The sequence below is a fragment of the Tenrec ecaudatus genome, chromosome 2 (assembly GCF_050624435.1).
Source record: "Tenrec ecaudatus isolate mTenEca1 chromosome 2, mTenEca1.hap1, whole genome shotgun sequence".
Lineage (NCBI taxonomy): Eukaryota > Metazoa > Chordata > Mammalia > Afrosoricida > Tenrecidae > Tenrec > Tenrec ecaudatus.
Window position 1 is genome coordinate 262,139,137 of NC_134531.1, and position 72,089 is coordinate 262,211,225.

At 39.4% G+C, this 72,089-nt stretch overlaps 1 protein-coding gene across 1 annotated transcript; it reads right to left on the bottom strand.

Annotated features, from left to right (window-relative positions):
• Positions 1-6,343: 6,343 nt before the first annotated feature.
• Positions 6,344-41,565, bottom strand: CHMP2B (charged multivesicular body protein 2B). Its single transcript, XM_075542450.1, has 6 exons — positions 41,244-41,565; positions 22,670-22,761; positions 19,659-19,853; positions 12,459-12,561; positions 9,494-9,600; positions 6,344-9,323 (listed from the first exon to the last, which is right to left on the bottom strand). Exons 1-6 carry the CDS (start codon positions 41,275-41,277, stop codon positions 9,213-9,215), a joined length of 642 nt encoding a protein of 213 aa, XP_075398565.1. The 5' UTR covers positions 41,278-41,565; the 3' UTR covers positions 6,344-9,212.
• Between the last annotated feature and the right edge of the window lie 30,524 nt (positions 41,566-72,089).

Below are 72,089 nucleotides of genomic sequence, written 5' to 3' on the forward strand. Positions count from 1 at the left end.
GTGTCTCAGGAGCAGCTGGTGAGCTTGAATCACCGACCTTGTGGTTCTCGGCCCAGTGCGGAACCCATAGCGCTACCGAGACACGCAGGTAGTACTAACCCACTGCCTTCAGGTCAGTTGTGTCGCATAATAACCCAACATCAGGCATCGGGAGCTTTGTAAATATTTAAGAGAGAGAACAGCGTCATCTTTCTCTGTGCTAAGGTTTCAGCGCCGCCAGAGCTCCTCAGTAGTGCGAGGGTCGGCAGGCAGTCTGGCTCGATTGCTGTCCGTTGTTCAGGGCCCGCGGAAGTGTTTGCTGAGGTCAGGCATGCAGTATTTGTTGACTGAATAAATGTAACAGTGGCTATAAACCTGAAGGAGCCCAATTTAATCGTACAAATTCCCTTTTGAAATAACAAAATACTGAAAACCATCGGTGGAATCCTACCACACACAAAAAATTGTAACCTTTGACTTAATTCGTTAGACTCTAAATAACTAGTAAATAAGTCTGCTATACTGCAATTTCCAATGGAAGGATTTCGGTCTCAATGAGTGTATTGATTCAATTTGTAGGACTGTACTTCTTTGAAAATTGCAAATGGAAGCAACTTATAATGCAAATAAATCTAGAAGTGACTTTTGTGCATTTTAAATATGAATCTGCTGGTGTTTACCTGATATACTTTAAGTACCCAAATAAAGATATTTGTATTTCATTATAATCAATACTAGAAATCATTTTTTATCAATAGTATAAGAATAAGCAACAAAATGGCTAGGGTGAGTTCCAGAAAATGCATGTGTTAGTTTGTTTATTTGTTTCCCCAAGCACAGTGTGTTTTAATGTGTCCTATCTCTGAGGGGCTGCAGTGTCCTCATCTGCCATATGCTGGTGAAGCCGCCTTACAGAGAGATCCAGCCGGCCAGGTGCCAGCACCTCAAGCTGGGTGCCTGGGTGATCTGCCACCGGACAATCTAACAAGCAGGGTCAGTTTTCTTTCAAAGTAAGAAAGCATGGAAGCGAGGTGCTGTGTGCTTGCGCTGATGGACATAAGCTGGCAGACAGTGAGGAACCGAAGATGGTCAAATCGAGAGAAAGGCTGTAGCTGGAAATCCAGAGCAGGCCAGGGATCCAGAGCAGCGCTCTGTCCTTCTTCTCCAGGCTGTGACTACAGAGCGAGTCAGCTTCTGAGGACAGTCGCAGCCAGTGGCAGCAAGGTGATCAATCTGCCTGCCCATGCATCCCCTTACCATTAATCCCCAACATCCGCAGACAGCCCCCAGGGGATGGGAAGTGGTGTGTGTGTGTGGAGGACTGCATAACTCCACTCAAGGGGCATGCACAACAGAATGGTATGTGAAAGAAGATAGTGGATGGATATAGCAAACAAGATATAAGATATAGCAAACAAACAAAACAAACTAACAAACAAATAAGGGTTCCTGGGGGTTGTTGTGTGGGATAAAGGGGAGCTGATATGAAGGAAGGGAATAAGAAAGTGTTCTGAAACTACTTGTGGAAGTAATGGTACAATACTGCTTGATATGATTAAAATATGCAAAGTTATAGTATTTGCAAGAGCGCTGAATAAAAATAAAACACCAACACTAACAAGCCTGTGGCTTCTAAGGGGGCTTGGTGAACTAACTAAATTCAAGGTGGAGAGGGCAGCGCAGGTTATGGTGACTTTTTATTTTTTATTCTCGAGCAGTGATATTGGTAAAATGTCTAGAAAGACATGCGGCAGAAATGGGAACTTGGATGAAATGGCTTACGGACCTGAAAAGCTGTTGAGAAAATGTTAAGGAAGTATGTACTGAGGAATATTTCCCAATCACGGTAAAGCACTTGCTAATTTTGAAAAATCGTAGACTGTCTTATGAGAATTTCACTGGTAAGCCTTATCCCATCCACCCTCCTCATTGCCATAGTGAATTCTGACTCATGCTGACAATATAGGGTTGGATAAAATTACCACCGTGGATCTCCTAGAATGTTACTTTTTATGGAGTAGAAAGCCTCCGTAAAAGTGGCTGGTGGTACAGGGAATCCAGGGTGGATGATACCTTCAGGACCAAGGGTGTGAGGGACGATGCTGGGAGAGTGGAGGGTGAGTGGGTTGGAAAGGGGGAACTGATTACAAGGATCCACATGTGACCTCTTCCCTGGGAGAGGGACAGCAGAGAAGGGGGGGAGACTCCGGATAGGGCAAGATATGACAAAATAACGATGTATAAATTACCAAGGGCACATGAGGGAGGGGGGAATGGGGAGGGAGGGGGAAAAAAAAAGAGGACCTGATGCAAGGGGCTTAAGTGGAGAGCAAATGCCTTGAGAATGATTGGGGCAGGGAATGTATGGATGTGCTTTATACAATTGATGTATGTATATGTATGGATTGTGGTAAGAGTTGTATGAGAGTCCCTAATAAAATGTAAAAGAAGAAAAGAGAAAAAAATGATTAGGGCAAAGACTGCACAGATGTGCTTTATACAATTGATGTATGTGTATGTATGAACTGTGAAAAGAATTGTATGAGCCCCAATAAATTGTTAAAATTAAAAAAAAAAAAATAAATAAATAAATAAGAAAAAAAAAAAAAGTTTGGGTTGGGAGTATAAAAAAAAAAAAAATGGCTGGTGGTTTCGAACTGTTAACCTTGCAGCTAGAAGGCCAGTGTTTAACCACTCTGCAACCAGGGCTCCTCTAGCTACCCGAAAAGCCCTAATTGTGCTTGTTGAGATGTCATTTCGTTTCCAAAAAGGAACTGAAAGGGATTTTGAGTCCCTCTAGAAGGTCAAAACGGTTTCCACATGGTGGAAAACAGAGCGCCCAGAACTCTTGCGGGAAGAAGAGTTAGAGAGATGGAGACACCAACTTCGAAAATGTGTAGATCTAGATTGAGGCTATGTGGGGAAACGATAGCTTCATCGTTTTATATTTTTAACAAAATATCTGGCTCTGTAGCATCATTCTCTGATTTACTCTCATATGTTTAGACCATACATAATACAAGGGATACCCTCCAAAACACCGATGCTCATTTGTTTTGTTTTTTTATATAAAGGGGTAGTGCATTTGGAATTCATTCCACCTGGTCAGACTGTTAATCAAGCTTTCTATTCAGAGGTTCTGAAAAGGTAGCGTTAACAATGTGCGACAAAGGCCTGATTTATGTGGCAGACAGGGGACTGGTTTTTCCACCACGAAAATGTACCTGCTCACACAGCCATCTCAGTGTGCCAGTTTTTGGCAAAAAGCAGCATGGCTTTCTTGCCCCACACACTTGACTAACCTGGACTTCACTCCATGCAACTTTTGTTTCTTCAAATGCAGAGGGACATGAAAGGACAGAAATTTGAAGCTGTAGACGAGGTGAAGGAAAAAAAGAGTGATGTGCTGTCAGCCATCCAACAGATGAGTTGGAAAATTGTTTCCAAGAATAGAATCAGATTCGACAACTATAATGTCGAATGGAGAGTATTTTGAAGGTGACAAGGTTGTTGTATAAAAAAAAAAATTAAATACATAACTCTGAAAAGAAATTGTTTGGGGGGTACTCTTATATTATCAGATATCAATCATTGTTTTCAATTTTAAATAGAGCCAATATTGGAAGTCAGTTACTTTTTCTTGAGAATTATTTTGAATCAACATTTAATATTGAAATAGTCATTCTTTACTCATTTAGATGTTCAAAAGCTAATTTTAAATTCACTGGTATTTTCACTTAATTTGTGTTAATGGATTTTTGATAATTCAATCATTCATTTTCTAACTATATTGTTTTCCTAGCTATTGCTTACCTTTTAAGAATAGATAATGGTCAATATTATTTAGAAATAAACTATGATCAGGCATATATGTAAATTAAAAATGCAATGCAGTGTGTAATATCTACGCATGCACATTTTGGAGAATAAACATCAGAGGCTGATTGTAGTTATTCTTTCCCGTCTTTCCATCCTTGTGGGCCTCTCTTTAACGGTAAGACCTCACAATTACAATAGATTCATTCATTACAGAGATGTTTGTCATTATGCTTGGTTGGTTCATTCAAGTTAAGCTGGTGGCCATGGTTGACTATCAGTGTGATTTGCCTTTTTCCCTAAGCATTTAAAGAACTTCATAAATTAAAGGAAATTTGCTATTACTTGGAGATGGAAGGTTGTTAGGCTGGGTTGTCTGGAGAATCTAATCCAGTGACACTCATATGTATAAGGATGAACTTTCTATCAAGAAGGTAACCCAGCCCAGTCCAACTTAAGTCCATGGGCCTGGTGACAAAGCCTCTTGGGACTCACTTAGCTGTGGGTTGATGACACAGAAAGGTGAAGGCAGGTGGCAGGGAGCCCATAGCCAGTGGGCCGTGATCCAGTTGAATGGACCCAGGGTTGGTGGAAACATGGCAGGATGCTGGCAGTTCCCTGGCTTGACAACCCACATGGGGCCACCCCTGGAGGCAGACGGAGTCCAAGCAGCATGCAGGGGTAATGGACACAAAGAAGTTCCCAGAGTTTCATAAAATGGCCACATGTCCCAAGGGGCATCTTCAGGCTGTGACCTGATAGGTTGGAGGTCCTGTGGAGGTTCACACAGGTTCAAGTTGACATAAAGTATAACTGTCAGAGTGGTGTTTTCAGGCTCCTGGGTAGAGGAGGGGGGTGTTGAAACAGTATCAGAAATCCAGCTTCATAATCCCTAGGTTTCCTCTAGGGAAAATTCAACTCAACAGACTCTTACAGCAGCTCGGGTTACCAAAATCAATAAATCTTAATGTGACTCAGTTTGATCGGGAAGAAATTGGAGCTACTCTATTTTTTAGAGAAATCATCCGTGCAGAGTAAACGTATCAAAGGAGTTTGTTATCTCCGGTCTCTTCACATTGCCAAACACCTCTCCTTTAAACAGAAACCAAACCAGGTGCTGTCTAGACAACTGAGACGCATGGCAACCCCATGTGTACCAGAGAGCAGAGCTGGCTTCAGGTTCATCCAAAGTAAATCATACTTTTTTCTGGAGTGGCTCTGGGGGCAGGCAAACTGTCAACCTTCCAGTTTGCACTATGTAGGGATCAGGATAGACATCTCAGCATACAGAAAAGTGATGTGACCAATTGGAGCGTGCTGGTTTCTTCCAACAGTATCGCCAAAAAACCACTGCCATCCTGTTGATTTTGACCCAGAGCAATATACATAGGGGTCTTTATAAAACTCTACAGAAGCAGGTAGCCACATCTTTCTCCAAAGGAGCAGCTGGTGGGTTTTGAACTATCAATCTTGTGGTTAACAGTCCAATGCTTTCCCCCCAGTGCCACCACGGCTCCTTTCTAATGGCATTAAAAGTCAAATTGTTGCCATCAAGCCAATTTCAACTCATCAGGACCCTCTAGTACAAAGTAGAACTGCCCCCTGAGACTAAATCTACAGGAGTAGAAAGCCCATCTTTCTCCTGAGGAGCAGCTGCTCATTTCAACCTTATAGTCAACAATCCAACAGGTAACCCACTAAGTCCCCAGGGCTCCTTCTGAAGGCAGTAAGCAGCAAGCAAACAGGACTCACTGTTAGCATGTGGGTTTTGACTCGGAGCAACCATGCAGGGCAGAGGAGAAATGCCCTCGTGGGTTTCTGAGACTGTAACTCCTTTACGGGAGTAGATCGTCTTTGTCCTGCGGAGCAGCAGGTGGTTTTAAACCGTTGGCCTTGAGGTTAGCAGCCCAATGTATGACTACTATGCCACCGGGGCTCCTCCAAAAGTATTAGGATGCAAATAACCAGAACGGTACAGGCAAACAATCTAGTCAATCGCCGGTCAGGTTCTAATCCAAAGGGTCTCATTTTAACACTTCCTTCCATCACCTATCACAATCCGGTACCCCCCAGACAGCACAGAACAGTCTGTGGGACAAGAAATCCTGACAGATGTTTAATAATTTCTAAAGCCAGGTGTTACCAGCAGTAGGGCTGACATTTTTGAAGTGAACTAGAGTCCTGCTGCCGTAAAAGCTCCTCTTACAATCTGGTAACAGAGTGTGACACTGGGAATGCATTACTTTCAGGAAGAGAGGCATCACCATAGTGCTCTCTAGGAGTCCCTGTGGCACAGAGGTTAAGCATTCGACTGCTAACCAAAAGGTTAGGCGTTTGAATCCACCAGCTGCTCCATGTCCCCCATGGGCGGGGACAACCTGCTTCTAAACTTCGAGCACCCAAAATGTGGGGCCTCTCTCCTCTCTCCCGTGTGGTTACAGGAGTCAGAATGGAGGCCTCAGTGGCAAAAGGTGTGGGGTTTCGGCACTCTTTTCACGGGAAACTTTCATGTAAAAACATGCAATTTGAGTACAATTATTAAAGTAATTACTTTATTTAAAAGGGAAGTTAGGGAGCGCAAGCATCCAAGAAAAATCATCAATACTGTCACATGGTTTAAGAATCTCTACTCCCCAATCTTTAATAGTTCAAAAAGAACTGTGTTATTTTCAGCAAGGAACAAAATATCATTATACATTTGTGACAATTGCAAAAATCTCTCCCATAGCATTTTATAATTGTAAAAAACATTTAAAAATGAGAATTGTTTTAGTAGTTCTTTTGGGTGCCCAAGTCTTCTGTGGTATCCATGTCTGACACAAACATCAAAACAACTCCCCCGGATTTCTATGGCCAAGGGCAGGGGTGGTTGGGAAGCAGCGCTCTCATCCTCCACGTCGACCCACATTCAGTCTCCCAGTGCGGCCTCTGCTCTTCTGTAAGCACAGGCTTGTCTTGCTTTCATGTTCAACAGCTTCATGGGTAGTTTCCACACTAAGACACTCTAGAAAGAAAATTACTTCCACAAATCAGCCAATGCATCTTTTTGCTTACAACGGTCTGATCCTGCTGTGCGTGGGGAGCTGCTGTCAGTCAAAGGCCAATGCCTGGCCGCTCTGCACAGCGCAGTTACCTATCCCATTTGTTGTCCAAGTCTCCCCAAACCTGCTGCATTGCTGTCGAGTCAATTCACACTTAACTTACACGTACAGCGACCCCACACGGAGTGTCTGAGTCTGCAAATCTGGATGAGCGTAGTTAGTTAGCTTTATCTCTTCCTGTGGCGCGGCAGATGAGAGTGAACTGTTGACCTTGTAGTGAGCTAGCAGACGAACACTGAACCCTTTTCATGACTACGGTGCCTTAATTTTCCTTCCAGGAAAATAATAAAAATCATTCCCTGGAAAAATCATCAATATTTTACATTTTAGCAGAAGCCAAAACTAAAATAAAACTCATGTCAAAATAATTTTAAAAAGCATAGCAGCAATAAAGTTTTATTGGGATCTTTTTAACAAAATAATTTGTAAAAACAAAATCCCCACAAGTAAACAAGAAAGAAAATAACGTTAGTTGGCACCACTATATACATCCAAGAATCAAAAACTCTTCGGGATTAATAGTCCATAATACAGTTAAACTTTTTATACCGTTAATATTCAGGGAAACCTAATTTCTGAACACTACAAAATGGCCTATGAATGACAAATTATATAGTTTAGCTTTTCATTCCTCCTGCCAATCCTTATTATTAGATGTATGCTTATCCCTATACTGATTTACTGCTTATCAACATTATTTCAAATGCCAATCACCCCAAATCAACCAGGTTTCATTTGAGTCGCTCTGAATTTTTATGTGGCATTAGTATTACAAAGTTGTTTTTCAAAATGGTTTCTGACTAATCTTCTATTTTGTGTCACATGTTATCACTCTCTTTATATACACATTTCACACCAATGAAACTTTAAAATATATTACTAATACCTTTCGCACCAAAGGATAAGACTTCACAGACTATGACAAGGGCAGAGTGGAGGAAGGAATTGGAAAGTATGGAGGGAAAGTGAGGGCAAAGAACCACAAATATGAGGGCTTTGACGGGACACTGCAACTGATTTCATCTGATGAGATGGGCGGTACAATTATAGAGTATGTTTTACTCTGTAAGCATCATATTCCACAAACAAAAAGAAGGTAAGTATATGTAATGAAATCAAATCAAAATAAAGTTAAAATTTTAAGAGAGAGAAGGATCACAGCCTTAAATATGAATACATTAATACACATATCGGAAGTGATTCATAAACTACAAAGCTGTAGTGTGTTTACAAAGGGGAAAAATGTCCACTTCTACTTTTAAATTTGAGTTCTGTTGTACTGCTAGCGGTTAAGGGTGTTGATGAATTCATTCTAGAGGGTTTGATACACACATTCAATATTATATACAGTTCAATATAACAGCTAAAAATTAAACATATTAAACTATAACTTACTTGGTGAAAACCTTAATTCTTGGGAGAAAGACCAAAATATGCTTAATTAATATTATTAAATTATTAATTCAGTGTTTTGGATTTTTCTAGCTATTGCCAATTTATTTTTATGACCGTTACAATTAAGAGCCTTAATTTTTGTAAGAGGCCTTAATTTCAATTTAAAATGTAATTTTTTTCTGCCAGTTGAAATAATTTATAGATACACACAATTATGTTTGTGTTATTTAAGGCAAGTGCCAAGCACATTTTAAAAGGTAATAACCTTAGCAAGTAGAATGTTCTCCCAAAGGAAAAAAACAATCATGAGTTTTTGTTTTTTTAAGACAGATGTTTAAATAGCACTTTACTTTTAGATCGTTTAAAAATAATTTTGAACTATTGTTTGGGAAACTAATTAGCTATGTAAACTTTTACCTAAAGCACAATAAAATGTTTTAAAATTTAAAAAGGAACAATGTCAAAAGAAAAAAAAGGCAGGTTAATCGCCTACACTCTTAACACATAATTACAAAACACAAGCTACATATACAGCATTAATGATATATTTTTAATATTTTTACAAGTCTTTTTAAGGTGGCGCCCAATGGCAATTAACAAGATTTTCTGTCCTTGTACAAAGATTCAGAACATAAACTGGCACTAAGTAAGGAGTAGCATTTCTCAAGTTGTGCAGAAAAAAATGGCAACTTTTTGCACATCATCACTCCTATATAGCTATAATTGAAATCCAAACTGTTCCCATTTTTGCGCCATTGTCATTCTTTGGCAAAAGATTCAAAATAGCCATGGGTTAGGAAACAACTGTTCACTCATGGTCTTAAGTCTTGCAAAATAAACTTGTTTTGTAAAAAGAATCTGCACTGTGCCTGGTTTATAGTAAATAATATAAGATAAGCAAAAATGTGAAGATTCTGCGGTCTAATCTACTCCTAAAGCTTTGAGTTGCCTTTCAATTTCTTCATCAGAGATTGTTGCCTTTGAGGTAGAGGCGGACGGTAAACTCCGGGCAGCGGACGGAGCTTTGGCCATCTATGGAGAGAGAAGACCAGAGGGGAAAGACGCGTTACCAACACAGGGAGGACATGCTGTGAACTGGGCTCCAGGATGGCCTGTTCGGGGTTTAATCTATTCAATATGCAACGGAAATTTAAAGCCACTCATTGACAAAAAGGGTGGAAACAAAGTAAAGATATCCATACCTTTCCAGAGATTTCAATTCCAATTTCATCAAGAACTTGATTCACAATATCTTGACTTTCTTCTTCATCATCAGAACCATCAAAGATGTCATCGAGTGTGTCATTGACTTGGAGAGTAAACAGAGATGGTAATTTTAAATGGTTTTTGGTTTATAACGAAATATGTACATCTGTATACATATATATTTCTATTATATATACTGGTATATAGTCCCCAAACCTACTACCATCAAGTCCATTTAACCTACAATCTGACCCTATAGAACAGAGTAGCACTGTTCCTTAGAATTTCTGATGTTATACATCTTTTTAGGAGTAGACAGTATCATCTTTCTCCCACAGAGTGGCTGGTAATTTGAATGATTAACCTTGCAGATGGCCTAGGCTTACCCCATATTATTATCCAGGTGCCTATAGTCAAACAAACCATAAAACTACAAACTAAACCTCACAATTCTGTCTCATAGAGACCCTGTCCCTAGGACAGGATAGAAATGTCCCGTGGATTTCCGAGACTCTTAGTCTGTACAGGAATAAAGTCTCATTTCTGTCCCACAGAACAGCTGGTGGTTCCGAACTGCCGACTTTCAATTAGCAGCCCAATGTGTACGCCACCACATCAGTGCAGAACGGTACATGAGGTGAGCCAACAAACTAGAAAGGGCACTTTCACGTTGCAACGTGTAATACATTTTGAGCCAACAAATTGATAATGATGTTGAGAATCTCAACATAAATTATCTTATATTAATATAAACCTACTTTGATTTTTAAAATTTCACATTGAAAAACTAGTAACCTTATTTTGTCATCAGTACAAGCTTAAAGTTTAAAAAACTGACTGAAAAAATTTCATCCACTGAGCTCAGAGCTGTTATATCTAACAAAGGAGAATTTATAGGAATTAAATATTGTATTCCTATTTGGAGGCATCTTATTGTTTTTTTACCTATATTCCGATTTTCAACCATCTTAAATTTACATTCAAGATATAGAAAGTTTATTCTAACAAACTCTCAATAGCTTATAAAAGTTCTCCAATTAAGAATTATTGTATATACTAGTGTGTAAATTGAGTTTTTCAGCACATTTTAATGTATTTTTTTGTGGTAAAATTAGGTGCCTCAGCTGATATTCGGGTCAGTGTATACTCGAGTATATACAGTATAGCCAGCTTAACCTGCCAATAACCAATAACTAATATTATTTCAGATTAATTTACAAAGCATTAAAATGAAAAAGAATCACAGTATATGATTTGTTTTCTTAATTTGGTGAATTTTTTATTATGAATCATTTTATTGGGGAGCTCTTACAGATAACAATCCATAATTCAATTGTATCAAGCACATTTGTACATATTTTACCATCATCGTTTCCCAAACATTTTCTTTCTATCTGAGGCTTTGGTATCAGCTCCTCTTTTTCCCCTCTCTCCCCCGTCTTCTTACCCTCATGAGTGAATCCTCGATCAATTATATATTATTATTGTCATTTTATATCTTATACTGTCTGTTGTCTCCCTTCACCTACATTTTATTATTCATCCCCCTGGGGGTGGTGGTGGTTATATATCTACCCTTGTCATCAGTTTCCCCTTTCTTCCCCTTCCCCACCTCCAAGGAATCACTACTCCCACGGTTTCCTGAGGGGTTTATCTGTCCTGGATTCCATGTGCCAAGTGCTCTTATCTGTACCAATGTACATGCTCTGGTTTAGCCGAGTTTGGAAGGGGGAACTGGGTCATGATAGTTGGTGGGGGGGGGAGGGGGAGAGGGGAACGCATTCAGGGGCTAGAGGAATGTTGTGTGTTTCCTTGGTGCTACACAGGCTTATTGGTTTTCTTCACTCCAAGTTAAGGGGAAAGTTAATTCAACTAATAGAACCTGCTCACAGACCTGTGGTATCATCAGAAACTACATTAGCATGTTATGTATCATGATCACTCTATTAGTCACAATTCTCTAAGTCTTAAAAACTCATGGATGTTTCAAGTCTTATAAAAAAACAACAACACCCAATAGGGTCAAAGAAAAATTAACATATAGGACCCACAGCTGTTTAAAGCTAAGCCTATGGTGTCATTGGTCCCTAAAAAGAAATAATACAAGACAAACCGAGTTTAACAATCCTGAACATATAATTGGATACAATTTTATACTCTGGTGAGAATACTGCTGAACTATAAAATACACTGGACTAAACTAATATATCCTAGTTTTTCGATAATTGCAAAATGACTTCACAAAAAATGATGGCAGTTTTTGACACATATAAAATTAACTCATTGACTAAAGTGTGGTGAAAGCTCAAGCCTCCACTGTTGATGAAAGAGAAAAGTTGGTTTTGTTGGGTGAATGAATCAAAGCCTTTGTGTATAGCATGGGAAAAGACAAGGAAAATATAAACATAACATTAATGACATGGGTGATGTGCGGATAAATGATGTTTACACCCCTTGTTTCTTTGTATCCTCCATATTTCCACCCAAAACAGAGAATTAAAATTATATTTTAAATTTTGAAATGACTTAGGTAGAAAGGATTAATAAAATAGGTCTCACTGCCCTCTGCCTCTCAAACAAGCAGATCTTTTATAATGTGAAAGTATCAACATAACTCTAAAACAACCTAATTTATCCCAAGAGGAGTTATGCTACTCATAAACCCATTTTGGTCTACCAATCAAAAAAATAAAACTACTGGGGCCAATATGTTATAGAAATAGTACATACTTTATCATTTTTCTTCAGTTAAATATTAATACATTTTTAACCTCATACACTGACAATTTAAAAATGCATTGACAGTAGAATTTAAATGTCTGTCCATAAAGGTGTCGTGTATCATTTATTTTCTTATCATGCGTGCCTTCATGAATGAGTACATGAGGTTGCTAGTAAATAAACATGGCTAATTCAAAGATGAGAAAACTGCGAATTTCATTACCACTTTATTACACTTACTCATTTCTTCAGTCATTTCCATTTTCATGTTTTCCTTCTGGAAATTCTGCATTGTTTGTAATGTCTTCTGAGGATCCATCTTCTTGTTAACCGCCTGCATTGTCTTTAAAGAGACGAAGGGTTTGTGTTAGCTAGACAGTTATAAAAATTTATTATGGGATATGCCCAAAGGGAGTGTATCCGAGACAAGTCTGAAAGAGGTGCATGCTGACATCATAAAACATAAGATTTTCCTCCATCTCCCTTGACTTTCCTCCTGCCCTACTACCATGCTTCATCGCCACCTGGGCTAGAGTATACCTCTTCTCTAAGCAACCTTACCCTTGATCATTTCCCACCATGCCTGCCACTCCCCCTTCTCTACCATTTGGGGTCCCATGTTTTTCCCTTGTCCCTGGGTTTGTTAACACCACTTCCTTACCCCCCCTACCCTCCCACCCCAAGTCCCCCCGGAACTGTCGGTCCCGTTGTTTTTCATCCAGATAGTTCATCCAGCCTGTCCTATTCAGACAGACCTGTGGAGTCACTAACATGTACGAAAACAAGACAGAGGAAAACAAAGCAACAGTATACAACCAGACAACAAAACAACCAAAACAAACCACTGAAAAAGAACAGAACAAAACAGTTCACAAGAGAAAAGCTTGTAGTTAGTTCAGGGATCGTTTGCTGGCCCTTAGGAGTGTTTTCCAGTCCAGTCTGTTGGGGCACCACGCCCTGGCCCCAAAGTCCACTTTCAGCATTCCCTGGGGACCTTGCCACTCCATTCCCTTGCTGTTCCGCTGCACTCCCCCAGTGATTTGCCTCGGTGTGGTGGGATCAGGTCAGGTGCAATTCCCACACTGTGTCTCCGGTGCTGTCCCCTGTATCGCCCTTAGTCACTGAGGGGCATCATGTCTCATAGTAGGGTCAGCCATGTTGTTCTCTCTGTGGACTGGCTGCTCTACTCAGGAACATCATCACCACGGCCTGGTGGGCCAGGCTGTGCTCCACTCTCTCCTCCTGCCCCTTCATCTGCTCCCGTGTGCTCTGATCAGATATGTCCATCTCCCGGAGCTGCAAAGTCAATGTCCTTTGGAACAAATTCTTTTCGGGGAAGGGCAGGAATCCACTTAATTTATGGTGCTGGGGCCAGCCTCCCAGACCTCTCCACTGGTTCCCTCCTCCACGCCGGGATATTGCATTCACACCTTGCGACACTGGGGAGTCAAAGGGCATTCATGGAGGTCTAGACAAAGACATGTACATGCAAATATATATAGGAGGATGGGGAAATAGATCTATGTGTCTTTATTTATAGGTCAAGTATTAAGGTGGCGAAGGACCTTGGGCCTCTACTCAAACACTCCCTCAATGCATGAATACCTTCTTTTATTAAATTGGAACTCTGTGATGCTCACTCTCCCGACACAACGCCTGGAGCCAAAGTGGGTGAACAAGTAAATGTGGTGAAGAAAGCTGATGGTGCCCGGCTATCAAAAGAGATAGTGACTGGGGTCTTAAAGGCTTGAAGATAAACAAGTGGCCATCTAGCTCAGAAGCAACAAAGTCCACATGGAAGTGATCGAGTGGTCCCAGGGGGATCAGTTACCAGGCATCAAAGAACAAAAAATCATATCATTGACTGCACACCTCCATGATAGGATCGCTGGAGACAAATGGGTGCATAAGCAAATGTGGTGAAGAAAGCTGATGGTGCCCGGCTATCAAAAGAGATAGTGTCTGGGGTCTTAAAGGCTTGAAGGTGAACAAGCGGCCATCTAGCTCAGAAGCAAAAAAGCCCACATGGAAGAAGCACACCGGCCAGTGCGATCACGAGGAGCCAAGGGACCAGGTATAAGGCATCATGCAAAAAAAACAACAACGATATAAGTGTGTGTATATATGTGTATATGTATATGTATATATATATATACCATATTAAATGAAGGGGGAAGTGCAGAGTGGAGACCCAAGGCCCAAGTGTCGGCCAATGGAGAGCCCCTCATAGAGGCGTTTAGGAGAGGAGATGGGTTAATTAGCGTGCAAGGTAGTACCGATGGGGAACACAGCTTTCCCCCAGATCCTGGATGCTTCCTCCCCACAACTACCATGATCCGAATTCTACCTTGCAGGCCTGGATAGGACAGAGGCTGTACACTGGTGCATATGAGGGCTGGAGGCACAGGGAATCCAGGGTGGATGATACCTTCAGGACCAAGGGTGTGAGGGACGATGCTGGGAGAGTGGAGGGTGAGTGGGTTGGAAAGGGGGAACTGATTGCAAGGATCCACATGTGACCTCTTCCCTGGGAGAGGGACAGCAGAGAAGGGGGGAAGGGAGACTCCGGATAGGGCAAGATATGACAAAATAACGAGGTATAAATTACCAAGGGCACATGAGGGAGGGGGGAAAGGGGAGGGAGGGGAAAAAAAAAAGAGGACCTGATGCAAGGGGCTTAAGTGGAGAGCAAATGCTTTGAGAATGATTGGGGCAGGGAATGTATGGATGTGTTTTATACAATTGATGTATGTATATGTATGGATGGTGATAAGAGTTGTATGGGTCCCTAATAAAATGTAAAAAAAGAAAAGATGAGAAAAAAATGATTAGGGCAGGGACTGTACAGTTGTGCTTTATACAATTGATGTATGTATATGTATGAACTGTGATTAAGAATTGTATGAGCCCCTAATAAATTGTTAAAATTAAAAAAAAACATAAGATTTTAAAATATTCTAGAAAACCTGTAGTACTGATTTGGAAACCACCTGCTTAACATCTATATGATAAAGACCAGTGTGAACAATCTGCTCAGAACACTAGGCAGAAAATTATGTAATTAGAACAAACAACATAATAAAGTCCATTGCAATATAAATGGTAAAATTTACTTATTTAGTAGCCAGTAGACTTCTAAAAATATCCACATTTCAAAAGGGATAGAGGGTATATTGACATAAATACTTATCAGTGCATTTTAAAACAGTTTAAAAATGAAAAAAAGTTTACAAAATCATATGGGTAGATAATAGTTATATTGTATATACACAATTCTCATTTTAAAAAAACAATATTTGGGAGTCAATACATCTATCCTATCATTCTATAGTTCAATCAGGTCAAGCAGATGTATGCAACTGTTACCACCACAAGTTTCCAAACATTCTTTTTCTTCTTGAACTCCTTGATGTCACCCTTTTACCCCTAACGGTGTACCCCCAACCCTGAAACCCTTATTCCACTTGGTCCTTATAGGTTCATCAATCCTGGGTTTCATACATGGAAACACAGGAAAACATGTAACACTACTTCATGAGGGTGACCTCTAATAACATAACATCTCTGAGAAAGACCTTAATATGAAGAGAGAAAAAAAAAGAAAGAAAATCTTGTAAACCAGATCAGGTCTAGCATGCATGAGAGGGGGATCAACTGACAGAGTTTCAACTCTTCAAGTCAGCTTCATGCCTTGGACCTTTTATACTCCACTCTCCTTCCATCTCTCAATTGTGGGCAGAGGGAGCTCACCAGAGGCTTAGTTCCTGTATAGTTCTACCAATGAGCCTTAGGCTTCCATTGTCATCTCTAGCCTTCTGCAAACTGGACGCTCATAACTTAGGCTCTGATATTAATCCCTTCTTCGACTTTGCATTATATGATTTATAAACCTGTAGTCACCGACATTGGTGTGCTTCTTCCATGTGGACTTAGTTGACATCTCCCTTAGATGGCTGCTTATTTGGAAACAAACTTTTAAGACCCCAGACGCTAGCCAGGCACCACCTAAATTTTTATTCATACTTTGCTATAGCACCCATATACTCTGTGTTTTGTTCCTGAGGGCAAGTATGGAGCAGGGCCAGGAAGTAAGGACTATTTGTTCTTAAGTTGGAGCTAGTATTTAATGTGAGCCCAAAATCCATTCCTGGATTTATGGTTGCTGTTTTTTAAATTTATTATTGATTGGGAGTTAATACATATATCATAGTATTCCTTAGTTCAGTCACGTTAAGCAGAATCTTACTGTTGCTTCCACAATTGGTTTTGAAACATACTTTTTCTTCTTGGACTCCTTGATATTGTCTCCCTTGTACCCCCACCCACCTGAAACCCTTATGCTACTCGCTGTCCTTATAGGCTTATCAGTCCTGGATTTCCCTGAGAAAAAAACAGCTAACATAACTTCAAGAGGGTGACCTCCAATGACAAAACATCTCTGAGATACATCTAATATGAACTAACCAAAACAACTTTCCTTTTTGACTCATCTTCAAGTTGTTTCCGTTTTTAGTATTTTCTGCTTCTCAATTAAGGATTTTGTTTCGTTATTGTTGTTGGTATTTTGTATGATTTTCTGTATATAAAATCTAGCATAGGTAAATCTATAGAGACGGTTAACTAGAAGCTAACAACAATGAGTGTGAGCCGAAAGATTGTGGTAATAATCACACAACTCTTTTTTGGGTGACGGAACAATTAAATTGTATGATATGTAACCTATATGCCAATAAAACTATTAAGAAATTTAAAATCCAAGACGAACGTGAATGCTACCTAGTTTGGTGTAAATGGTTACATGCTCAACTAAGAGCGAGAAGCTTGGTGGCTGGAGCCATCCCCAGGTGCCTTGGTGGGTATGCCCATTGATTTGCTTCTGGAAGGTCACCACAGACTTGGGAAGCCCTATGGGGTCATTTTCCTCCACACAGGGGAATTCCTTAAACACAAATCAAAGTCTCATTTGTAAACACTCATATGAATAGAGTTTGTATCATAACAAATCACACCAAAGAAAATATCAGCTTTCAAAGATATGAAGCAAATACTTTTTCTCAATCTGCATCCAATGCTGCATCCAAGGTAATCTTTTCCGGAAATCACACCGTGATCCCTCCACCATTTCTAGATATTTCTTTAGCCTTCACTGCATCTCTGTATTTACCACACCCTCTACACACCCCTCACTCCCCTGGGGTTCTTACCACATTAGTGCTAAAAGCCACTATCTGGCCTTTGGTGGGTGGAAAACAACACGGACTACAGTCTGGCCAGCACTTCCGTCTCATTTTGCACACCTGCGCTCTAACCACAGGGTCATTTGATGTCCTTAAGGATGCCACGCTTTCTCCTGCCGGGGCCTTGTTTATGCCTGACCCTCTCCTCTCCTGGAAGCCTCCTCTCCATCCACTTTCACTATTAGTACTTCAGGTTTCAGTTCAGGGGACAAGCAGCTTCTGACATGCTATATTAAATATGTATTCCCTATCTAAATTTTATCCTAATTGAAATGTTATAATTTTTGGTATAAATTATAATCCTGTAAGTGGAGCTTATTGTATTATTGTCAACGTGATACTGCAGATAAAAAAGGTGCGTCTCCTACTAATAGATCAGCTAATATCTACATAAATTTACAAAAGACCCAGTACCATTTAAGCACTTTACATATATTAATGATAGGTAAATGACATTTAATCCTGACAAAACTTTATGTAGTGGATGCTAACATTTCCCATATTTTACAAATGAGGAACAGAGGCTCAGAAAGGAGGCTCCCTGGCTTGCCTAAGATCACACCTACTAAATGGAAGGGATAGTTGAACGCAGGGAGTTAGCTCTAAATCCCATGTTCTTAACCATGGTACAAACTCCCGCCAAGGGTTTCCTCTTAAATCAGCGGTTCTCAACCAGCAGGTCGTGACCCCTTGGGGGTCAAAAACAACTCTTTCACAGCGGTCATCCGATTCAGTAGCAAAATTAGAGTTATGAAATAGCAACAAAAATAATGTTATGGTTGGGGTTACCACCACATGAGGCACTGTATGAAAGGGTCCGGCATCAGGAAGGCTGAGAACCACTGCCTTAAGCAGACTGCAAGTTCCATACAGGCCGAATCCTTGCCTGGTTTGGCTTTCTGTGTCATCCCCATCACTTGTTGTAGTCCTTGCCTAGAGAATCTGATTGCACTGTGGTTAAACCGCTTGGCTGCTAAATAAAGGTTGGTGGGTGAAATGCACCCGCGATTCGGTGGGAGAGAGCTGGAGTAGTCTGCTCCCTTAGAGATTTACAATCTTGGAAACCGTATGGGCAGTTACACTCTATAGTGCAGGGTCGCTCTGAGTCAGAATCAGCTTGATGACAGCAGGTTTTCTCTATTTCTTGAAGGAAATAGTGTCACGATATATTGTATCTGATAAAAGGGTTGTATGCAATTCCCATGTACTCTGATCTAAAATGGATTTTCAAACATTTTGTAATATAATACTCATGATATATAATTTTTTTCCTTTTGGTCTCATTGATATAAGAGCCTTCCCTGTATCTGCTACTTACTAGAGTTTTCCTAAGTTGGTCTTCGACAAAATCTTTCAGATCTACCTATTCAAAAAACTTTGCTATTTAGCCAAGCTTAGCACAGACTAATGACATAGTTTAACTTTATCAACTCAATGTAAGATGCTCGAGGGCAGAGGCTTTGCTTTAACACTTTTCTACCCAGTACTTTATATGTAACATGTAGCTTTTTTTTTAATGATTCAAAAACTCAGTCCCTTAGAGTAAAACCATTATTTGTATAAATTACAGTTCCGGATTAACTAATGAATCCTTCTGATAGTATTCATATGAAAATGAACCAAGAAGTTATCAATAACTGCCTCTAAATGTGAAGATCAAGATTTATTTTAAAAAAAAATCATTTTATTGGGGGTTCGTACAATTCTTATCACAATCCATACATATATCCATTATGTCAAGAACATATGTACGTTTGTTGCCATCATCATTCTCAAAATATTTGCCTTCTACTTAAGCCCTTAATATCTGCTGCTCATTTTCCCCCTCCCTCCCTACTCCTCCCTACCTCATGAACCCTTCATCATTCATAAATTATTATTTTGTCATATATTACACTGTCCAACATCTCCCCCCACCTTCTTCTCTGCTGTCCCTCCCTCAGGGAAGAGGCTATACGTAGATTCCTGTAATCAGTTCCCTCTTTCTCCCCTAGATTTTCTCCACTCTCCAGGCATCTCCACTCTCACCACTGGTCCTGGAGGAGTCATCTGTCCTGGATTCCCTGTGTTTCCAATTCCTATCTGTACCAATGTACATTCTCTGGTCTAGCCAGATTTGCAAGGTAGAATTGGGATGAAGATCAAGATTTAAATGTCTTCTATGGAACTAGAGATTCACAGGTAGAAAGGCTACTGTACTTACTTTTGCTGTGGTTGACATTGCTCCAGCCATCTTCATCTGGGAATTCATCACTTTTGTTTGTGTGGACATTGAAGTGACTTTTGAACTTACAGCAAAGGTTCTTGTTTTCTGCTTCCGCAGATGAACCAGCTGCTTGGCTAAAACCCTGCAAGCATCTTTATTACCAATTTTGGCCATTTTCTTAATTTCTAGTTCCTAGAGAGGAAATAAAGAAGAGAGAAAAAATAATTTCCACCAGGCAGTCGTCAGTGAGGTGTTTCTAATAAACAAATGTAGTCCGTGCTCCTAGGGTCACCCTGAGGCGGAGAGCACTGGAGAGCCGCTGTGGGTCGGTTGGAGAGTGACCGTAGAGAGATTAAGACCATCATAAAACTGCGAAGACAGGAGTGCTTTGTGTGTCTGTGGGGCATGGTGGAGAGGGAAATTACATCTATTACAACCTGCAGAAAGTAATAGTATCAATTACATTATCATATAGACAGTTAGATGAAATGTCCCATCTAATATTTCAATTAAAAACAAATTATTGTAAGCATACTTATCAAAATACATTTGAAGTGGCATATTAACATACCAAATAGACTTGAGAACATGAAATCCTACCATAAATACTCCAGTCATGAGGAGCCTTTAACTTCAACAGCTGACTTCACGGAGTTGGATCCTGCCTGGACTTGTCTGTCATCAGAAATTACTCAACACAGTTATAAATCAATCATGGGTTAACGAAAAATATCACAGAAGGAATCAGGTAACAGTATGTGACAGCTAAGTTTTGTGTAAGCTTGACTGACTGATTTTCAGTGTTTTGGCAATTAAGGCCTCATAATTACTCATGGGGTGACAAACACAATGTTACCAACTCTGACATGGAGTCTGCAGTGAGCAGTCAATCATTTTTAAGAAAATTAGGGTGGGAAGCAATCCCTTTCTGAAGTCACAGCCCTGAGGCAATTAAAAAGAAGTTTTGACTGGGGATGTATTGCCTACTTCATGCATAAATGGATGCTCTCGAAAAGTTTGCTTGCTTTTTAGCAGGGTCTAGATCCAGTCAATGAGCGTGTGCTCACTCACCTCTGGTTCTTTAGACATGAGTCAATGGTTTGCCATACTGCCTGGCAACCTTGAATCCTTTCTCCACACCAGGACCCAAGCCTGCGTGCTGATCTCGGATTGACCCGCCTCTGCAGCCTGCCCTATGCCTGAGCTACTCAAGTCACCAAGAGCTCCCAGCTTACCAGCTGACCTCACAGACTTGGAACCTGCCTGGGCTCCTCTGTTTCTACAACTGTGTGTGCCATTTTACTGAGAAAATTTTTTTTCTCTCTCTTTATACATGTCATGGTTTTGCTTCTTTACATCTATGTAAAAAAAAAAAAGAATTTGTAGTTTTACCACCTATTTATAAAGAAAACTCTATCTAGTCCCAGGTAGGGCTTGCCCCAGAAACAAAAGACTGGTTTGACTTTAGAAAATCAATCAAATTAAACAAAACTTAGTTTTAGACTAAAAAACTCAGACTAGATATATAGAATTTCCACAGGCTGAAAAAGGACATCTACAAAAATCTACAGCTAACAAAATGCTTTTCCGTTAAAGACTGAATGCTTTCCCTATGATTACAAAAAGAATGTATTCTCACTACTATTATCCAGCATTGTTGTGGAGTTCTAAACAATGTAATAAAGGAAGAACAAGAAATAAAAGAACTTAAGAGAAAACATAATAAAGCACTTCAATCTAGAATTTCTAGAGAATTTTGACAATAATAAGAGTCTGGCAGGAACAAGAAATATTAGAATATTTGTATAGGCATTTCAAAACAAAGGATTTAGCATATACATAAAAGCAGAGATGTTCAATATTATCAGTAATCAGGAAAATGCAACTTAAAATTAGAATCTGAGAATGGCTAGATTTTCATTTCCCAAAACTGTGGTCTTCATATGCAGCTGAAAACAATAACAACAACACAACAAAAACTATAGCCAGTTTGCACAACTGCAGAAAATACTGAAGAGAAATAGGAACATATGCTCACGCAAAAAATCCACTCAAATGTTTATAACAACTTTATACAAAATAAGCAAACGCTAAATAAAACCCAAATGTCACTGCATGGTGACAGTAAAAACAAACTGCGGCAATTCATCGAATGTGACACTCACTTATAAAAAGGAATAAAAGTGAGACACGTGGCAACACTGAATAACCTTGAACGAGCAGTGTGGAGTGGGAGCAGCCAGAGTGAAAAATAAAACAGAGTTCATACCGTATAATTTCACTGGAGAACATGCATATTAATCTATTAATCAAGAAATACCTGCCTTGTGTGGGATATGGGTGACAAGGAAGGAAAGGTAGGAGGGATTACAAAGGACATGAGGCATCTTTATGAACGATGAGCATGTACCACAATCTTGATTGTGACAGTAGCTACCTGTGTGTAATAGAGGTCAACAAGTGTCCCGGATTATATGCATTTTTTGCAGGTCAATTATAACTCAGTATAATGAAAAATTTTAAAACAATATGAGATGGCATAAGTTTAAAACAATATAAAAACATTTAAAGACAAGCAATCTTCAAATGACTAAAAAGAGCCCATAAAAATGACATTAGTTATTGCATACAATTCTTGAAACCATCAAGTTAGCTACCTGTAAGTTAACATAATTATTTCATTTAACTCTCCCTGGCTTTCTATGATTATTATATTTTTGCTTTTATAGCCATGTTTTGAGCACATTTCATCTTGGGCATTTATGAATTTCACATACTAAAGAAGAGTTTGATTCTGTAATCAGCAGAATTCACTGAATCTGACAAAAGTCTGCAAAATGGCACAATAAGCAAAGGTAAGTAGGAAAATGTAGGAAGGCATTGAAGACATTTCCTAATCAAGTCAATCACTGACCACCTGCCATGTGCCTTTTTTTCTAGCTAACTATGCCAACTGTAATTTCCAAATTTGTCTGAAAAATTAAACCGAAATTTAATGTTCTACTTACCAGCTGTTTTTCTTGTTTCTCTAAAGCTGCTCGATCTCTGATTATAGCTCTCTGTGTGCCTCGTAACTCTCGATTCTGTTCCTTTATCACATCTAAGAGAAGCACAAAAGAAACCTGAAATTTAGGGTTGTAAAATTTTTTCAATATCATTTAAAAATACTGAATTCAAATACCTCAAGGAAAATAAGAAAAGTGCTCCATTAGATGTTAAACTTCTTTCAATGTAATGCACTACAAGTTAATCAAATTTAAAATTTGGCATAGAAATAAAATATTTACATGAATGTAAGATTTATATTTTCAGAAACTATACTACAAACATGAAAGAATAGACTTATAGGATTAAATAGAGTCTTCATAATGATGTAGCACATACAAATATACTACAGTTGGAGATTGAACTGAAAGTAAATATAAATCATAATAAAATATTCCCTTAGAGAATTGATTAGTAAAAAATGTTATACGTGGCATATAGTTATGCTATGCACACAGACATTCACACAAAGGCATTCTTTTCCTTTCTTTTTATTCTGTCACTACATAAAAAGGCCCGGGAAACATGTGTTTATTATATCCATTTTTATAGGGAGCCATCACAGCAGGTGAATTAGCAGACCTTCGCAATCTCTTTTGGAATCCCACTTCTGTCATTTGATCATAAGACAATATCTTGAAGAAATTATTTACCATATATACGCATGTATAAGCCGAGTTTTCCAGCACATTTTTAATACAGTTTTTGTGGTAAAATTAGGTGCCTCGGTTGATATTTGGGTCAGCTTATACTCGAGTATATATGGCAACCCTAATGAATCAAGTTTCTTACTTATAAAGTAAGGATTTTGAGGGGTGAGGAATAAATAACAGATTCACTGACCCAATACAATATAAGTGTTCACTAAATCTAAATCCCTACATGTCTTTTAAGTTTATCTGAATACATTTGGATCCATCAGTCTCACCTTCATGAAGCTGAGATATTCCTCTGGGCCTGATTTGGTAGTTAGGACTGTAAACTGGGTTTCTCTTGTTAGCTGCTGTCAAGTTGATTAAGACTCAGGGCAAACCCATTGGTTAGAGGGTAGGCATGTTTTATAGGGTTTTCTTGACTGTACTCTCTCGTTTTTGTTTTTTTTAAGAAAAGCTTTTATGACATATACTTCACATATTATACAATTAAATCATTCATCATATTAAGAAGACTTGTGCAATTATCACTACAATCAATTTCAAAATTGCATCTCAGTGTTATTAGCTCCCCGCCTACACTCATCCTCCCTTGCCATGCCCCTTGGTAATCATTAATCTAAATGCAAGTTGACTGCCATCCTCTGCAGTGCTAGTGGGTAGGCTTGAACCACCCACTTAAAGCTAGCATCCGGCGCACAGTGAAAAAGAGAAACACAACAGAACCAGTGAAAAAGAGAAACACAACAGCAGGCTCAAACATTAACAGTGCGGATGGCACAGGGCCTTGCAGTTTCAGTCTATTGTACTTACTCTGGGTTGCCATGAGCTGGAACCAACTCCAGGACACCTAGCAAGCACAACACGAACTTTGGGGTCTGAGTTGCTACCAATACTGATTTCTTAAAGAGATCCCAGAGAGCAAGGGTAGTTCTTGTGAACATGGGGCTCTTATTTTCAGGAACTATACCAAGAGCTATAACATTCACAGTATTCAAAGTTATCAAATACTTCTATCTTATACACAAGAAGAAAGTTATGTGTTAAGGTTAAATAACTGAGCCAAGGCCACACAAGTAGTGAGCCATAATGCCAGATTTAAATCTAAGTGTCCTTTCTTCTGAACCAGTGGCATTTTTACTACTTCTTTAATAATTAAACACAACATCAAAGTCAACACTCATCCTTTCTGTAGAAAGCATTGTTTCACTCAAAATAAAATATAGCTCAAGCAGCTAACAGCAATGAGTAAAGAGCATTAGCATATTCCTCATAACAATTCCACAAAGCAGGTACTTGTATCCATTTTGTTTTTCGAGGAGTTGATCCAGGATTGGTAAGGTACATGATTTCTCCAGAGAAAATCTCTAATTGTGTGACATGAATCATACTCTGGTGGTCTGATCCAAAGCCTTTGATTTTACCCAATATTAAACTGTGAAGTTTTACAAGCACACAAGAAAAAAAATTGGAGAGATATGTTGTATGAATATAAACATTTTTTATAAATATGAAACTAAAACCAAACTCACTGCCATACTGCTGTATGGTGACTCATAGTGACAGGGTAGAACTGCCCCTATGAGTTTCCAAGAAACCTGTTTGCGGAAGTAGAAATTCTGTCTTTCCCCCAAAAGAGCTGGCTGGTGGTTTCAAATACTGGTCTTGCAAATTACTGCCCAAAGAATCACATTTTCTAGTAATCAATGTTCCACAGAACATTGTTTGGAAGACCTTTAAAAAACATTAAACTGGCATTTCATGATGCTCATCTTCCTGACACAATCGCTGAAGACAAAGTGATTGCATAAGACAAAGTGAGTGCGTAAGCAAATGTGGTGAAGAAAGCTGATGGTGCCCAGCTATCAAAAGATATAGTGACTGGGGTCTTAAAGGCCTGAAGGTAAACAAGCGGCCATCTAGCTGAGAAGCAACAAAGTCCACATGGAAGAAGCACACCAGCCTGTGTGATCACAAGGTGTCAAAGGGATTAAGTATCAGGCATCATCAGAACAAAAAAATCATATCATTGTGAATGAGGGGGTGTGTAGATTGGAGACCCAAATCCCATCTGTAGGCAATTGGACATCCCCTTACAGAAGGGTGGAAGGGAGGAGAGGAGCCAGTCAGGGTGTCGTGTAGCAATGATGAAACATATAACTTTCCTCTAGTTCTTACATCCTTCCTCTCCCCACTTCCCCTCTCATGATCCCAATTCTACCTTAAAATTCCGGCTAGACCAGAGGATGTACACTGGTAAAGATAGGAACTGGAAACACAGGGAATCCAGGGCAGATAATCCCTTCAGGACCAGAGGTGAGAGTGGTGATACCGGGAGGGTGGAGGGAGAAGGGTGGAAAGGGGGAACCAATTACAAGGATCTACATGTGACCTCTTCCCTGGGGGACGGACAACAAAAAGTGGATGAGAGACGTTGGACAGTGTAAGATATGATAAAATAATAATTTATAAATTATCAAGGGTTCATGAGGGGGGGCAACGGGGAGGGAGGGACAAAAATGAGGAGCTGATGCCAGGGGCTTAAGTGGAGAGCAAATGTTTTGAGAATGATGAGGGCAATGAAATTACAATGAATTACAAATTACAAATGTGATAAGAGTTGTATGAGCCCCTAATACAATGATTAAAACAAACAAACAAACAAAAATAACATGGTATCTTTCCTCAGACAAGTGCAGACTGACCCTAAATAAAACAGCAGCTAAAGTTCTCCGACTTTCCCTTTTCAAAGCAATCAGCCTTTTTGCTTCCTCAACATTGGAATACCCCCACATTTCTTCTTTGGGCCCTAGATTCATTTCTTGTCAAAGTCAATGGGTTACTATGAAAATACTATCTCCCTTTTTTCTCAATAGAAAATATTTTCTAATTTAAAACCATGAAATTACAAATGAATTTCTAGAGAACAATGCTTTGTGTTACAGGGAGCCCCAAAGTCAACCCTGTAACATCAATGGCAGTACTGAGATAATGATGCTACCTACCACCATAGCAATGAGTGAAAAATTTGAACCAAAGAATTCACAAGGTGCGAAACAACTGTTAAAACCCATGACTGCATCCCCACCCCCAGTCAGTCCTGGGGTTTGGGGCTCGGCTCAAGGGAAGTCCCTCTGGGACAAGGGGGTACAGTGAATGGCGTGACCCTTTGCAGGGAATGCCTACACAGTAGGGTATGCTGGGTCCCCTAGGGCTTCCTGTAGGAGCGCCAATAAATGTCTTCCCTTTTGCTTAAAAATAACACGAATGCTAACATCTAGAATTCCAAACAATACACACTTTTCCATTACTAGATATAGTTATCATTTTGGAAAACAAATATTACAAAATGATATTTAAACAAAGTATAATTTTTTTCAAAATAATCTGATATTTTTACTTTGCTTTAATATTACTAACTCTGTGTATCATTACCACTACTATACTTTAGAAAAAGAAAAATAAAGAAAATTAACTACTGAGTATTCCACAGTCTCGTAATTATTAACAGCTATTAATATTTAAACAGTTCTAAGCTATAAACGGAGAGCATCTAATGTTATATACTAAAACACAGTCATAACACTTTAAAACACATTATGGTAAGTAGAAAAAGATTGTAAAACATCTTTCCCTACAACACAATAAGAACGTCCTACAAAACAAATTACTTCTATACTCAACCCATATTTAGCAATTGACTTCTAGAAAATTCAGAAAAAATAATATGAAACAGATTCTGATACTCTTAATTTTTATGAGGTCAAGTTTATTTTCCATTTTATCTGTTTTCAATGTGTACTTGTTATTAGGTCTTATTCCTTCCTAATGTTACAAGCTCCTTAAGAGCATGAAGTGCACATATTTTCACTTCACTTCAAGTCACACACTATCGTATTATACCACTTCACTATGGCCTATGAGTGTCAACGTTACATTAGAATGTAAAAGGATCAGTTTTACATATATTTAAAATATTCTTCAAATATTTAATAAAATCTGTTATTAAGAGAGGAGCGCTGGTGGTGCAGTGCTCAGCACTGGGCTAACTGCAGGCTCAGCAGTTCCAAAGGACCAGCCACTCTGTGGGAGACAGACAGGGTTTCTGCTCCTGGAGAGTGACAGTCTCAGAAACTCAAGGGACAGCTCTGCCTTGTCCTGTAGGGTCACATGAATTGGAATTGACTTGAGGGTGGTGAATTTGGTCGGGTTATTATCAAAATCTAATGTATGACATATCTTTCTACAATGAAAAGATGGAGTATTAAAATACTCAAGAATTTTCATTCTAATTTTCTGCTTTCTCTTATTTTCCACTCAGTCAAGTCAAGGGTAGGCATATGTAAAGGATATTTTTCACAGCTTGGAGAGCTGAAACATTTGGCTCCTACTTGGTCCCTGCTTCCTTCTCAAGTTACAAAATAATGTACTCTGAATTGTTGACATTCTATCACTTCATGAGAGATGGCAGTAGTAGGGGCAGCATGGGAGTGACATGTACTTTTGATATATATGATTAAGATTCTGGTTTCAGTCTTTCATATTGACTGAAATGCGCCTACTTGCACTAGCGCCAGCAGATCATAGACATATGCTGAGACCTAAGTAGATATAGGTAGAAAAGATTTTCTGCCTCTTTTGAGTCATTAAAGTGCTTACAAAAAAAGGATAGTAAGTGAACAAAACATAAAAAAAGGCTCTTTCTTGTGATCTAGCCTATCTCACTAGAGTTTTCTATAGGGGTTTGAGGCCAAGCCCCAACTTGAATTATGATTGTCCTTGCTATCACCTGCCTGTTCACATACAATTTTCACATTTGAGGATGGAAAAAAAGTAATTATAATCTAAAAATATGGTTATTCATTAGTTGTAAGTAATATTATTTTTAAAGTTTTGGTTTTCTTCCAGTAGGAGAAGGAATCTTTCCTGCAGGCCGGTTGGGGAGCACACACACATCGTAACACACGGAGGAACTCACTCTGGTCTCCCCGTCAGCTCTACTCCATATATATTGTGTTTGGTGTTTACTATAAGGAACAAAACAAGAGTTCTGAGTGACTTCAGTCTAATAAACCATATCTTCTCCTTTTAAATAAAATTTAAGGGAAAAATAATTGTTATCTATGCTTTTATTTATTTTGGGGCCCATTTGTGATCCTAAATTTAACTTTGATACAGAGAACGTTTGTCTTTGGTCCTTTAAAGATGGGTCTTGAAATATCTGGGGCAAACAAGGTACCCTTTTGACACGGAAGCAGGTGTGATGGAGTGAAAACCCCAAAAACTGCACACCAGCACACAACCTCAAGCCCGCCTATGCAAGAAAAGCCCCGGAGCACGCAAGTCCATGGGCTGCCTGGATCGGCCAGAACATGTGCTTTCGGATGACTGGGTCTTCCCACAAGCTATCAAAGCTCTGACCCTCAGGCTTTCCCACAAGAACGCCGCAACCCCACTGGCTCCTTTCATGTTTCATGTTAAATAACTAAGGGAATGAGAAGGCGGGTTTGCCTGCAAACAACGTTTCACAGGCTTATGGACCTGAAGGTTTAAAAAAAGGTAGCACTCGTCTCTAGAGCAGTAATGGGATAGAACCACAAAAGGAAGACGTGTTCCTATCCCAGTGCCCATTGTGACAGTGGAGAAGCTGGCTCCCAAGAGAGACTCAATTCAATTAAGAGCTTCATTCAATTATTGTGCTGTGGCATGTCATGCATGTAAGGCCAAATGGAAAATAAAATTTAGGTTCTTATTCAAGTAAGAGACACTAAAAGGTCACACAGCACACCAGGAGAGAAATGGGTACCATAGGTGCCTCCATCCAGATGCTGTGTTTTCTTTTAGAAGTAGTATTTATGTTTATGAAGACCCAGTTGTAAAATAAATATAAAGTATAATCTTATTATAAAAAATTCTATTTTGTGGTAGTTACATAATTTTAATTTCACATGAAATTGGAACACATGTAAGAGTGTAAGGGTGGAGTGTGGCCTATCAACCTGGTCAGTCTGAATGTGACTGTTTATGGGCGTGGCCTTCTCTTAAGCAGCACCCTGGGAACCTCTGCCTTCACCTTCGAGCTGGGTCACCCTGACGCTGTGTGAGTCTGAAGGGGGGCTTATTGACTAGGATGGGACATATGGACCAGTGTCAGACTTATGGGTTTGAGCTAGCCTGGGCTGTAATGTACAATTACTCCCCCCACCCCTACAATTACTTCTTGATATAAAGGTCTTTCTTATACATAAATGAGTGTCACTAGACTTGTTTCTCTAGCCAGCCCAGCCTAACACATAATTGGCTTAGCAAATTGATTAGCAAACTCAGTTAATCTTACAAAGGTAAATATTTAATGTCACCATTGTTATAAGGAGAAACAAAGAAGAAACGTGGTTAATACACCAAGACACAGGACTCTGATGAGGAGGAGGAAGGAGGTCAGGGGCAGGGAGAGGTGAGGATAGAGCAAAAAACAGTGTAACAGGATATTGTTGATTTCATTTCTCGAGCTGTGCATATATGTATATACATAAATGCACATACACACCCACATACGTACTACACATATACACATATATATACCAGGAGTCCTGGTGGTGCAGTTGTTATGCTGCAAATCTCAGAGTCGGCAGTTTGAAAACACCAGCAGCTCCACAGAGAGCTGAGCTTTCTACACCTGGGAACAGTTGTAAAGCCAGAAAACTCACCGGGGTTGCTATGTTGCTATGAGTCAGCATTAACTCAATGTCAGTGAATTTTTTTTAATACTTATATGCATGCTATACGCTCTCTAACACACACACACACACACACACACACACACATTCTTTAAAAGAATACCCCTCCAGAGTCCTTTCATTCAATTTTAAATACTGATTTGAGTGACTTAAAACAAAAAGAATAGTGAAAGTAAAGTTTAAATATAAATGGACTTGAGGTTTTCAGTGACAAACACGTTCATCTCAAAAAAAATTGTAAACTGATTTAGAGACATGTCATGTATGCTGACAACCCTCTAAAACACTGCAAACACAGAATGCAGAAAAGACTTAGAATAGGAAGAATCCAACTCTGGAGCAGCTAAGGATTTCCAACAACAAAATTGCTGAAACGATCTGCCAAACAACTTCCCAAAGAAAAAGAACTATGGAAACAAAGGACAGGTTCGGAAGCCGATAATGAAAGACGGAAACACAAGGAACGAAGCGTTTAATGCAATTGGAGACCCATCGCAGACGGCTTCCTGGAAAAGGGGAAGCAGAAATAGAAAGAAGGGTGAAGAGAATTAGGTGTAAAGCTGTCACAAACAAACACGCCAGGGTGAGGAAAAGATGGCACATAGCAAAGAGGTCAAGACACGCGCTGCTGTACAGTAAGTGTTGAGGGTGCCCATACTAAGAAAGGCGGGGATCCGGATCCAGGAGAGACATACAGGCCTGACTGCAGCTTGCCCTTTGATCTGCCAGGAATAGAGATCCAATAGAAGACTTTATGCTGAGGAGTGGCACAGGGATACTGACATAGACAAGCTCATATAACCACACTGAAGCAGAATTTGCCCCACACCCACGCCTGCCCTGCCTGAGACAACAATGTTTTAACATCACAATGGAACCCAGGTTTGTCAGTGCTCTTGTTTAAATCCCTCACCTCTCCCCTTCAAGAGAGGCTGTAAATCTCTCCCCACTAGGAGGACAAGCTACAGAAGAAATCCAGGGATGGGGTCATGAAACAGGGCACTTGAATTTTACCTAAAGATACTTTTGTCTTACTTGTGCCAAAACCACAGTGATACATGTATTTTAAGTTACTGTCTCTTCTGCTGTCTGTATTCTACCCTCCCTGAAAACTGTGAGGAGGCTTGGCCAGGGAGGAGGGTGCTGCAGTCTGGAGAGAAGTTCCCTTTGAACCTCCCACGGCAGCCTGGGCTTGCCTGATATAAAACAATTAAAGACTTCAATAATTGTAATTGGACATTGCAGTGGTCTTCTTTTATCTGAACTCGCAACAATATTACAGTGTCAGGTGTATCAGTCATTTCCATAACTCTGTAGATGATGAATTTGAGCACAATGAGACAAAGGATAGAAGAAGCATAATACAGTGAAGTGCAAACTTAGTGAAACCCATACATCAATCAGTACCTCCTCCTCTTTCATAAGACTCCCTTTGCCTTGTATGTCACTCTCGCCCCTGTTCAATGATGCTCCGCTCAGTAATGGTGACCCTTCTTCTATTATCTAAATACTTCATCCAGGCGTTCTTGTCATCAACACTCCATTCCAAGATCCTTCTGCAAAGAATGGCCTCAGTATATTTCTAGCTTAGAGAAGGCCCAAGAGCATGCATGATTCATACATCAGTGTCTTCCAACTAACCTTGGATCCAACAATCACTGGAAAAGAACTTAACTGCTCCACCTTCCCCTCGGAAGCAGTTTTCAAGCTGGAGGTCAGGAGAACATGACTCACCAGCCAGACCTGTTTATGACAGAGTAATGTCAGAGGGCAGGGAAGGATGAGAAGCCGTGAGAAACCCAGATGTCTAAGATGATATGAGACCCCAAGCATCCCCAATTCAGAAAGCCCGTAGTACTGTGATCACAAAATACACTGTCTCCCCAGACAACAAAATTCCTTTGTTTCTCTTCCATGTGGTATTCACGTTATTTTAATTGGCTAATAAATTAGGACAAGGACCTGTAGGTTGGCCAAAAGCAGTAAGACCAGAATTAAGACCAAGGAGCTGCTGGCACACAAGGAACATCATGGGAGCCAACATTTAAGCAGCAAAGGGAGCAGGGACTGATAATTAACTGAAGACTGAGGGAATGACAAAAACTGCTAAACCAGGAAAGAAACTGATGAAAACAAAGTAGTGTTGCATTGTTTGAGATCGCTTTCATTTGAGGTGCTTTGGGAGCAGCCAAGAGATGGTCAGCAAATTGTTCGGTATACTGGTCTGGAACTCGGGGCAGGGAACCTAGAGACACAAATGTGGAATCTGTCAGCACTTCAGTTAATTAAAAGAGTAATAGCAGCTAAGATCATATATAGAGAGAATGTGCTTTGAAAATAGTAACGGAATCATGAAAACACTCTTTTTTAAGGGGTAGTTTAAAAAAACAGAAGGGAAGGAGGCAGAGAGTAAAGATAAAAGATGTCTTTTAAAAAGAAGGAAAATATTTTAAAAGAGGGGTTAGAGAATTATGATTATCATAGCTAATTTCAGATGGCTCTTGGCTGAAAAGAGAAAATATCACAAATATGCTTACATGTGTTTTATTAACTATATTTTATTAACGATGCAAAGGCATTCGACGGTGTGGATCATAACAAACTATGGTTAACAATGTGAAAACGTGACTACCAGAACACTTGATTATGCTACCATGAAACATGAAGATTGAACCCGAGGCAGCTGTTCACACAAAACAAGGGGATCTGAATGGTCTAACAATTAAGGGAAAGTATGCATTAGGTTTGTATTCTTTCATCATGCTTATTTAATCCGAAATCTGAGGAAATAAACCTAGAGATTGGACTACTTGAAGAGAATGCGGCATCAGGATTGGAGGAAGCTTGTTACAACCTGGGTTATATACATGACACAACTTTGCTTGCTGAAAAGGAGGAGGACTTGAAGCACTTACTCTAAAAGACCAAAGACATCCTTCAGTATGTAAAGAAAACAAAAATCCTCATAATTAGGACAATAAGCAACATCATGATAGAGGGATAAAACATTTCATTTTACTTCGATCCTCAATCAATGCTCAGGGAAGCAACGGTCAAGAAATCAAACAAAATACTGCATTGCATCCATCTGTTGCAAAGACTTCTTTCAACTGTTAAGAAGCAATAACGTCCCCCGGAGGACTAAGTTGTGCCTGACCCAGCCATGGTATTTCCATCGCATTATCTGCCTGTGAAATGCAATGAACAATGACGACAGAAGACGAGCGGTGCATCTGAATTACGGTACTAGTCAAGGATGTTTGAGTAGCATGGGCTCCGGAGGAACAAACATGTCTGTTTTTCTATTTGAGGAGGGCCAGACTTGGATTCATATTCTGTGGGCATGCTATCAGAGGAGGGAAGAAGTCTCTGTAAGAGCACTGAAAATGATTGATACTGTATGGGACTACAGGAAAAGAGGAGAGCTGTACAGAGATGCTTTTACACAGTGGCTGCAACCATAGGCTCAAACAAAGAATTGTGGGGAAGGCACAAGAAGGGGCGATACTTGATCCTGTTGCACACAGGTTTGACATGTGGAGAAGCAGACTCAACAGCACCAGGCAACACCACCTAACTGTCAGGACAAAGAAACCATGACAGAGAATTTCAAGAAAGAAATTATCAGCAGGATTAAATACAACGCAAGCCCAAGAGAACAATAATCAAATGCCACTGAATTTGACAATCTAAACGTCACTAATGATCTTAGCGGGAATTGATATCATGAGGTATAATAAAGCAAACTGCTGTGGAAAGAAGGGGTCCATACGAGTACAGAGAGACAAGTCCATATGAGTACAGAGAGACAAGTCCATATGAGTACAGAGAGACGGGTCCCTATGAGTACAGACAGACAGGTCCATATGAGTACAGACAGGTCCGTATGAGTAGAGACAGGTCCGTATGAGTACAGAGAGAGGTCCGTATGAGTACAGAGAGACAGGTCCATAGAGTACAGAGAGACAGGTCCATATGAATACAGAGACTGGTCCATATGAGTAGAGAGAGGTCCGTATGAGTACAGAGAGACAGGTCCATAGAGTACAGAGAGACGGGTCCCTATGAGTACAGACAGACAGGTCCGTAGGAGTACAGACAGGTCCATATGAGTAGAGAGAGGTCCGTATGAGTACAGAGAGAGGTCCGTATGAGTACAGAGAGACAGGTCCATAGAGTACAGAGAGACAGGTCCATAGAGTATAGAGAGACAGGTCTATATGAGTATGGAGACAGGTCTGTACAGAGACAGGTCCGTAGGAGTACAGAGAGACAGGTCCGTATGAGTACTGACAGACAGGTCCGTATGAATACAGAGAGAGGTCCATATGAGTACAGAGAGACAGGTCCATAGAGTATAGAGAGACAGGTCCATATGAGTATGGAGACAGGTCTGTACAGAGACAGGTCCGTATGAATACAGAGAGAGGTCCATATGAGTACAGAGAGACAGGTCCATAGAGTATAGAGAGACAGGTCCATATGAGTATGGAGACAGGTCTGTACAGAGACAGGTCCGCAGGAGTACAGAGAGACAGTTCCGTATGAGTTCAGAGACAGGTCCGTAGAGTACAGAGAGGTCCATATGATTACAGACACACAGGTCCATATGAGTAGAGAGAGACAGGAAACCCCCCCCCCCAAAAAAAAAAGGTTCAGTTGACAATCAAAAAGAAATTGGACTAAACTTCCTTAGAAAGGCAGGATCAAGGGATAGGGAATGAAGGTCATTTCTAGTTTTCCACTTTTGAGATGGGAAAGTTCTTGTAATGTCAAGAGAAGAAGAAAATTGGTTCAAAGGCAAAAGACATGCCTTACATGTTATCTAGCCAAAGTCAGTGGAGAATCCGGCAGTTTTGCTTGGTTGTGTACAGGGTTGCTCTGTGGGGGACCCGACTCAGTGCCACCTAACAATAACCAAAGCTGAGAATTCTATTTACTTACCGAGAAAAGCGAAGTTAAACTGTACCATAGTATCTCTAATTTAAAAAATAATCAGAGATGAGAAGCCGGTTCTTCCCACAAACAAATAAATTTCAGTACATTTCTGTTTCCTCACCCTTAAAATAGAGAAAATAATAGTACTCATCTCATAAGCTGCCTGGAATTTAAATATGATACTACGTTTAAAAAGTATGGCACAGTGTTGCCTTGAAGTGTTGCCTCAAATATGCTTTTACTGAGGCCAACAGAAAAAATATACTAGGGGGTTTAAAAATTTTCATAGGACATTTCCATTATCACATCTTTCAAATTTTCCACAAACTTTTTCAAGTCTCTTTGTATACAGAGCTATAAAAACTTCACAATGTAAGGGCTACTTGTGTTCCATTATGTATTCAAGACAAATCCTCATCTTTATGCACAGGTTCATAATTACCAACAATAAACGGGTCACTATCAGTCCAGAGCCTTGATGGTGTCCTGGTTATGCATTGGGCTGCTAATTGCAAGGTCAGCAGTTTGAAATCACCAAAGGCTCCTGTGGACAAAGATGGGGCTTTCTACTCCAGTTAAGAGTTAGAGTCACAGAAATAGCAGGGGCAGTTCCACCCTTCCTATAAGGTCGCAGAGAGCCACCATCACCTGGATGGCAGCAAGTAATCAATCCAAGGGGAAAAACAATCAAATGCTGTGTGTGCGTCTATATATATCTACACACAGTGTATCTTGAACTACAAGGAGTTAATGACGCTGACTTCCAGCTCTGTAAAAATGCATGAGTAATTTAATTGATCTTACAACTGAGTGAGCTGACTTACTGTATATGTGGATGTTTTTTTCTGTATTGTCAACAAGTTTTACATTTGTGGTAGTCTTACTAGGGTACCTTCAAACTTCAAAAAAGGTCCAATCAAAACCATGACTTCTGAGGGGATTTGCTAAGCTAGTTAAAGTAAAGGCAGAGAGGTCAACTAAGATGGGTATGGTGACTGCTTTTGGTAACTGCTTTTGGTGACTGCCACCATATGGCTAATCTTGGGATGCAGAGAATACCAAAAAGATGCTTAATTGTATTTATTGACTATGTAAAGGCATTTGACTGGATGGACCATAAAAAAATAGATATCCTTGAGAAGAATGGGGATCATAAAACACTGCATTGTGCTCATGCAGAACCTGGACATGGACCAAGAGACAATTGTGAGAACAGGACAAGAAAATACTGTATCTTTTAAAATCAAGAGAGGTGTGGACCAGGGTTGTATCCTCTCACTACTTCTTCAATCTGTATGCTGAGCAATTAATCAGAGAAGCTGGATTACATGAACAAGAACACAATATCAGGATTGAAGGAAGGCTTATTAACAATCTACAATATGCAGATGACACACCTTATTTGCTGGAAGTGAGGATGGCTTGAAGTACTTGCTGATTAAGTTCAAGGATTGTAGCCTTCAGACGGATTAGAATTCCATGTAAAGAAGATCAAAATCCTCACAACTGGACCAATGGGTATTGGCCAAGGACTTTGTCTTGTTTAGGTACATAATCAATGTTCAAGGAAGTAAGAGTCAAGAGAGCAAATCTGCTGCACAAGGCTTCTTTCGGGTGTTGAAAAGCAAGATTGTTACTTTGAGGAATATGGTGTGTCTGACTTAAGCCCTGGTGTTTTCCATTTCTTCATACGCATGTGAAAGTTGGGTACCAATTAAGGAATATCAGAGAATAATCAATGCATTAGGACTGTGGTGCTAGAAAATAATATTGGAATTGCCATGGACCACCAAAAGAACAAACAAATGCGTCATGGAAGAAGTACAACCAGAATACTCCTAAGAAGCAAGGATGGCTAGACTTCATGTACTTTGGATATGTCATCAGGCGATACCTGACACTGAAAAGGGCATCATTCTTAGTAAAGAAAATGGGAAGCAAAAAAAGGTAAGCCCCTGGGCAAGATAGGTTCACACAGTGGCTGCAACAGTAGGTTCAAACATAGGAACAACTGTGAATACAGTGCAGGATTAGGCAGTGTTTCTTGCTGTACTTGAGGCCACTGAGAGTCAGAACTAACCTGAGTGCACCTAACAACAATGCTTTTGGACAATCATGGGCTTGTTATAAAAAGTTTAAAGAACACTGGAAATTCCATTGGTGAAGAAAAGGCCAAGGGCTCAATATATCTTTCAGTCTTGATCTTGTCCCCAAACTCCAAGAACACTGACAATACAATTTGAGTCCCTCAAGGATACCCAAACCGCTATTTTGATGCCGGGCTATGGAACAGCAAAGACTGTTTTGGAGAAAGGCTAGACAGATAGAAACCCTGCTTTCAGTAAGTGGGAGCATATTTCTAGAAATAATAGCTCCATGTCTTTGATATTTTTGTCTAATAGAGGTTTCTATCATCTGTGACAATACTTTTTGGCTCGGAGGAGTCCTGGTGGTGTGGTGGGTTATGAACTCTACTGCTAACCTACCCGTCACAAAATATTTCTACAAGGGGTACCCACCCCCCCCAAAAATGGAAATAAACTCCGCTGGGCAAAACTTTTGTAGTAAGCATTTTTCTCGCTAAGCTAGTATCGAGAAACTCATTTTGAGTTAGCGCACCTAGCGGCGTCACCTGGGAAGGTTCTCGCTGATCATAGTGAACTTTTTGGTAAAAGCAGTTTGCCTAGAACCTCGTTTTTTGTGATGGTCAATTTAAGAGAGCAATGTGTGCTTGTGACATTTTGTTTCCTGCTTGGGACAAATGCCACAGAAACTGTTGTAATGCTGAACACAGATTACAAGGACAGTGCTATGGGAAAAACAAGTGTATACAAGTAGTTTTCTCATTTAAAAAAAAAAAAAAGGTGAACTGGCAATTGATGAGAAACTTCATTCGGGACATCCGTCAACTTCCCCAACAGATGAAAACTTTTAAATGTCATGATTTGTGGCAGGCGATTTGCCACCACAGCAATGCACCTGCTCATGCAACCATCTCAGTGCATGAGTTTTTGGCAAAAAACAGCATACCTCTCAAAAAACAGCATACCATGCGCCTAACCTCACTCCATGCAACTTCTTTTTGTTTCCGTAAATGAAGAGGGACATGAAAGGACAGAGATTTAAGATGTAAAAGAGGTGAAGTAAAACATGAAGGAGGTGCTCTCACCATCCCAACAGATGAATTGGAAAAATGTTTCCAAGAATGGAATCGCAGATTTGGCAAATATATTAAGTGTAATCTAGAGTGCTTTGAAGGTGATAAGGTTGTTTTGTAAAATAAAAATAAAATTAAATAGCTTTGGAAAAAAATCCTTTTTTTGGAGGGGGTACCCCTCATATACATTACAATCTATGTAACTGTATTATATATCAATATCTACATATAGAATGAAGGTTTCTGGGTGGTGCAAATGGTTTTCATTGTACTACTAATCTAAAGGATGTTGAATTGATCTCATTGTGGGAAAATACTGCCTGAAAAGCTGCTTCCATAAAGACTGTCATCCATAAAAAATTATAGAACGGTTTCACCCTGACCACATGTTGTCACCCTAAGTCAGAATCAACTCGGCCACACCAGACTTGGAATATGCACACACACACATCTATAGATACACAGACACATGAGTATATGTCTATATGTAGGTGTGTTGTGTTGCTCTTGTTGGCTTGGCTGCCATGATGATTCTGACTCAGAGACAAATGCTCCTTCGGATCACCAGGTCCGTCCGTCTTCTCAGGCCTCTCTGGGCTGCTTGAACAACAACTTTACAGATGACAATCCAGTGCTAAACATTTGCATCATCCCTCTGCGTAGCACAAGGCAAAATCAGTCAAAGAAACACCAAGTACGTAATGTAATCGCAAATTCAAAAGAATGCTTCTTTTAGATGGCACTGAGGTACACCTCTCATTAATTTCTGTAAGGATGTAGATACTGCAGAGACTTATTCATCTTTGTCAACAATGAATTAAACATAACTTTGAATATAATATGTGCTGTAATGTTGTATCCCTTTTTCATTTGCATGTGCAGCAGTCTTTAATGATAGAGTATATAACTCTTCTACCCAACCAAAGATAAAAAAGATTCAATTATTCCCCAGTTCTATAATCTACTGCAGATTCCTCTTATATATCAGAATTTCATTACTGCTGGAACAGATAAAAAGACAGCATACAGTAAAAGATCTTATGATCAATAATCAGCAAGTCCAAAATATCTAGGAGAAATGCATAAAAATACATTGAGGTTCATAATATATAGCTTCATTATTTCTAAGCAGAATGCTGTCATTTTTCCAACAAAACAAGGCCTCCTTTTAACAAAACAAGCAGAAACATCTGTAAAATCTGTGAAAAGCTCTGTATCAGAGTCATGTAAAATTAAAATGTTCTATCAGTAAGTGATTAGAATTGACATTATTCTTTTAAGCAACATACTATTAGATGTACAGTCAAGAATTTACAGAAATGTTGTGATTAATGAACATTTGGAAATTGCAGACACACATATTTAATTTAGTTGAACAGCTTTGTAAGTCTTTAAGAAATTATTTCTTTGAAAATTTAACTCGGCTATAAATGGGTATATAGTTAACAGCCTTATCCCACATCCTGTCTTTTTTTGGCTCCCTAATATACTTGAAGCACAACAATCACTATATTACCAAAGGAACCACAGAACACAGCAATGAGACTAATATACATCTATTCTTTGGAAATAGTCGACACATATTGTCATTAAATCTATTTAAGATACCCTAGATTATAACAGAAAGTTTTAAAATTCAAGTTGCAACATCACAATAAAAAGGATTCACCTATTTTTCTTCCTTCTATTTAATAGATTTTCAGTTTATATAAAACTCAAACATCAAGAAAATTAACTTATTTACTCCTGGAGTCTTTTGTTTGCACTGAAGATCCCTAAGCTCCAAGAAATAAGACATAGGAAGTGCCATGTTAAGATGCAACACTGCCCAGCAACAACACACATGTAACTCAGTTAACGTTGCACACCAAGTTGGTAGCTAGCCCAGGTATTAAAAATAGTACTTATTTTATCAAAAGTAAAAAACCACCAAAAGTAAGCAATAATGGACTGTGCCGTGTGGTAGAAGAGTTGTAAAATGACATAGTGTGGTACGCTGAAGGGTGGAGTGGTAGGGTAAGGTCTTTTGTTTTCTCACTGAAAACAGTTCTGCTGGCACTGGAACCACCAATACAAAGGAAGGACGGAGTTTTCCTCAGGTCTGGACCAAGCACCCTGTTTGTACCAATCACTGTCTAGCTACCATTGCTCCTTTGGTGGCAGAGTTATGCCCTTACAAAGAAGTGATTCTTTGGCTGAACAGCAACAACCTAAGCTGAACATGCAATGGGAAACACGATTTTGCAATTGCATGAATGAATTTAGTTCCTGGTAGTAGTCAATGAAAACATCATGACTAATTAAGCAGTGTTAGAATATATGACGCAAAACATTGCACAAAGAATATTTAAAATGGGTCTATCCCCCTACATTCATTATCTTTTAAGGCAGTGAGCTAAAGGTCTGAGGTACTGCAGGTATCTTTAAAATGTAAACTTCTAGGTAAATAAGACATGCCACCATCTCCTGTATGTTGCACAAGAAAATCATAGGGGAGAAAAACCATCGTGAACCGAAATTCAAGCAGTTTCCTTGGGTTTCTTTTGCTCTGCTCCTGGGGTGAGTCGAGACTCATTTGTTTCACATTCCTCCTGATGAAGTCTACTCAGTGCAAGATCAGTCCGCACACCAGTTCACCTGGAGCCTTGTCCCTCCTGCCCTCATTACCCGCACCTGACAGCACACGTTTCCGGTTTGGCAGCCCAGAGGCAACCGAGCTCCGAACTGAAGCAGCAGCAAGCCACGTAGGAGAAGCCAACACGAAACCTCCCAAAACATGCAGGCTAACGCCATTCGAGCTCCATTAGAACCCTGCTTCCCGTGAAAGAAAACTCGGGGCGAGCGTGGCGGGGTGTCGGCGGGGCAGGGCCAGCCCGCCCAGGTGAGTGGAGCTGCAAGTCCGCGAAGGTGGGGAACGGTGACGCAGCGAAGGCGTTCACCTGTGGGCCTTCGCTCCCGCCCCGCCCCCGGGGCGGCTGCAATACTGTAACCCCACAGCCCCCCAAGGACGAGGGCTGAGCAGCTGGGCCCCTCCGGCTAAGCCGACACTCACCATCCACGGTTTTCTTCTTGAAGAGGGACGCCATGGTCGGGGACCGCGCCCGAGTGGCCCGGTTCGGCCCGGTTCGGCCCGCAGCTGGGCGCGGCGGGAGGCGACCGACAGGCCCTGGGGGGTTCGAGAGGGCCGAGGCGCTGAGCAGGCCGAGAGGGTGCGGTGGCGAGAGGGGATCCCAGAAGGGCGGCTCTTCAGGGAACGACCGCAGTCTCGCCGCCCCGAGCTCAGGTGACCGGGAACTAAGACACTTTTTGGAGAAGTCACTTCTCGGCGGCGCCTGCGCACTGTGATCTTGCGCCTGCGCAGTCGTGACCGTGAAGCCGCCGCGCTGCCCTCAGCTCCGCGGTTGCCCGCTCTTGCGACCCGCGGGGTCTTCCGGGACGTGCCCGGGACTTTGGGGGGGGGGTGGGGAGGGAGAGTGGGGTGGGAAGAGGTGCGCGCGGTGTTTGGGGACGTCTTCTCGCGAGTGCGTTCTCTTGCTCGCTGCGACGACCTGCGCCCGGCGCTCTCCCGTGAGCGCTGGAGGCTCCCGGCGTGCGCAGAGCAACGTGGGTCGCCCTGGGACCGCTTGGACCCATGCTGAGTTGATTTAGGACATCCCCGTCGCGAGCTCCATTGAGCCGGCGCCGGCACAGGGGTACTGGACGGGGCTGATGCTAATGCGGAGCTCGCGCCCTTTTGCGCTCCGGCTCCGCGCCCACCTGCAGCACGGGCTGCGGGGGCGCAGCGGCCCCGCGGCGAGGGTCCCAGGGGGTAGTGTCAGGGGACGGGGGGGGGGGGGGCGGTGTGTGTGTGTGTGTGTGAGATGTCTAGTGTTGAGGATGGCGGGACCTAAGTGAACAGGGTACACCTTTCTTAGTGCAATCCTTTTTGAATATTCTTGATTGGGGAACGGGGAGCACGATGGGGAAATTTTATATACCGTTTTAAATGTCTCTATCAATTTGAATTTCTTACGTTGCTTATGAGGAAAAATTCATTCGTGTACTGTGAACTTAGTGAAGTGCTGCCCTCCTGTATGTTGGTGTGATGTTTACCATGTTAAAGGAAAAGCAGAGTCAATTAAGCAGTCCTTGCGGACATATATATAAGCTTACATGGGGGACACTTTTTGGATCAAGACTAAGTGTATATTTAGTCGTGTGTTTAATATATTGCTTCACTATTCAGACCTTGAGTTTTTTCTCACCAATTTATTGGGATAGTAAAAATCTGCCTTCCACGGGGTAAACTTAATATTTATTTCATAGATGTAATTACAGTTACAGACATCCCAGTCTGGTGTTAACATTTCTAGATTTATAAATTCCTATCTCCAGCCTATTTATGTATTTAAGGTAATCAAAATGTCTTTCCCAATTTTTTGTCCTATAAGAATCCTGGATAACAAAGCCACCAATAATGTGGCTGCTCAGATGATCACTACAAATCTGCTTGTGAACAATTTTCTCAAAATGACCCAATAATGTGCAAGTAGAATTATATTACTCAGCAAGTGTTTCTAGATCTTATAGGAAGTTCAGGTAAAAATAAAACACAAGACAGCCGTTGCACCCCAATTCTGATCTTTCCTGAAGTCAGCTATGTGGCAAAAGGCAGCTAGCCCTGGCTGCAGGTTAAAATGAATGGCACAGAGCTGTGGTGGAATGCCGGAGAGACAATAAGCTGTTATGTGTGTAGTAATCAACTTCTCCCTGGTGCAGTCACCCTTGTGTTATTACCCTTACACTATCCCCCCCACTGACCCAATTGTACCAGTTGGTAAAATGCCAAAATACTTAGCAGCAACCATATGGAAGACCCTCCAAACGTGCACAGCGGGAGCTCAAGACAGGGCTGGTTAATTATAATAAAAACAAAATAGAAATAAGTACTATTTAAATCAAGCAGTGTAATAGCTTGATTCGTACATAGTTGGAAGCAGGCTTAAATGTATTCAGCTGGTATACACTAACCTGCTTGCCTTCCATTCTGATTCATTGGCGGTCTAACTGTACCAGCATGTACTTTGAATATCACGTCTTATTTAAAAGAGTTCTGATGGCATATATCCCACTCTTTAACACTCATTGGCAGGTTTTAGAAGAGGGAACACAATTATTTAGGTAAGATTTGTGAACTATGTAATTTACACTGAACACTGTATATTATATTTTTAATAGCACACTATTAACTATTTTGACAACTTGGTCTTTGAATGGCATCAGATTTTTAATCAACTAAAACTTTTAGATTTTTTTTCTTTTAGCATAAACCCTGACTCAATCCTTCCTATCCTATATTAGGAATGGATTGTTGTAGCCAAAATAGAACTTATCTTTTCACTCATCTACCTATACCTTTTTAAGGCACTATAACCATGAATTAATTCATATTAAGCTGATCCTCACCTCTGAGGCACGGTCGGCCTGATCTGGTTTTCAGCATTTACTGTATTTTTGTTTGTTTGTTTATATTGGGGTTTATCTCAGATGTGTTTATCATTGCGGACACCTCTTGAAATTTTGTTATATGTTTTACTGCTACTGCTCTTTGGTATATGAAACCCAGGAATGCTGAGCATATAGCGATAGCATGTAGAATTAGGGTCCCTGGGGAGGTACAGTGGTGGTGGTTAGAGGGGTACAAAGGAGCTGATCTCAAGAAGTTCAGAAAGGAAAATAATATTTTGAAACTGATTGTGGCAACAGTTGTATAATACTGCTTGATGTGATTGAACTATGGAATGATCTATCTGTAATAACGCCCAATAAAATGGTTTTAAAAAAAAGATGCCTTTGTTCTACTTTTAATTTTCCACTTGCAGTAACCATAAAAAAATTAAGTGGCATGTTGTAATGTGTTCTTATATAAACAGTATCCAATTTACATGATCAATTTTTGCTTTTCCAAAAATGAATACAACAATTCAAAAATCTATTTTTGATTATCTTCTAGTTTTCCATTCAATTGTTTCTTTTCTTTAGCAATAGAATATTTGCCATTTATCATATTTTTATATCATGGAATACGATTTGAATAAATGCACGGAACTAAAATCACTTTCTATTCTTTTCCATTTATGTTACCACAAAAGTGCTGACTCTGGACATACAACATCATGGGTCTATAACTCTCACTCTCTAGCTAGTAGATGAACTAAGTCACAGAATTGCTCCATGCCCTTGTTTTCTCACATGTAAAATGAAATAATCATATTACCTTAGTTTGGTTGTTTTAAGAATTAAGCAAGTTAAAATACATAAAACACTCAAAGTAGTGTGGCCACATAAATATGCCCAATAATGGTATTATTCTCAGTTGTTTTTATTCCTTTTGTAATCACACCACTTAGAAATGTTTTCTTCTGTAGTAGAGGAAAACCTGAGATTGAAGGTTTATGTTTTCTGATTCTAATCCCTATCAGCCCCAGTTGGTCTCATTTCTTTCTCCATGACTAAAAATAACCCCAAACAGTAGGTTTATAATAGGGAGGAGGAACAACTCGGAGAAGGGCAGTGAAAATGGTTGCCCAACTCAATGCATGTACTCAATGTGACTGACTTGTACATGTGCAAACTTGAATTGGCATGTGCAGTACACTCAACTGAAAAATTAAGCAGTGATAATCCATTCTTTCCTAACTTTAATCTGTTATTTTCTGTAGGAGTTACAGGAATTTACATGTAACACTGGCTTGCTTATTGTCTTAAAATCATTCATTATAGGCCATGACCAGATGTCCCGCTTTTGGTGGGACAGTCTGATTTTTAACAATTTTTCCCTGTGACCCGTGGAGTTTTTTTTAAAAGTCCTAATTTTTTGGAAAGAATGCGTGACAAGCTAGAGTATTTGGCTGCCATGTGGCTATTTCTTCAGGATATGAGTTTTATCAATGGTGTCCCGCTTTACCAATGTTAAAATCTGGTCACCTTATAATAGGCCTAGTTGCATGAGTCTTTTCTCCCCAACTCCATATTCTCAACTTGAGAATAAAGAAGAGATCTCTGGAGGCCCAGTAGAGAGGCATTGTGCTTCCCAAAACAAAGGTCATGGTTCAAACCTGTGGTTTGAGGGGGAAGTGAAGAAGGACAAGAGGATAGGGAACAAGAGAGAGAGGATGGGAGAGGAGAAGGGGAGCTGGAACAGAGCTAGAGGGACTCCTTATTGCTAAACCAGGCCTACATATATTTGGGGGAGTGCACGCCCACTAGTAACAGGTAAAGACATACGTCCCAGGAAGGGGTTGCACTATAGGTTATACAGCAATGAGGGGACAATCTAGAGTTATACACACAACAGGAAGAGGAGGGATGGGTATCCATGTGACAAGATGGGTAGATCCTAGATACAGGATGGCAGCCTAATGGAAGTTTCTGAGCTTGTTTGACCTGTTCTCTGGCTCAACTGATAGACCATTATTCTTAGGGTGTGAACTCCACCTACAGGAACCAAATCAATGACTTCAGGCCTGTCCATTGTCCTTAACAGTAGGGAGCGGGGCCTACCATACTCTAGGGACTGACTGTCTTCAGGGAGGATGCCTCTAAGCAGCTGACTGACCCCCTGATTTCCGTAGGAGAAAGGTGAGGCTGGAGGCTCCTGTAAAATTTAAGTCTCAGGAAATCTAAAGCAGCTTTACTCTGCTTGTTATGAGTCAGGGTCTACTTTTGGTGTGGCTTTGATTTGGGAACAGAACATATTCTATTCTTCAATCATTTTCCTACAAATATAAATATATTTAATAGAAACTGTAATGCAATTGATTTTTTATATCACTTATACCTGAGTCCTATTGGCTTGATGACAGTGAGTTTGTTTTTTTAGTTTATGTCTCAGTATTTTTAATGCCAAAATGACACAAAGTATATGAAGTACACTTGTATTGACTTGACACATTCAGATTTCCATGTATCTGAATGGCAGACGACAGTATTCACTACCATAAACAACATAGGAATACTGCTTCAGACTGACACAGTAGTTAACCTTGCTATGGGGGAAAAATTAATGTGGATTTTCCCTTTATGGTTCTTATCTCAGTTCAAATCTGGGCAGACTGCAATCTACTTAAGTGACCACCTTACAGCACATTCTGCTTTATATCTAATAAAGCTTTAGCCGGAAACATGGCTATCCAGAAACAAAATTATGAATAATATGTCTACATGGGATTTTACATATTTCTCAGTGCCATACATATTTAGAACAAAAAGAGTCAAGAGTCATTTTCAAGTCAAATGACAACTCATTCCTTCTAAGATGTAAGCAATCACCAGAGAAAGAACTCCGGATAGGGCAAGATATGACAAAATAACATTCTGTGGATTATCAAGGGCTCATGAGGGAGCGGGAAGCGGGGAGAGAGGGAAAAAAAAAGAGGACCTGATGCAGAGGGCTTAAGTGGAGAGCAAATGCTTTGAGAGTGATTGGGGCAAAGAATGTGCAGATGTGCTTTACACAATTGATGTATGTATATGTGTGTATTGTGATAAGAGTTGTATGAGCCCCTAATAAAATGTAAAAAAAGAAAATGATTAGGGCAAAGAATGTACAGATGTGCTTTATAGAATTGATGTATGTATATGCATGGATTGTGAAAAGAGTTGTATGAGCCCCTAATAAGGTATTGAGAATCATCTCTAGCATTGCAAATAGTTAATAACATGGCTGCTAACCAAAAGTTGGAGGTTCAATTCCATGTAGAGGTACCTCAGCAGGAAGGCTCGAGAGTCTACTTATAATTAGTCAGTCATTGACAACCCGCTGGATCATCATTCTACCATCGGACCCACAGAGTTGCTATGGGTCAGGACTGCGGAGAAGGAAGCTGGTGAGCTATTGGACCAGTAAATGTGAGGACAGAGCACTTTGTATGTGTACACTGCAGAGCCGATGATGTAGCGTTTTCTGTGTTTCCTTCCTTGTGGCCAGATGACGGTGGGCTGGGTGGGCCTATGTGGAGAAGTAAACTTGCGTAAGATTGCTGCTGCCAACGTTGACTCAGAGGAGTAAAAGCCTTGGTTTGGGGAAAGGTGAGCGAGTGGAAGGAATTCTGATGCTTTCCTATTCCCTCTTCAGAGCTCGATGATTGCTATATGTGGACATCCTTCTCTCATTTATTTCATAACACTTACTCTAACCGGACTGAACGTCGATGTAGAAATATATCACATATACATGTCTATTGCATCCATATGATAGTTTTATTGCAAGCCAAATAATGCATGCAGATCTAGTCCGTGATTCAGAATATAAGCCTTCAAATGTGGCTTTTTCTCCCGATAATGCCTTTACCCTTGCTTTAACAGTTCAAGAAATTCATTCCATTTTTCTCTTTGTCGGCTCTTGCTTTTAAAAATGTATAACATAAAGAATGAAAGCCTATTTAGACACTTAGCCAATGAGAAAGCTGAATGAGTACTCTCAATGTGTGTGGCTGCACATCATTGGTTTTATAGTCTAAAATAGTGCATGTGTTATTTGGAATATGTAGCAACATGATCTTTTTTTTTGAAAAATAAACTAAACTTTGCCCTGAATTCCTCAATGTTAATAGGAGTTGCACATGAGTAAATCAAGACAGAATTTCTGCCCCCTGGCACAACAGAGCATATGTATATATTTGCTCTTCAATTCAGTAAGAACTCTAGAGTGCAGAACTACAACCATACAACATAGAAATGGACGTAAACATGGGGGTAATGGATTTTCTCTTCAATAAAATAAAACCGTAATAGCTATTTCACTGTCTATTTTAAATGAATAGAAATTAAGAAAAGCTCTGGATGTTCGATCTTGGTAAATTAGTAAGTATGAATAATTTGCTAAAATAATTGCACTGCATTTTCCATAGAAATAAGGTGGCTTTTTTATAATGATACTCATTTCAGGCTGCAATTAAGTGGCCTTCTCTTTATTGTTTTATTTGATAATGTAACAAACTGTTATATAGCACCTACCATGTGGACATGTCTAGTGCTCGTTAGATACTGGGAAGGAACTAAACATGAAATGGACATAGCCTTCATCTGGTAACAAAATTGTACATCGTTTAGTAAATGTAAAGATGTAATACATGGCCATACAGTTTGAGGTCACTTAAAAACTATATATTTAATTGAATGTATTAATAAAATTTGTGCTTGGATATCTTAGAAATTTGAACTATAACATGTTATACACATTTAAAAAAACAAACTCACTGTAAAAATTCGTCCCCTTCAATTTATTCCTGTTATACACACAAAAAAAGTGGTTTAAATGGTTGGATTTTTAACATGCCTGAGATGAAAAATTCAAATAAATTTAGAAATAATTTTAGATATATTTTATGTAAAAATTATAAGCACATCAATATTTGTAACCCTCATTCAATTACATAATAATAAAAATAAGTAATATCTGAATGGATGTAATGCAGAGTCAGAATGTTTGCTTTTCTTCATTCATTTAGTTCTACTTTGTGATAATTATAACTTAGGCTACAAATCACCATTTTGAAAACTATATAAGAAATTAAAACTCTCAGCCATAGCGCTGATTCTGAATTATAGAGAACTATAGGACGTAAAAAGTGGTGGAATCTCTTCTTTGTGTTTCCTAGGCTTTAGATCTTTTTTTAAATTTTTTATTGGGGGCTCGTACAGCCCTTATCACAACCCATCCATCCCATCTATGCATCCATTGTGTCAAGCACATTTGTACATTTGTTGTCATCATCATTCTCAAAACATTTGCTTTCTACTTGAGCCCTTGATACCAGCTCCTCATTTTCCCCCTCCTTCCCTTTTACCCCTCCCTCATGAACTCTTGATAATTTACAAATTATTATTATTATGTCATGTCTTACACTGTCCGATGTCTCCCTTCACCCACTTTTCTGTTGTCTGTCCCCCAGGCAGGAGGTTGTATGTAGATCCTTGTAAGTGGTTCCCCCTTTCTACCCCACCTTCTCTCCACCCTCCAGGTATTGCCCCCCTCACCACTAGTCCTGAAGGGATCATCTGTCCTAGATTCCGTGTGTTTCCATTTCCTATCTGTGCCAGTGTACATCCTCTGGTCTAGCCAGATTTGTAAGGTAGAATTGGGGTCATGATAGTGGGGAAAAGGAAGAATAAAAAGTAGAGGAAAGTTGTATGTTTCATTGTTGCTACCATGTATCCTGACGGGGGTGTCCAGTTGCCTACAGATGGGCTTTGGGCCTCCACTCTGCATTCACCCTCATTTACAATGATATGATTTTGTTCTTTGATGACTGATACCTGATCCCTTCGATACCTCATGGTCACACAGGCTAGTGTGTTTCTTCCATGAGGACTTTGGTGCTTCTGAGTTAGAAGGTCACTTGTTTATCTTCATGCCTTTAAGACCCCTGATGCTATAGCTTTTGATAGCCGGGCACTATCAGCTTTCTTCACCACATTTGCTTATGCACACATATGTCTTCTGCAATCGTGTCAGAAGGTGTGCATCATGGAATGCCAATTTAATAGAACAAAGTGGTCTTGCATTGAGGAAGTACTTGAGTGGAGTTCCAATGTCCATCTGCTGCCTTAATACTAAACTTATGAATATATGCACATAATCTATTTCTCCATCATCATATATAAATATATTTACATATATACATGCCTTATTTAGACCTCTATAAATACCCTTTGCCTCCTAGGTCTTTCCTCTATTTCCTTTTACTTTCCTATTGTCCCACTATCATGCTCAGCCTTCATTTGGGTTTCAGTAATTTCTTTTAGTTACATTGCCCTGGTAACCAGGCCTCTTATACCCTCCTTGCCATTAATTTTGGATCACTTGTTGCTCCCTTTTACCTGGGTTGGTCAACACTACCTCCTTACCCCTGCTTTCCCCTCTCCCGTGTCCCTCCAGAACCATCGGTCCCACTGTTTTCTCCTCCAGACTATTCATCCAGCCTATCCTATCTAGATAGATCTGCACAGATAATAATATGCACAAAAACAAGGCATAGCAAGACAGAGCAACAAAAGAGAACACAATGATGACAACAAAAAAGAAAACCAATGACCCAAAAATAATAAGTTAATTTAAAAAAAAAGAAAACCCTGTAAATAGATCCAGGTCTGATTTTTGACCTTCAGGCATGTCCTCCAGTAAAGTCCAATGGGGTGCCACGCTCTGGGCCCAAAGTCTATCCTTTGCACTCCCTCCGGAGTTCTCTGCTCTGCTACCACCATTGCTCTGACGAACACTGTTAGTGTTTTGCCTTGATGTCACGGGATCAGTCCAGGTCAATCCCAACACTGAGTCTCCAGTGTTGTCCCCCGTTGGACCATGGGTTAGTAGGGGACATTGTGTCTTATAATCCCCTTAATGGGAACAGAAAGCCTCATCTTTTTCCTTCAGAGTGGTATATGTATTCAAACTACTGACATTGTGGTGAGCAGTCCACTACATAACTAGGGCACCTTAAATCATCAGTGGAGAAAAAAAAATCACTTTCTATGAGAAAACTGAATATTATTGGTTCAAATGAGTGAGATTAATTTCTGCCCTATAGATTAACTGTTTTCAAGGTCTATGATCCATAACCACATATAGTGAAGACCAATTTTATGTACAAATTCAAACCAAGACACCAACCCATTGTCCTCAAGTTGATTGTGACTCAGAGTAGAACTGCCTCATACATACTGTGGCTAATGCTATAAATCTTTACCTAAGCAGACTGCGATATTTTTAATAGCGATCTGGCAGGTACCTTGAGCTACTGGCCTTTTGGTTAGCAGCCAAGCACTTAAATACTGTGTCATCAGATTCTCTTGTATATAACAAATATATATATAACAGAATTAAGATCACTGTCAAAAAAAGAATAATCTATTTTTAAGGATGCTAACCACACAGAATAATCTGTAGAGTGTTAAATGCTAAATAGCAGTTCAAAAGATAAAGTCATTTCTCAGGTCAGAACAGGTTATATGGGTTTAAAATCGTTTTTATGGTAACATCTTCTCTATTGTAGGTGTGGAGAATATCAAACACACTTTTTGCATTGCTCATAATAGAATAAAAATTATAAGCCAAGAGTGTTGGAATTGTCTTTTCTGGACGTGTTCTTGGATGTCTCCTTTGAGTAGAATGCCACCAGAAGAAGACACTGTTAATTTTCTGAGCCACAAGAACAAATGTATTATAGTTTTGGAGGGGCCAAAAATCCGAAGATATCAGCAGAGCTAGTTTGCTTTCGCAAGCTCTAAGGCAGAATCTGCTCTTTAATATTCCACCACCTTAAAACCACATGCAGTTCTTGACTCTGCATCCCTCCCTCATCTTCAAAACCAGCAACTAGTATCTTCATTTAACTCATGGGTATCAAACTGGCGGCCCACAGGCTGCATGCAGCCCTGAAGTTATTTTTTTGTGGCCCACGATGCTCTGAAATAAATGGAAAATAGAAAAATTGTTATGAAGAAAATAGCGCTTAGGGGAGATCGAGGCAATACTGTACACACAATTCCCTCATTACTTTTTATTTCAGAGTACTGTGGGCCACAAAAAGTTACCTTGGGGGCCGCATGCGGTCTGTGGGCCGCCAGTTTGACACCCCTGGTTTAACTCAGTCTTCTACCTCCTCCTACTTCCAGAATGTCGTGGGTGAGGCATGGGACTGCTATTGACAAGGCCAGCAGGTAGAAACCACCAACTGCTCCACAGGAGAAAGATGAGGCTTTCTTCTCCTATAAACAGTTCCAGTCTCCTATAAACAGTTTCTTCTCCTATAAACAGAAACCCAGAGGCAAATCTCGTCTGTCTGATAGGGTCACTAGAAGTCAGCATCCACTCGAAGAGAAAGCGTGAGATGATCACAATAGGCTCATTCGGATATCTCCGTGTAATCTTTGTAAAATCAACACATTGTGTTGTTAGGTGTCCGTTATTCAACCTCAACTCCTAGTGACCCTGTGCACAACAGAAATAAATGTGTTTGAGTTCTGAAGCATCCTCACCATTGTTGCTCAGTTTGCAGCCATTCTTGCAGGCACTGTATCGATTCTTCTTGTTGAGGCTCTTCCACCATTTTCACTGATCCTCCGTCAGCAGTCATGATGCCCTTCTCCAGGCATGGGTCCATTCTAAAAATATATCCAGTGTAGGTGAGCAGAAGCGTCACCATCTTTACATGTAAGGAACCTTCTTTCTGCTTTCTCACAGAGACACGTGTTTTCCATTGTTCTCAAAGCCCGTTGTATACTCATTAATCTTCACCAACACCATAATGCAAAGGCATGAATTCTTCTTTGGTCTTCCACATAAGTTATTCAGTTTTTTTGCACAAATATGAGGCAACAAAAATATTCTGGCTTTTATCAAATGCACCTTCATTTCAGAATGACATGTCTGTAGACCTGTAAGAGGTCTTCTTCAACACATACATCCTATGTAAATACACCATTTGATTTCTTGGTGTCTGCTTCCATAGACATCGATTTTGAGTATAAGCAAAATGAAATCCTTGACAACTTCAATCTTTGTTCCTATCTGTCACATGCTGCTTTTGGTTGAGTTGTAAGAATTGGTGTTTTCCTTTGGCTTAGGCATAAACCATAAGAAGGCAGAAAAATGGGTGAAGGGAGATGTCAGACAGTGTAAGATATGACAAAATAATAATTTATAAATCATTAAGCATTCATGAGAGATAGGGGAGCGGGAAGGGAAGGGGGAAATGAGGAGCTGATGCTAGGGGCTTAAGTAGAGAGCAAATTTTTTGACAATTATGAGGGTAACGAATGTATAAATGTGCTTTATACAATGGATGTATGTATGGATTGTGATAAGAGTTGTATGAGCCTCTTAATAAATCATTTTTTTTAAAAAAAGGCTGAAGTCTTTGGTCTTCATCAGTCAATGCTTGAAGTCCTCTTCACTTACAGTAAGCAAGCAGTTTCATCTGTAATCATAGATTATTAATGAGCCATCATCAAATTCTGGTGCTCTATTCTTCATAAGATCTACCATCTCTAATTATTTGCTCAGCATACAGATTAAATGAATATGATGACAAGATATAACTCTAATATATCTTGTTACTTACATAGATTATATATATATGATCTTGTTAGATAATAACTCTAATACACACCTTGTTCTGTTGTAATGACTGCCTCTTGGTCTATGCACAGGTTTCCCATGAACACAATGAAATGTTGGCTTTCCAGTCTTTAATATCTTAACGATAATTTGTTATGATCTAGACAGATCTAGCCTTTGCTATGATCTAGCCTTTGTGTAATCAATAAAACACAGATTATCTTTCTGTTATTCTCTATGTTCTGGTAGATCTATCTGGTATCAACAATGATACTCTACATCATCTTCTGAATAATGCTTAAAGTTCTGGTAGTTTCCGGTCAATATCTTGCTGAGGCACTTTATAAATTATCTTCAGCAAAATTTTACTTTTTTGTGTTATTTTTACTTGTTTGTGTTATTAATAATAGTTGATAATTTCTGCATTCTGTTTCATCACTCTTTTTGTAATGTATATATTTGTTATGTATTTAAGGTTTTTTTTACAAAACAACTTTATCAACTTCAAAATATTCTTCATTATACATAATACATTTGTCAAATTTGTGATTCCATTCTTTTTTCTTTTTCCAGTAATTCCATTCTCTTTTTAAATTTTATTTTTAATTTTTAAAATGTTTTATTATTGGCTCATACAACTCTTATCACAATCCCATTCTTAGAAACATTTTTCAAACTCATCTGTTTGGATGGTTGACAACACCTCCCTAATTTTTCTTCACCTCTTCTACACTGTCAAATTGCTCTCCTTTCATGTCCCTCTACATTTGTGGAAACGAAAAGAAGTCACACAGAGCGAGGTCAGGTGTATGGGGGAAGAGAGGCATGCTACTTTTGCCCCAAACAGGTGCACTGAGATGGCTGTGTGAGCAGGTGCATTGTCATGGTGACAAAACCAGTCTCCTATCCGCCACAGATCAGACCTTTTTTTTGCACACTGTTATGAAATCTTTCTAGAACTTCTAAATTAAAATCTTAATTAATAGTATGATCTGGTGGAATGAACTCCAAATGCACTATCCCCTTCACATTAAAAAAAAAAGCATCATCTTGATCTTTGATTTCACGTGATGAGTTTTTTGGGGTGAGGTGACAATGGCATTTTCCACTGGCTGGATTGATGTTTACTTTCAGAGTCAGAAGAATAGCAGGATATCTCATCACCAGTAAAGACCTTGGGCATGGGGGGGGGGGGGGGGAGTTTAGGTCACTTCAGAGTTGTTCTTTTAAAGCTCAGCATGCTTCTGCTCCATGCTCTTTGTCCTCAGGCCAGCCAAAACCGAAGACACGAATTTCACAGTGATCTTCCTTCTGAAGTCTTCCTTTGAAATTCACTGAACCAAGCTCCAGGATAGTCCAGATGACTTCCCCATCTCTTCAATTGTCCGTTCATTTTCAAGCACACGTGCACGAATTTGGTCGACATTTTCGTCTGTTTGAGAAGTTGGACGATCTAGAAGGAGGTTTGTCATCAATTGACTTTTCACCTTTTTTGAAATGAGAAAACCACTCGTACTCTTGAGTTTTTCCCTTGCGCTGCCCTTGTAAGCCATGTTCAGCATCACAAGTTTCTGCAGCATTTTTCCTGAGCAGGAAAAATTTCACAGCCACAAGCTGTTCTTTTAAATTGACCATCACAAAAAACGAGGTGTGAGCAAACTGCTTTTATGAAAGAATTCACTGTTACCAGAGAGAACCTTCTCAGAGCAAGTTGCTGGATGCTCACCTGTTGGGGAAAATGCATACTAAGGAAGTTCTGCTCAGCTGAGGTTGTTTTGTTTTTGTTTTTTAATGTTTTGGGTTTGTTTGTTTGTTTTTTTGCTTCTCTCTCTCTCTCTCTCTGTGCGTGTGTATGTGTGTGTGTGTGTGTGTGTGTGTATTCCACTCAGTTGGCCAAGAAATTGCCTTTCAAAGGACTTGCCGTAAACAAACGAGTGCTTTTAGCATATTGTACCCTCTGGAACCCAGGTGTTTGATAATGCATTATTGCAGCTTGGACGTTTTCCTTCCGTACCACTGGTTTTTTTTTATCTCCCCTTCAAAACCATTTTATTAGGAGTTAATACAGTCATCATATCATTTCATAGTTCAGTCGCATCAAGCAGTATTATACAATAGCTACCACAGTCAGTTTCAAATGTTCTCTTCCTTCTTGAACTCCTTGACATCAGCCCCCTTTTACCCAGCCCAACCACCATCAACACTGTAACCCACAGCTCCCTCCACCCCTTTTCCCACTTGCTGTTCCTATGGGTCCATCAATCCTGGGTTTCTTATACTGAAAAGTAGAGAAACATATAACAAAATTTCAAGAGGGTGACCCCCAATGCTATAACACATCTGAGATAGCGACAACCACAAAAAATTCAGAAAAGGTTGAAAACCAGGTCAAGCCGAACATGCATTAGAGTGGGTAAATAGTGACATGATTTTAGGTGCTCAGGTCATTTTGATTTTCTGTACTCATCTCTCCAACTCACTCTATTTGGCTACCACTTTCCTCCCATCCTTCTACTGTGGAGAGTGGGGAATTTCCAGAGGTTTATTTCTTATGTAGTTTCCTCAAATGTATCTTGGGCTCTCACTGTCAGGTATTCTCACAATTTAGCGTCAGGCACTGTTCCCTCCTACAACGTTGGATTATATGATTACAATTCTTTGCTGATGATGGAGTGCTTCTCCCACATAGACATGATTGTCCCCTCACTTAGATGGCTGCTTGTTTGGAAACAAGCCTTTAGGATTCTAGATGCTCCCTGATAGCCCAGCATCATCTAATTTCTTCATCACCCTTTGCTATGTCACCCATTTCCTCTGTGTTCCCTTCGAACAGGACCATGATGTAAGAACTAATTGTTCTTACATTGGAGCTGGAATTTATTGAGCACCCAAAACCCATTCCTGAATCTTTTATAAAAAAATATGTTTTTGACTGTCTTTCAAACCTCATTGTTAATTTATGGTAGATAGTATTATCAATCATTCCATTAGGACATAAAAACCTTCCATTAATATTATCTTTGATTAATCCCTGGTGCTTTTTAAAAGCCCTACTGAGAGACTGATATCGGGCAAATGTAGACTAACTCCATGTCACAGTACCTGAATTATTCACTTGTATATAATCAATCTTTTTCATTTCTGGTGCTATTGACAGAAAGAGTGGGAGGTGATTGTCTAGGAAAATTCACAATAATATTCACTGAGAATGCGAGTCACAGGATTTCCAGAATAATATATATCTTATGACAGCATATAGGGCATCGATGAAGCAATGTTTGTGTGCCTACCAACCGTTCAACAGTCTTGATGCAGCCGTCTCACATCTCCTCAGGCACCATGAATTTTCTGTCTTAAGTCCTTAGGTAGTGAGTGTGTCTGAGGTAGAGTCCATTTCTCCTAGGAGATTTTTGACATTGTTTCCTCACTGATACCACCCACAGAGCATGCCGTGCACCCTGAAGACCCAGCATTCCACAGTTCCAGGCTTGGGACACCAGGATGTGCCCAGAAATCTGGGTCGCTCTGGTTCATTTAGTGCATACTATCAGGATCAGTCCCTACCTAGGGTCCCCCAAGACATTTTTAGTCATTCTTCCCCCCACCTACAGTCAGGCATCTGTGTTCCTTGGGATGTGCTTGGCCCTTCCTCTCCCCTGACTTGACTTTGCCATCAGAATCCCTCAGCCTCAGATAGGGATATCAACCTGTCCAGGGGGCCTCATCATAGCTTCACATGGCAGCCACTCCGTTGACAACATCCCATTCCCTCCCTTAACAATTCGATCACAGCTGACGTGAGGCGTCCTCTGGCAAACTGACCTTCAAGATACAGAACTAGAGAGGATGGTGTCTGGTTCATTGGCACCAGTCAGGCTCTACCAGACTGTCTGGCCACCCAGCCTGGCAGACTGGATTCCATGAAAGCTGAGCTTGGGCCCCTCTTGTTGCTTGTTCTCTTAGTAGTGCACTCAAGCAGTATGTATCCTTTTGTGGTTGATTAACTTCATGCAGCATAATGTCTTCCAGATCCACTTCACAAGGTGTGAGGTGTTTCATGGTTTCATCGCCATTTTTGAGGGATACGTTGTATTCCATTATGTGAGTATACCAGAGGGTTTTTTATCCAGTCTTCTGATGGGAATATAGGCTGTGTCCAACTTCTTGCTATTGCAAACGGCTGCAATGAACACCAGGGGACCATACATCTGTTCGTGATCTCTTTTTTATTTCTTTGGGGTGCATGCCTAGTAATAGTATTGCTGGGTCATGTGGTATTTTAATTGCCATCTGTTTTAGGAATTGTCATAGGGCTTTCCACAGTGGGTTTGTACACAGTTACAAACCCACTAGCAGTGAATAAAAGTTCCAATCTTACCACACCCTCGCCAGCATTTGTTGTTCCCAGTTTTAAAAATGGGGCCATGGTTATGGGTGTTAGATGGTAGCTCATGGTTGTTTTGACTTGCGTTTCCAGGATGGCTAGTGAACCAGAGCATTTCCTCATGTGTTTACTTGCCATCCGAGTGCCATCCTCTGTGACTCATCTGTTCAGGTCCTTTGTCACCTTCTCAGAGGGTCCATAGGTTTTCTCTTGTTGTAGGCTTGTAAAATTCTGTAGATTTTAGTAATTAGTCCTTTGCCCATTACGCCATTGCTAAACATCTTTTCACAATCTGTGGGCTCTCTGTTTACTCTTTTAATGAAATCTTTCAATGCACACAAGTGTTTTATTTTTAATAGCTTCCACTCATCTATTTTTTTCCCATGGAGTGTGTTTCCTCTGTTATCTCTGGTAGCCCAAGGGCTAGCGTATTTGTCCCAATTTTCTCAAGGATTGTCTTGACAGTTTGGGGTTTGACATTTAGGGCTTTGATCAACTTTGAAATTGTTTTTGTGCATGGGGTGAGATATGGGTCTTGTTTGATTCTTCTGCATATGGCTATCTAGTTTTTCCAGAACCATGTATGAAGTGGGCATCCCCTTACCATTTAATGCTTATTGAACCTTTGTCAAAAATCAGTTGTCTGTATGCGGATGTTTTTATTTCTGGGTTTTCTATGCTGATCCATTAGTACCATTGGTTCTTGATCTTATGCTTCCTTTTTGAGATAGTTAAAGTTTATTGTGCCAACCCATCTGATAGACACATGTGGGCTTAATTAAAAGGTGGAGAGATAAATGGCTCAGTGAGCCTCGCCTTTCTAGTTCTCGGGTCTCTCGCTTTGTGATGTTTGGACTAGGGTCAGCTGCCTTAGACAGTTCCCTGCTTCACCTGGCAAGGCTCACTTCCTGCAAGACATCCCTGAGGAGAAGCCGCATGGACCAACCCCGATGCAGCCCTGGGTGCTGGAGCAGCCATGTGGAGACCCCTGCCAGCGCTGAGATGCTCACATGCTCACTGATTCAGCTTTCATCCTGCAGTTGGCATCATAGTGTGTTTTGTGAGATGGAAGAGGACTTTGTGGATTGGTGTCAGACATATGGGATAATGTTGGACTTGTGGGCTTGGGCAACACTGGGTTGGGATGTTTTCTTGATGTGCACTTACCCTTTATATAAACTCTCTCTTGTACATGAGCTTCTGTGGATTTGTTTCTCTAAAGTACCCAGAGTAACACACTTTTGAAATGACTTAATTTTGATCAATCCTTTTTTGGGGGGGGGGAGGTTAGGGAGCGGCAGGTTTACTTTGTGTATTCTTTCCATCTCTTTCTTTGGATATTTTTTTATTTTTCCCATAGAATCCTTCAATATCTCAACTCAAGGATTGAGACCGTTCTTCATTTCTTTCAGATTGAGAAATACTGTGGGTCTTCTTCTTTTTTGATTTTCTAACTCTAGGTTTTGTGGTTTTAATTATAATACTTCATTTTGTCTTCTCAAACCATTCTTTGAAATCTTTATTTTTACTTCTTTTACTTTGTTTCTTCCTTTTGCTTTAGTTTCTCTTCACTTAAGAGCAAGTTTGAGTCTTTTCTGACAACCATTTTGGTGTTTGTTTTTTTCATGTCATTTTACTTTCTTCATGTACAACGTCCTGATAGACTAATCTTTGGCCATTAGTGTTTAATGAACTAGGTATATTCTTTACAATCATCAGATTAGCAACATTAATTCCATCTGTAAATCTATTCCTCCCTTCCGTGTAATCTATTCACATTTTCTAGGGTTTAGGGTATAGTGATTTTTAGAGAGCCATCATCATATCTGCCATAGATTTTGTTGGTGGTTTTAGGTGACTTTGAGTCCATATACAACAGAATGAATCACTACCCAGTCCTGAACCATCTTCACAAGTGTAATGTTTGAGCTCAGTTTTGGCAGGCACTGTGTCAATTCATCTTGTCAAGCATCTTTCTCTTTTTTGCTTCCTTTCTACTTTACTAAGCCTGCTGTCCTCTTAGAGGGTCTGGTGTCTCCTGATAACATCTCCAAACTATGTGAGCTCAGGTGTATCCATCCTTGCCTCTAAGGAGCACACTGGTTTTGTTTCTTCTGAGGCATATTAATTTCTTCTTTTGTAAATCCATGGTATCTTCCATATCATTTGCCAGCACCATAATTCAGACAAATCAATTCTTCATTTTTCTTTTTTCAATATCCGGCCTTCATATGCATATGGGGAGACGAAAAATACATAGCTTGGATCATGCATATGTTAGACTTCAACATGTCATCCTTGTTCTTCGATGCTTTCAAGATTTTGTGTGCAATAGATTTGCCAAATGCACCATGTCACTTGCACAGATGATGGATGTTAGCAAGGTGAAATCCTTGATAGGCTGTATGTTTTCCCCATTTATCATGATAAGACTTGTTGGTCCTGTTGTGAGAATTTGCATTTTGTTTACATGGAGTTGTAATCTATATTGAAGACTGCAAACTTTGATCTTTATCAGCAAAGCTTTAAGTCCTCCCCACTTTTAGAAAGCAAAGTTGTGTCATGCGCACATCAAAGGTTGTTAATAAGACTTCCCTCATTCCTTTTTTCTTTCTTCCCTGTCTTTTACTTTATTTTTATTTATTCATTTTAAATCATTTCATTTGGGGCTCTTACAGATCTTATAACATTCCATATACCAGTTGTATCAAGCATATTTGTACGTATGATGCTATCATAATTTCCAAAACATTTTTTATTTGAACCCTTGGTATGAGCTCCTCCTTTTTCTCTTCCCCAGCCCCTCCCTGCTCTTACCCTCGTGAAGCGTTGATCAATTATATACTGTTGTTATTTCGTGTATTACATTATCTGTTGTCTCCCTTCACCCACATTTTTGTTATCCATCCCCTTGGGGTGGGGGTAGGCTATATATCCAACCTTGTGATTTGTTCCCTTCCCCCTCCCCAACCCTCTTGTTATCGCTACTCCCACTATTGTTCCTGGAGGCCTTATCTGAATTTCATGTGTCAAGAGTACTTATCTGTACCAATGTGTGTTCTCCAGTCTAGTCAGATTTTTAAGGTGGAACTGGGTCATGGTGGTGGGGAAAGGAAGCATTCAGGAACTAGAGGAATGATGTGTGTTTAGTCAGTGCTGTCCTGCACCATGGTTGAATCATCTCTTTCTAATAACTCTTCTGTGAGCCTTCCCTCAATCTTGATGCCAAATTCTTCTTCATATAGTCCAGCTTTCAATTTTAATTATCTTCAACAAAATATTACTTGCTTATATGCTTGTGTCGCTAATAATAATATTTGATCATTTCCTCATATCATCAACAAATATGTTAGTAGTCAGTAGTATGAATGAAATTTAAATTTGAAGTTAAATATCAATTAAATAAAACTCTGATAAATTATGCACTCTATTCATAAAGCATACTCTGAGATACAGATGCAATCTAATACAGTCCAATGAAAAATGTGGAGTCAGCACGTGTCCTAGTGTGCCTTACATTCTTCCTGCAACTCCGTTGAGTTGATGTGAGAAGCATAAACACATGTGCCAAACAAAGAGCAGATAGGTTCTCATTTTTAGCAAACTTGTCACAGTTATTAAACATTTGCCCTCTAACAAAAGCTTGGCAAGTTGATCTCCATGGGATACCAGATCTGCTCCTTTTAACCAGATTGCAGCTTTGAAGCCAACGAGGTAGTTAGTTCTAGTCTATCAAATAATGTTCTGTGAGTCAGAATTGGAACGACTTGACTCTGCACTCAGATTAAGTAGGGTGAAAAGACACAACTCTGACATGCATATGTCCTGACTTTAAACCATGCGACATCCCCTTGTGCTATTTTGTTGTTCAAATTTGATATGAGTTTTAAAATCAATAATAAATCATTCTGTGAAATACACCTGCCTTTTCCATTTGCACAATGTTTTCTTGATAATACCTAACAATCACTTCCTACGTGGTTACAAGTAACACTTTTGACTTACTGGCATTGATAAGCTATTCTTTGTTAATATGTTGAGACATTGTTGTTTTTGTCGTTAGTACCATCAAATCAATTCTTCCATGATTCAGTTTCAAATAAAAAGTTAAATTATAACAGATCTTATGCAAATTGTCAATGGAGATAGAGACTTTTCCAAAATAGAAACAAAAATAATTGGTCAGATAGTAAGAAGTTCTATGAACATATACAAATGCATATTATGCATACATATATTGTGGTTGATCACTTTAGCAATATATGACATTACAATTGAGGGCAGATTCTTTTTCTACATTTTGCTTCTAACCCACTATAGTAAAGCAGATCTAAGCAAAGGGCTGTGTTACCAAGGGAAGTTGGGTACTGTCTCCTTGGGGGCATAAATATAGTTTTCCATCTGCTTGAAACTGTTTAGGTGAAACATGCCTGAAGTCAGGGACTAAATCAGATGATCTCTGGGGGTCTCTCTCAGCCTTTTGAATCTTTGAGAGACATTTCTAATCAGCATGCTAATGAGTACTTTAAATTTGTTATTCTAGTTTCCTTGAAGATAATTACCAGAAACACAAAGTGGAGAACAGCATTTCTAAATGTCTGTTTAAAAGAAAAAGGGAAAAGAAGAAAATAAGAGATCATAAAATGTGACCCCTTTGATGTCAGAGAAAGCAATTACCTGGGGAGGCAATATGGTTCAATGGTCTTGGTGCCGGCTGAGGAAGTCCAAGGCTACTGCTTCTCTTCCTGGTCCTCAGGATGTCTCGCTGTGTGACCCAGGGCAAGTCACTTGACCTTCGTTTCCTCCTCAGAAAATGCAAGAGCCCAGAAGTTTTGCTTGATTTGCTGGCAAATATCAAGCTACAAGAATTAAATGAAGAATGGAATTTCATTTTGGGCTTCATCAGGGCTGCAGGATGACAGATGGGAGTCTCATGAACTAGGGTAGCCCTTGAGCTTCATTAACTGACATGAAAAAGGATCTGAATGGCCGCGAAGGTAAACTCAACTTTGAAAACTCCTTTAGAAACCTTACACTTAGGAAAATATAGATCATAAATACGGGAAGATTTATTTTAATTTCTGCAAGAAATGTATCAAATTGATCTAAATACTCAAAAATTGACTCTAGAAAACAAAATCAACAATGGAACAACACTAGCTTGGGCTAATATAATTTCTACATATACCTAATGTTAGGGGTAAAACATCTATTGTTTTATATTCAAGTCAATAGTAAACATAATATTAATTTAAAGCTGCTTTGTAATGGAGAGTAAACGTCTATCAGTTTACATTATTTTTTCTCCCTCTGCCTTTCCTTTCTTTGGCACTAGTAAAATAAATTTGATTCAAATTTTCATATGCTTCTTGACACACAAAGCAATTTGCCTGGGTGACTAAGCTGGCAGAATTCCAAAGCTGGCACATAGGGTTAAATGCTTAGTTCCATGCCATTTTCTACAACACATTTTCCCACCAGAGATCCCTGCTTGCTTTAATAAACATGCCCTAAATAAGAAATCCATTGAAGAAGGAATTGGATTATGCATAGCATAAAAGATAGTGTTTTGTAAAATCAGCTAAAATAATGTTTCTGACACACTCTTCAGAGAAAGCAAATAATCAAAGTACATAAAATGATATAAAGACAAATTGGCATTATGTTTGTGACCATGCTTGGAAAATTGCAACATCTATATAAGTTATGAGCTCTGAGTACTATTAATCATCATTATCCATATTTTAATACTCTATTCAGTACCATTAACGTCAAAGATCCAAAGCCATTCTCAAAAAGAATTTGGCATTTTGATTAGGGATTAAAATTATATGCAGCCTTTTGTTCAGAAACATTAAGGGAGGACAGGGATATCATAGGAAATAGTGTTCTACATGTGGTTTGGGGAATCATAAATTCTGGTCTGACTCTGCTATTCAGCTTTCAGATGGCATTATACCTTAGTCCCACCATCTGTACAGTATGAATAATCATACTTAGCTAACTCACAGGTGTGTTGTAAAGAACAGACAATAAAAAGTAACTCTGAACATACAGCCGTTCCGAGAGCCCTGATGATGAAGGAGACAAGTGGTTCAGGGACACGAAGCAAATAGGTCCCTTTCCAATGAAACTCTATAAGAACCACAGGTAACTCAATAAAAACATTTTATACCAACGTTTATCTGCTAGAGTTTTCACAGGACTTCATTTTCCCTACATTCTTGGACATCAGAGAGACAAAACATATCCTGAAATTATAGAGTGATTTGGTATATCTTCCAAAAAAGGACCAGCTACTGGTAGATTTTGGCTCTAAACTCTTACAGTGTTTAGTAGTAAATTATACATTTAGTTAAGGATAGAGCAGTATAGTTTATCTGATGGTAAGGGACTAGGGAAATTGTTAGGACTTGGCAGCAGAATTCATGGAACACTTTCTCCGAGGTATTGGTATTTATTAACAAGCAGCAGTTAAAATAAACAGCACATCTTTTTTTTTCCTCTTCCCTTTCAAATTTCACATTCCAAGGATGCGGACTCATTCTATTTGACTTGACTATGCTCTAATATATGTCATTACTGTTCACTCAAGTATGTTCAGAACAGATGGGCCATGGGATAGATGGCTCTGGCACCTGTATTTTCTTATTAATGTGATATTTCCAGATATTAGGGAACAAACATTGTGAACCAAGGTATCTACGCAGATGGTTACTTTTAAAAGATCATTACTAATTTTTATTAACCACTTAGAATATGGACCAAAGAAAACACACTAACCCTCTTTTCTTCTAGCTTGAAAAGCTAGTTCATGCCACCTATAGTCCAGAAATATGGTCCTCGTGATTGAAATGAAGCTAGAGATCACATGATATAATGTTGAGACACCAACTATGTCTTCATCATGAATAGGATTTTTGCATCAACACAAAAGGAGACTATATACATGGACTTCTCCAGATGGAACACAGGCATCAAATTGGAGATATATATATAAAGGGACTATATATATATATATGGACAATACATAAGTTCAGTATCAGTAGATGAAATCAGACAAAGGTGCTGACTGTGGAACAGACCATCAATTGCCCATTTGTAAGTTCAAGTTGAACCTAAAGAACATTAAAGCAAGGCCACGAGAACCAAATCATGTTATTGAGTCTATCATACCTGAATTTTGAGAGCATCTCCATAACAGATTTGATCCATTGAGCACGAATACTTGAAGATCTGAAGAGCTGTGGAAGACATCAAGATCATTACACATTAAGAAAACAAAAGGTACTAAAAAAGAAAGAAAGAAAGAAAAGATCCAGAGGATGTCAGGAGAGACACCTAAACTTGCTCTTAATTTTCACACCTTAATTGCTCTAAACTTGCACACCTCACCTTGTGTTTGGTAGCTAAGGCAAACCAAAGAAGGATGAAGTCAAATTGCTAAACAAAATTTCGAAGGGCAGCTTAAAAAGACAAAACAAAATACGATAATAAAATACACAACGACCTGGAGTTAGAAAATCAAAAAGGAAGAACACGCTCAGTGCTTCTTAAAGTGAGAAAACTCAAGAAAAAAATCCAAGCTTCAAGTTGAAATATTGAAGTACTCTATGGGCTAAAAACAACAATGCAGGAAGCATTCAAAAAAGATGTAAAGAATGCAATGTCATCGTACCGAAAGAACCAGTCAATTTTCAACCATTTCAGGAGGTAGCATAGGAACAAGAACAATGGTTTTGAACAAAGAAGTTCAAGATGAAGTGAAAGCATTCGCCAAAAACAATGCTCAAGGAAGGAACTCATGGACTACAAATTGCGATGTTTCTACAAGCTGACGAACACTGGCAGCACACTCATCTGTGCCAGGAAATTTGATAGACAGCTACCTCGAAAATTGGCAGGAAGAGTTCTGTTTCTGTACCCATTGCAAAGAAAGTAATCCAATAAAATGCTTTAATTCTTGAACAATATCAGTAATAGCACATGAAAACAAAGTTTTACTGAAGATTATCCAGCAGCCGTACATGGACAGGGAGCTGCCAGAGTGTGCAGTTGTATTGAGATGTGGAACAAGGGATTTTGCTGTTAATGTCAGACTGATCGTGGGTGAAAGCAAAAAGTACCAGAAAAAAGCTTGACTTTTGTTTTATGGACTATGCAAAGGGATTTGACTGTGTGGGTCATAGCAAGCCTTGGGAAGAATAAGAATTTCGGAACATTTCATTTTGCTCATGTGGAACTTGTAAATGGATCAAGCGGTTGTTGAGCGCAAAGAACAAGGGGACAGTGCATGTCTTTAAAATCAGGAAAGGTGTGCATCAGGGTTATATCCTTTCACCATACTTAATCTGTTTGCTGAACAAATCATCAGAGAGGCCGAATTCTATGATGAAGAATGTGGCATCAGGATTGGAGGAAGGCTTATTAACAACCTGTGATATGCAGATGACACAATCTCCTTGCTAGAAATAAGGAGAATTTGAAGCACTTGCTGATGATGAACAAAGAAGGTAGCCTTCAGTATTTATTACAACTGAATGTCAAGAAGACTAAAATCCTCACAACTGCATCATTAGGTAACAACATGATAAATGGAGAAAGTACTACTGTTGTCAAGGCCTTTGTCTTGCTTCAATGCACAATCAATGCTCAGGGAAGCACCAGTCAAAAGATCAAACAACACATTGCATTGGGCGTGTCTGTTGCACGTGAATCCTTCTAGGATTGAAAGTAAGGATCTGACTTTGAGGGCGAAGGTGCTCCTGCAGTAAGCTGTGGTATTGTCCATCGTCTAGATGTATGTGAAAGTTGGACATTGACCATGGAACACAGAACACGGGAAAACGACTGCATTTGAACTGTGGGACTGGTGAAGAATTTTGAAAGTATCATGTCTGGCGAAAGAACCAACAGATTTGTCTTGGGAGAACTGCAGCTGCAGTGTTCCGCAGAAGTCAGGATGGCGAGACTTCAAGGATGTTAAGCGTGTTTTAATGCGTGACCCGTCCTCAGAGAAGGACATCATGCTTAGTAAAGTGGAGGGGCAATGAACAATAGGAAGGCCCTGAGTAAGATGGATTGACACAGTACCTGCAGCATGGGCTCAGACATGAGCACAATCGTGAGGTTGCTGCAGGACTGCTCAGTGCTTCCTTCTGTTGTCCACAGGGTCCCCCTGAGTAGGAAGTGACATCTCACAGCAGGGGCACCACACCTCACCTTGTCTTAACGCACTCTTCCCATAGCCTAAAACAAGCTTATTCTTGGGGTTGAACATTTCTATATTGACGATTTTCTTTCTTTGCATAACTTTCTGAGAAGACTTTGCTTTCAACAGATTATTTTCTTTTGTGAACAAGCTTACTTTTTTTTCCTGTTGTAAAGTTTGAGCTTTTTATAGAACAGATTCACACAAACAGTTATAATTGTTAAATCTTGCAGAGTGGATGAAATGTATGGGACAGAGAAAGGTCATTTTATCTTGTGATTCGCATTGAAGAGCTATAGAATGCAATACCATAATTTCGGAACAGACTATAAAACTCTACTGAGGTGTTCTTCAGCTCTGAATCATAGTGACTATGCCCGACAGAATGAAACACTGCATTGGCCTGGGCCATTAAAATGGTAAAAAAGGAAGTGATGTCAGTGAACCTAAAGTACACTTCAAGAATCCTAACGTAGAATGAAAGTGAGTTAATTATTTTAAAGATATTTAAATATGGTCTCATTGATATGCCTTCAGACATCTGGTAATGTGTTACACTCTTATAACTAGTGAATTCAACTTGCAATTAAGGGAAAATGTAAAAATTATCTTTAGATTTTGCCCAGTGCTTCTTTAGTCCATATTCTAGTCTCCAGGAATCACTGTCCAGAAGTCCCTTTACCTTTTTATTCTTCAGTGTCTTCTTTTGACATCCTTCTTCCTCCTCTCATTCATGAAGGATCAACTCAAATAGGGCCCTTGCACGTTGACAGCTGATATCATTGTTTTGAGACTTCAATCTGCCCTCCACTTGGAGCAGTTTAAATAATTCAGATGCTTTTGGATGTCATCTCTGTAATAAATATTTCTGTTCTTATTTTTTGATAAATGTAGAAAATCACAAAGTGGTCAGAAACCTTAAGGTTTATTTATTGCAACATGAATGGAGTCAGTGCAAATGTAACAAGGGAAGAGTATATATAGCACTTTTGTTTTTCAAACTGACTTGAACAGCACTTGCAACCTTAGCCTAGGGACTATCTGTCTGTCTGTCTGTCTATCTACCTATCTATCTATATATTTGTGAATATATGTATTTGTAAAGAAAGGGACAAAAGAAAGTTTATCCTTGGGAAAGGAAGGGAATTAACTTATTTACCTGAGATTTAAGTAAAGAGAAGAGGACTGAAATGCTTTTTTTAAAAAAGTAGAGTGGACTGAAAATGAATGCTAAAAAGAAACCAAGAGAGAAGGTTGGAAGTGTATTACTACATTGCAGAAATTGCAAATGTCATGAAACAAAATGTGCATAAACTTGTTGAATGGGAAAGCAAACTGTTCTGTAACCTTCCAACTTTCACCTATGCAGATTGTTTTAAAGTAGAGAAGAGTGCACATGAGTAAATTAATTATACCCCAATTATGTAAATACTATGGAAATTAAGATATCTATTGAAAAAGAAATAAAAGGGTGGAATTGGGAGTGAGGAAACAGTAGAAAAGTTTTGCAACAGTCAATGTGCTAGAATCGTTAGACTCAAAAACATTTTGTTTTTCTTTTATAAGCCCCTCGCTCCAGCACACACACACACACACACACACACACACACACATCTATTTTAGCAGCTGACTGCAACTGTCTTACAGCTAAGTGCCTTAATGCGTTTGCTATTTCCAGCACATGTAAGAACTGTGTCACGGCTATTGAGACTGTCACTTAAATTGAATTATGTGCATTGCTGAAGATGTCATCAAAGCGATGGTTCTGTTAGAGTCCTCACTGAGACAATAAGTGATGTTGTTCTCCGGCGTGGACACGGAGCAGCGGGGCGTGAATCTGTTATCAACGAAGCAAATATTTATCAGAGGAGAAAGCAGCATAATTCTATACAGGAAAGCTTAAATGGGATTCAAGAAAAAAGATAATCACCTATAACTACCTAAGTGTTTGCAAAAGCTCTGGCAATCACGCATCAAGCAATGCAACTGAAAGCCCAAGAACAACTGCCAACTGGTTGATTCTGGCTCATAACAACCACTTAGGATGTACTAGAATTTTTCTTTTGGGTTCCTGAGACTTCAAATCTGTATGGGAGCAGACACTCTCGCTTGCTCCAAGCGAATAGCTGATGGGTTCAAATCAATGTCCTTGCAGTTGGCAGCTCAATGTCTTACATCAAGGGAAGTGCAATACGCCTCATAATAGAGTAATAGAATTTCAAGGCAATGAGAAAGTTGTGTGACCAAGCATGGCAAGGATTATTTTTAAGGTGGTTGATATCCACTTGTTAGAAATTACCAGTTAATTGGACATTTACACTTCCACTTCCGGCAGCATTCGATTCAGTTGAGGAAACATAATTCATTATAGGTTTTATTCCAATAACATTAGTCAATGGGTTTTGCAGCACTTAGACTTGTCTGCAAATTAAACTGCCAATGCCTTTAAAAGCATGGAGACCATGAGAGTGGGTGAAGAAAGTACGTGTATCGCCGCAAACCTATACAGAGTTATGAATGGTTAAATCTTCTTTCGTGTTGAATTTTATCCTCAAAATAATTCTGAAAACACAAAGAAATTGCAATTGAGTGGAATCAGTTGTATAGCAACACTATAGGGCAAAGTAGAACTGGCCAATGGGGTGTCTAAACCAACAAGCTTTTACAGAAGAGATTGCCACCTATTTCTCCCCAAACACTACTGGTCCATTGAACCACTGAACTTTTGGTTCAGTTGAAGGCTCTGTTCCCAAAATGTTGCTCTAAATTACGTACACATGTGCATGTCTCTTTCCACACATAAGGAAAAATGATGACTGGGCTAATGGAATAGTTATATGTTTTCTGAATATTAAATATGTAGTTATTAGCTTGTGGACATGGATCTAGTCAGTTTAAAAATAAGCCACACACTACAATGACTCAGTTATTATTGCTGCCAATGCGATGGACAACTACAGCGCCACTATTTGAAGAAAAGCACCATGTTGAGAAAACCATACATCTTTGTTGGAGAACGAAATTATTCTAGTGGCCCTTCCTGACAAAATCAAGGAGATTTCAGTTATCAAATCCTGCAGATGAGGGTCAGTAGCTAGATATTGAAGCAAATCATGAAATCATATGATGTAACTGTGCATCAACAACACTCTTGGCTGCACAAAGGGTGATGATTGGTAAAAATATAAAGTTACTGAACTGAAAAAAAATATTTAAAAGATTCCAAAAAATATATTTTGAAAATTGCATAAAACATTTAAGTAGAAAACTTAAAAAATTATGTATTTTGGCCAGTGTATTATAGTATTTAGATATGTTTATGAATGTACACTGTTATAAGTACATAGTTTATATGAATAAATCGAGGGTTATTTTGTCACCTAGGCAAAATGCCTAGATTTAAAAACTTAGGTGTATCTAAATAAGCCTAAAAGAGTACATTCAAAGCCAAAGTTTTAAGAAAATGTAAGTTGTAAGAAAGCATTGTTATGGTTTAATTACTATAGATTTTTCTTTTCAGCTACAAATTAAATAACAACACTGATGACAATTGATGACATCAAACCAAAGCTAAACTAACTGCCATTGCATTGGTGCTAACTCATAACGACCCTGTACGACAGGGTAGAACTGCCCCCATGAGTTTCTGAGACTGTAACTATTTCTTAAAATCATTTTATTGGGTGCTTTTATAGGTAGATATCATAGCATACCATAGTTCAATCACATCAAACAGTATTGTGAAATTGCAACCACGATCCATTTCAAAATATTTTCTTTCTTCTTGAACCCCTTGATACCAGCTCCCCTTTATCTCCTCCCTCCCCCAATTTACAACCCAGGAACATCTATCTATCTATCTATCTATCTATCTATCTATCTATCTATCTATCTATCTATCTATCCTTATCTTATACCATCAAATATATTAATTCACATATAATTACTTACTTACTTACTTACTTAAAGGAATAGAAAACCAAGTCTTTCTTCTGCAGAGTGACTGGTAATTTTGAATTTCTGACCTTGCCATTACCAGCCCAAAGAGTAACCCTTAATGCCACCAGGGGTCCCAGAATTGATGATAACTTAGATTAATTGAAATCCCACAAAACATTTACAAGTTTATTTTTGTCTTTTACTTTTCATTTGTTCTCACTTCAGCAATGAATATTAACTTTGTTTCAGTAATTCTACTAGGAAGGGGGATAAAAATTCATAGTTTCCACTTGTGCATTAGAATTCTAGTGGGAGAGAAAATGGAAATAAGTAATTATACTCTAAGTTGTGTGTGTGTGTGTATATATATATATACTTAGACACTAAATAATTTAGTAAAAGAATATACAAAATTCCATTATTTATTGAAGAAAACCTACAAGAAAGTCATTGGCTATGTCTAGGACAGTTTTGCAAAATGGTAATTGAAGAAAGATTATAGTTTGATTTGTGAATAAGAGGAATGATACTTCAGAAATTAGCATATTTTAGGTAGAAAAGAAAATATGTTGAATGGTTTAGGGGTAGGGAAAGATCCTAAAATATTTAACAAATGGTTTGAAGCTCCAAAACATGTATAGCAGAGGAATTTAGGAGAGTAAATTGGAATCATATTTGATGTGACTTATTTACAGTGATGAGAGGTTTAGCAATGATAATAACTAAATAATTTCCCCTCCATTTATGTTTTAAAAGATAATTTTATGCATAGTAAAGTGGTGTGAAAAAACTCTAGATAGAAAGGAAATTGGATGCTTCAGGTGAGATATAGTAGAGACAAACTTAGAATTAGAGGCAAGAAGATAGAAATAGGTGGAATAAAGATTTCAGGAGGAAGATTATTTGGGAGGAATACAAATGAGTGTCATTGTGGACATATTATGTTAGATATGTATATGAGACATCTGTGTGAAACCATCTATACACAATGGGAACTATAATCCAGAGCTCAGGGGAGTTATGGAGCTAAAGTCATTAGTATTAGGAAGTGAGCTCTCTATGAAGAGTACAAGAAATGGGAGTAAGTAAAATAAATATGGAATCCTGATGAGACTCCATCTTCAGGGGTTCAAACCAGTCTTTTTATTTACTTCATGTGCATGTAAAAGCTGTCCAATGAAAAAGAGAGACAGAAGAGTAGACATATTAGAATTATGGGGTTGGTGAGATTTTTGAATTATCTGTGGACTTCCAAGACAAGAAA

What these genes read in the sequence shown, in the direction of transcription:
- CHMP2B (XM_075542450.1), bottom strand. Translation starts at nt 41,277, where the DNA reads ATGGCGTCCCTCTTCAAGAAGAAAACCGTGGATG. An exon ending in CAATGTCAACCACAGCAAAA is followed by an intron (nt 12,562 to 19,658) that starts GTAAGTACAGTA and finishes GTCTCTTTAAAG; the next exon opens with ACAATGCAGGCGGTTAACAA. An exon ending in GGAAATGACTGAAGAAATGA is followed by an intron (nt 9,601 to 12,458) that starts GTAAGTGTAATA and finishes TTACTCTCCAAG; the next exon opens with TCAATGACACACTCGATGAC.